Source organism: Onychostruthus taczanowskii, unplaced genomic scaffold (assembly GCF_017590055.1).
Source record: "Onychostruthus taczanowskii isolate IOZ18803 unplaced genomic scaffold, ASM1759005v1 scaffold9, whole genome shotgun sequence".
Lineage (NCBI taxonomy): Eukaryota > Metazoa > Chordata > Aves > Passeriformes > Passeridae > Onychostruthus > Onychostruthus taczanowskii.
The window spans coordinates 8,842,515-8,912,923 of record NW_024506993.1 but is presented as its reverse complement, the minus strand read 5'-3'; the positions used below and the strand labels follow the sequence as shown (position 1 = coordinate 8,912,923).

General features: G+C 45.0%; 3 protein-coding genes across 5 annotated transcripts; 2 read left to right on the top strand and 1 right to left on the bottom strand.

Moving 5' to 3' along the window:
* The first annotated feature begins 1,917 nt into the window (after positions 1–1,917).
* Positions 1,918–8,674, top strand: LOC121347119 (secreted frizzled-related protein 5-like). The gene is made up of 5 exons (XM_041425474.1): positions 1,918–4,036; positions 4,752–4,924; positions 5,846–5,932; positions 7,094–7,422; positions 8,009–8,674. Exons 1-5 carry the CDS (start codon positions 3,711–3,713, stop codon positions 8,069–8,071), a joined length of 978 nt encoding a protein of 325 aa, XP_041281408.1. The 5' UTR covers positions 1,918–3,710; the 3' UTR covers positions 8,072–8,674.
* A 2,610-nt stretch (positions 8,675–11,284) lies between these two features.
* On the bottom strand, positions 11,285–47,544 carry ARIH2 (ariadne RBR E3 ubiquitin protein ligase 2). Of its 3 annotated transcripts, XM_041425466.1 has the most exons (16): positions 47,487–47,541; positions 45,441–45,599; positions 43,438–43,786; positions 30,630–30,697; positions 28,881–28,944; positions 24,022–24,169; positions 23,384–23,505; positions 22,420–22,529; positions 21,479–21,596; positions 19,927–19,977; positions 19,805–19,826; positions 18,109–18,260; positions 16,909–17,052; positions 16,488–16,556; positions 15,477–15,560; positions 11,285–15,019 (listed from the first exon to the last, which is right to left on the bottom strand). In XM_041425466.1, exons 3-16 carry the CDS (start codon positions 43,684–43,686, stop codon positions 14,948–14,950), a joined length of 1,473 nt encoding a protein of 490 aa, XP_041281400.1. In that variant the 5' UTR covers positions 43,687–43,786; positions 45,441–45,599; positions 47,487–47,541; the 3' UTR covers positions 11,285–14,947. The 3 variants fall into 3 exon arrangements, with proteins under 3 accessions (XP_041281400.1, XP_041281399.1, XP_041281402.1); XM_041425465.1 differs by lacking the exon at positions 45,441–45,599 and having other exon boundaries at positions 47,487–47,544; XM_041425468.1 differs by lacking the exons at positions 45,441–45,599; positions 47,487–47,541 and adding an exon at positions 47,129–47,433.
* Positions 47,545–47,624: 80 nt separating this feature from the next.
* SLC25A20 (solute carrier family 25 member 20) lies at positions 47,625–58,011 on the top strand. Its single transcript, XM_041425475.1, has 9 exons — positions 47,625–47,949; positions 48,559–48,651; positions 50,533–50,660; positions 52,799–52,889; positions 53,836–53,953; positions 55,123–55,195; positions 55,790–55,899; positions 57,235–57,359; positions 57,860–58,011. The coding sequence occupies exons 1-9, from the start codon at positions 47,845–47,847 to the stop codon at positions 57,920–57,922; spliced, it is 906 nt and encodes a 301-aa protein (XP_041281409.1). The 5' UTR covers positions 47,625–47,844; the 3' UTR covers positions 57,923–58,011.
* Positions 58,012–70,409: the final 12,398 nt, after the last annotated feature.

The following is a 70,409-nucleotide window of genomic DNA, read 5'->3' as shown; positions in this document are numbered from 1 at the left end:
AAGATCCAAGCCCAGGCAGTGGGAGCAGTTAGCTGCTGGAGCGGTGATGCAGGAGCACGTTACCCTGCATGCTCTTCCCTGAGGAGGTGTCTAGGGCAGTGCTACTTCCCTTCAAAGAATTCAACCAGACAAAAAAGTCCTTGGCAGGGACATGGCTCTTGCTCTCCCCCACATGGCTGTGCAAGATGTCCAAGGTGCTGAGGGTGAAGGGATTCCCATGGAGCTGCTCTTACCATTCCCATCAGGATCAGCTTTGACTGCTGTGTACATCTCCCGGATGTTCTCAGGGGTCATCCACCTGCCGTTTCCAAGTCGGGTATGAGTCAACACCTGAAATTCATAAATGGATCAAAAAAAAAAAAAAAAACCCAAAAAACCCAACCCACTGGTTTCTTGCACTCCTGAGACCCTACAGATTCCCTGCATGAGGCCTGGCAGGATCTCCTCCACAGCACATCAGCCAGACAGGCATCAGCACATTTCTACAGAAAGACAATTGCAGTGAGAATCATCTGGCAGCCACACACAGAGTGTCACTGATGAATGCTGTTATTTCTAGTTTAGGTCATGGCAATGACTGCTGGGACTTGGTTAACCAGCCCTGAGGTGGAGAGAGCACAGCTTTCTCTTGAAGGGAAAGTAAAGCTATTGATGATACTATTGATATTGATGAGTGAATGCTTTTACTTGTCCAAGGTAAGGGCTTGGAACAAAATCCTTCCCTTCATCATGTACAGAGAGATACAGAAGCCTGAACAGCTCTTAGCAGGCTCTGACCTTCAGAGAAATGAGCCTTGCCCTGGGCTGTCACTGGCACAGCTCCCCATACTCCACAGCACTCATGCTGCACAGGATGGTTCAGACTCCCAGCTTCACCTGGAACAGGAGCCTGAGGAGGGACATGCTTGAACTGTCAGTACCTGCCCTGATGTAACCTGCCACAGAGGGCAAGGGTGCTGAAGAGCAGTGGACAAGAGGCTTATTATTCCCCTCAGCTCATCAACAGGGGTGGCTTTGCTGGGGCTTGTGAATTCACACAGTGAGTTCCCCACAAGCTGCACAAAGCAGGGCCTACGTGACAAACTCACTTCCCAGGACACACAGCAAGAGGCAACAACCCACAGCACAGGAACATTTTATCCAGCATATTCAAAGCACACATGTCCTGCCAAGGACTGTTGCTGCCTCCCAATAGCATGACAACTGCTGCACATTGCCCAGAAACTTCCATTCTCAAGGCCAGCACAAATTCTGAGGCATAAAATTAAGCAAATTGTGATTGGTATATCCTGGGGTCTGGCCCCACCCAAGCACATGAGTAACCAAGGGAGCATCTGATGAGTGGATGTGCCAGAGGGTCTCCAGCAAACCTTCCCCAGTCTGTCCCACACTCTACCTCTTTGAGCTGCAGCTGCCCATCCTGATTGTGATCCAGCAGATTGAAAATGTCCATCTGGCTGATTTCAATCATTTCCATGGCTTCCTCATAGTCCTCTGTTGGTAGGATCTGGCTCTTCTGTAGTCCCTTTAGCTTTGCCAGATGGACAATGAGCTTGCACTCCTCCTCTGTCAGGAAGTCAGGGATTTCTGCAGCAAAAGTGTGAGCAGGAACAGAGACTGAGGAACTGTTACAGTGGGATCCCATGCTGATAGCAGGAGTCTCAGGAAAAAACAATCAAAATAGGTAGGGAGGAAATTTAGGAACTAAGTTTGGGACATTCAAAAACAACCACCCTTCTACCAGAAGAGCTCTCAAATAGCACACGCCACACACCTGAGCTGCTGGAGGCAGGTATTTTTATAGCAGCAGTTCCTACATGTTTGGATCCTGGGGTCAAGCCCTTAAACTCTCTCACAGATACCACAATGGACAAAGGAGTGAACAAACACGTGCATATCACTGCATATTACCATTTCAAAGGTGTCATGTGGATCACAGTCTGGGAACTGCTGCTTTACCGGAAGGGAGGCCAAAAATCATTACAGTGGGCAGTGGTGATGGCCAGAGTTTCAGACTTCCTTGCTCTCACGTGGAGAGGATGGCACTTTGCAAAAAAACAAATCCCTTTCAGGGGAGCATGGCACAGTGCTCTGTTATGAAACTCAAACAGAAAGAAGAAAAAATCTAGCTTACTCCCACTCATTCTCTTGATTCCCCCACTAAAAATGGTCTTCAAACGCAATATTAAAGAGGAAAATACTGGAGATGGATGATGCCAGGCTCCATACCCAGGTATCTCCAGCTTTCCTTTGTAGCACAAAGCCAGCAGCAATCAGGCAATTCCACAATCTCAAGCAAATTAAAGCGCAGAGAAATCCACCAATAACCATGAGGCTAGGAGACTTCTAGCTGCACGGTACACTGGGCACGCACTTGGACAGCACTGGCAAGGTCCCATTCCGGAGCACAGCTGGCCCAGGAGGTTCAGAGGATCCTCCTGGCTGGTGTCTACAATAGCTATGGTGACCTTGTTACCAGCTGCTGAGACTTTTGAAAAGGGAAAGAAAAACCACTAATGCAGGACAGGTTAAGTGCTCCTAGACCCAAGGTCCTGCTCTCCAAATTGCAGCTCCCTAGAGTTCCTGCAGGTATGTGCCAAGGACATGTTATAGATCAGCTACAGCAGCAATCCTCAAATGGAGGGAAAAAATTAATTACTTTCATGACCTGAAATCAACCCTATCGGCTCAAGCTGTCAATAAGCAGTTGGCTTCCTGCTAAGCACAGACCCGAAACAGCCCTGCAGAAATTGAGCTGTTCCTGGGAAGCCCCAGGAACACAATGCAGCCAGCTGTATCCATAACACACTCCAAGAAAACAATTTCTGCCACAGGCAGCACAGGGTCCTTGTGCCAGAGGATGCTTTAGAGCTGGAGCTTCCACTGACCAGTTTGAACCTCACGGCACCGTACCAGGTCTGAATGAACCATGTGCACTGGCAACCAACACCCCCAGTATATCCAGTTCCCCAAACTGGGCTACAATAATGATGGCTTATGGAACCTTAATTACTTGCTGGAGGAAGGACAATTCCATTCTTCAGCGGTAGTAAGGGGATTTCAGAATGAAGTAAGAATTCTGTTAACTGGAAAGTGTGTGGTCATGCAGGTTGCAAGGTGAGGGGGCTTCCAGCTGAGTGCTGCCAATCCTGTCTGCAAACAACTTGGCTCCACAGCTGCAAATTAGTTCCTCTCTGCCCCCAGCTCTCCCAAACAGTTAACTTGTGGCTGTGAGACCATCCTATCTCCCTGCCTGCTCAACAATAGATCCAGCTAAACAAATGCCTCCTAATTGACTTTAAGCAACACTTGATTGCTTTTACAAAAAACAAAAGAGAGGAAAACATTATGGTTTATGAAATAATGACTAATCCTGGAGCAAGAGAAAGGGGATGGGTTGGAGCACTGGTGTCAAACCGAGATTCAATCTTGGCTGAAAGAGCCTCAAGACACATGGGCCAAGTCATTCACCCCTCCCCAACTGCCCTCATTTCCACACCTGCTGATCTAAGCCAAACCCCTGCTAAAATACAAACAATCGGGGCCTCTGGCAAATGAAAATTGGAGCATTGTCTTCCCCATGAGGGCTCTGAAAGGGCCGCACTTAATGAGGATGGATTGACAAAGAGGTGGCTGGTAGGCTATAAAAGGCATTCCACAGTCAGGAGCAGCTCAGTCCGGGGTGTGCTGTTGGTTCACTTGCTCCAAGCATGGTCAGGTCCCTCCGCAGGCACCCCTGGAGGTTGGGTGGCCCGTGGCTACTGGGTCTCCTGGCACGCCTGCTGCTCTGGGGCTCTCCGGGCGCCTGGGCGAGCTACCTGAGGAGATCCTCCAGCTGCATGCCCATCCCACAGCACATGGCCTTGTGCTACGATATCGGCTACTCCGAGATGAGGATTCCCAACCTGCTGGAGCACGAGACCATGACAGAAGTCATCCAGCAGTCTTCCAGCTGGCTGCCCTTGCTAGCCAGAGAGTGCCACCCAGATGCTAGGATTTTCCTCTGCTCCCTCTTTGCACCAATCTGTTTGGACAGGTAAGATGCTTTTATGAGTTATTTCAGCTGTAACAGTTAACTCCCTGCAGGAGCACAACTCCGTGTGCCTCCCGAGAGAAACTGCATTCGATGTGATCCCTGCAGTCCCCAAGAAGCAGTGCTGCTGCTCTCGGCAAGGGACAATTGGATTACTCAGCAGGGAACATCCCTCTGAAAGCAAAACATGAGCATTTCACATCACAGGAGCAGAAATATGTTCCCTCCTTGGGGTTCCTCTGCTCTCTCACCCCAGGCACTGCTGCCACATGCCCCTCATGCACTGCAGTAGCTGCTGGCATGCACCAGCTTCACCCCCCACCTCCTGTGCAGCCCCTCACCCCAGCTCCGGCCCCAAATCCATGTTTTCTCAGTTTCCCAACAGTTCCAGCAGCAGAAAGAAATCCCCAGTTTTGAGGTGCAGTTCTCAAAGTACAGAGCTGCTAAGGAAATGTGGTGTGTAATCAGGCACCTGTAAAGGTAAGCAGTCTTTGCACAACTAGATAAGATCCCTAAGGTGAAGGGCTTCTGGCAGCTTGCCTCATCCCTCCTGTCCTCAGAAATTCCTTGCTTGCTTCCTGGACATGAATGTTCCAAAAAAAGTCGAAGATCCCCAAACTGCCTGCTAACCCTTGAACACAGCCCTGTGCAGCAGCAGAGGTGTTCCCTCAGCCCCCTGGCAGGCACAGGAGGCGCTGAACACCCATCCCCTCCCCAGGCTCATCTACCCCTGCCGCAGCCTCTGCGAAGCCGTCAAGAGAAGCTGTGCGCCCGTCATGGCTTGTTACGGCTATCCCTGGCCCGAAATCCTCAACTGCAACAAGTTCCCTGCAGATCATGAACTGTGCATTGCAGCAGTCTCCATGGATGAAAATTCCTCAAGCAGGAGAAGTAAGAGGTTTTTTTCTTAATGTATTTTCTCATATGTAACACTGAAAGCTCAAAAGGATGATCCTACGACTTGTTTCTATTCTGCATATTTCTGGTTTTAAGCAGTATTTAAAAAAAAAAAAAAATTCTAGTTTTGTTCTCTCTGGGAACCGTGTATAGAAAATTAGCATAACATTGGCTGTGGCTTGCTCCTCTCTCTGCTGTATTCATTAGCTCCATGGGTGCCATCAGACCCCGCAGGGTTTGGGGCAGGGGGGAGGAAAGGCTGCAAAGCCTCCGGCCCTGGCACAGTGGGAGAGCTCATGGAGTGCAGACTCCCAGCAGCGAGATGTGCTTCCAGTGCAGCTACGGAGCTGCAGCCCGGATCTTTCAGCTGTGTCTAGGGCTTAAAAACATGCAAAAAGAAATGTTTTGCAAGCCTTCCCTCTCAGCATTAGAAACACCATGAAGGGACATGAGCCTCTGCAGACATAAGTTACACTGGAAAAAAGTCTGTCTGAAGGACTCAATTAACACCCAGATCCTGATGAACATTGGGGGAGATTCAAGAGCAGTTAAGGGGAGAACAGACATTTCAACATCATTTCAGCATCACTGGATGGAGTCTGGCCATACCACTGGTTTTGCTGTTTCATCCAAATTAGGAGATCTTCATCAAGCATTTCCACTGCTGCTTTAACATGCAGCAACACACACAAGCCTGAACAAAGCACTGACAAGCAGCGTCTGCCCCTTCACAGGAAGGAGAGTCTTAACATTTCCCACCTTGCCTGTCTGAGGTACCTCTCCAGGGCCTGGGGTAGATCAGGAAGAAGCATCACTAAGGAACAGCAAGCCAGCACTTGCAGATCTCAAAATTTCATTGTGCCTTTTCCAGTGAAGCTTTACAAGGGTGTTATAACCTAATTTCTGTTGCAGCAGTGCCCCGAGCCAGCTGCAAGGACTGTGAGCTTGAGGAGGCCAGCACTGCCAGGGAGATCCTGGAAAGCCTCTGTGCAAATGATTTTGGTGAGTACACTCCTTTTCCTCTCAACTGCCACCATTCCCTCCAGCAGCCAAGCAGTGGCATGGACAGAAAATAGCTTTGCCATAAATACTGACTTGGAGAAACTGCAACTTTTACAGCAGATCCCAGGGATTTTCAGTTTCCACCTTACCTGTGAGGTAGCAGGAGGACCCAGCTCCTGGCAGCACTGAAACTGAACACATGATTTATTTCTGTGGGCTCTGGTTTGGTTTTGGTCTGTGACTGCTAAAAACAAGCTGTACTCTGGTTTTCCCTTGCAGACAAACATTGCAATCAATGCCTATAAGAATCTTTAGAAAATTCCACGCCAGCTATTTCAAACTTTAATAGTGTTGTTCTAGTATTGTGACTCTCCCTCTCCTAGCCCAAGCAAGCAGTAGCTCTGGTGCTGCTCAATCAGATGGCAGGAAGTTTTCAAGATACTGTCCTGAATTCAGGCACACATATAGAAAAATAAATATATTTTTCAATAAAAAAGGTTACAAATCCTGAGCAGCTGTCAGTCATGTCACTTCCTGAAATCCCTGCTCAGAGAAAAGGAAAGTAATTTGCACAAGACTAGGACTTCGATGCATCTGCTTGGTTGTGCCCATGATTCCTCCAGGGTTTCTGCAGTGGTACTGACACATCTTTGCCACTCTTAGAAGGGAAATGGATTGAGAAGGAGGCCTTTTCTCCCATGTAACAAGAACAAGAGGAAATGGCTTCAAGTAGCAATGGGGAGGCTCAGATTGGGTAATAGGAAAATTTTCTTCACCAAAATAATTATCAAGCACTGGAACAGGCTGCCCAGGGAAGGGCTTGAGTCACCACCCCTGAAGGTATTTTTGAAAGACATGTGGTTGTGGTACTTGAGGACATGGTTTAGTGGTGAACTGGGCAATGCTGGGTCAGTGGTTGAACTTGATCTTTGAGGTACTTTCCAACCTAAATAATTCTGTGATTCTAAGAACAGTGTTCAGTACTGGAGACTAACCTCAAAAGAGAACTTCTACAAGTTCACTGCAATTGCAAAAGCTTGGACAGATACCTCCCCACATTACAGGGACAGCAGAGAAGCCTTGGGCTGGCTCTATGTCTTGAGGTAGGAGAGAGTTATGAAGAGTAAACAGAACTCACAGCTCTTTTTCCAACTCCTGCAGCTGTGAAAATCCGAATCCTGAGGAGGAACACCACCACCACCATCTCGGACTTCGACCTGGACCCCTCCAAAGTGGAGGTGCTGAAGCACGGCCCACTGCTCAGAACTGAAATCCCTGCCAGGCTCCAGCAGTGGCTGGACATAGATGCCACCTGCGCCCACAACATCATGAGAGGCACTCAGGCAGGGGTCTTCGTTGTAAGTGGTGACGTACAGAGTGACAAAGTGGTGGTGAACAAGGCCTATGCCTGGCAGAAGAGGAACAGGAACCTGCACCAGGCAGTGAGGAGGTGGAAACATCACCGCTGCCCCGAACAGGCGGGATGGAAGGTCTGAAAAATCTCAACTCCAGCAATAAGAAACTGCTCCCTTCCCTATGGCTAGAAAACTCCTTTCCCTGGCAGGTGGTGTTTTGGAGATGTACAGTGATATTTCTAGGTGATTTGAAGCAGTCATAGTGCACAGATAGGGCTTCACTACAGATCCCTGTTTTACCAAGACAGAGCTTAAGGATGCAGGTTTAACATGTTCCTCTGACAATGCTCTGTAGATCCAGGACATGCTATGTTCAGCTTTGCGTAGGATCCAACATCACAACAAAACTATGCAGGTGAAGACAAACTAGAAGAAACCTTTAATAACAGTTCCTTCTAGTTCTCATTATCAGAGCTGGTATTTCAGATTAATTATTTGACCCTGAGACATTGATGCTGTCCAAGTGCCCGCTTACTTTCTGTTCAGAGATTACATGAAAGTCTCCCTGACTGTGAAGTGATACTTTTTATTTAATGGAGCAAATACTTTAGTCTTGAACAGTCTGAGGTAAATTAGCAGGGAGAGGAACCTGCCCTTGCTATGCCCAGCCCCTTAAAAACTGCATGCTGAACTCTGCTCTTGAGTCAGGCTGTCCCTTCAGCTTCCTGCACTGAGAGCTGATCAGCATCCACACACGCAAAAGGAAACAGCCATTCTCAAGTAAGAAAGGCACAGAGCAGACAGCTGAGGGTTTCTACATAACATGGAAAAAACTGTGTTTCAACATCAGAAATTCAGTGTGGATCAGAAGATTCTGGTAACGGGGGATATCACAAGAACCTTGAGAAAAGCAGAGCATGAGTGAGACATCAGCTGTTAAAGCTCTGCTTTGGTGTGAACAGCAGCTTTGCTCAGGACTGGGAGGTGAGGCCCAGCCCCAGCACAGTAGGATATTGCAGTATCGATATGAGAGCAGGGGAGAAACCTTCCACAGCACCTCTACATAAGGAAGATAGAAAACATGGGAAAACTCAGTCTCTCTGCAGCTCACTATCTCACTCAAGCAGGACTGTCACTCCCTGCAGGGGCACACACTGTGCTCCAGACCACAGAGCAGAAAACGGCAAATCCCCAGATGAGGAAACAACTTGGATTTCTACCGCGTAACAAAGCACTGCCCATGGAAAATTTTCTATATCGGCAGAAACCTGTGGCTGAAATAAAAAACCAAAACAAACGGAAAAACCAGCCTTTGGGAGGAATGCTTTCTGCCTTGCTGCTGACGCCTGCAGTGCTGGCCGTGCAGAGACAGCCGGGCTGCGGGAGGCACACCGGGCTGCAGGAGGTACACCGGGCTGCTGGAGGCACACCGGGCTGCGGGAGGCACACCGGGCTGCTGGAGGCACACCGGGCTGCAGGAGGCACACCGGGCTGCTGGAAGCACACCGGGCTGCTGGAGGCACACCGGGTGGCTGGAGGCACACCGGGCGGCTGGAGGGACACCGGGCTGCTGGAGACACATCGCCTCCCCGTGTTCACAAGGCACACCAGCAACCCACGCTGCGGGCTCCTCCTCACACTGCTGTGGGCTGGAACGAGCGCTCAGACACACACACTGCAATTCAGCTGCGCCCTGACATTTGTGCAGTGATTACTTCTCTTCCCTGAAGCTCAGAAGAAAAACACAGCCAAATTTCCTATTTTTATTCCTCTCCACTGTCTTGTCTTAGAAACTGCTGCCCAATCCACTGAATCTGCTGTCAGGTGGTCCCTGCAATGGCAGTATCTTCTGAACAGACTGCGTTTGGAAAACAAAACACATAAAAGCTCTGAAGGTTGAAAAGGCTTTGTCTGATTTGTTTTCCATTAGTAGGGCTATTTGATTACGAGAGTTTCTCAACTGAAAACTGCACAGATGGTCTGATTTACAAGCCTTAGAAATGATGCCTTGCAGCCAGAGGGGGGAAAAAATAGGGCAGGGATTTTTTCATAGCTCCATAAAATATGCTTGGGTTCCATGCAGATGTGACTTACTCACAACTAAAAGCCAAACCTAAAGTTCCCCTACGGTGCAAGCCCATGCTCTGAAGCCCAGAGAACACATTAAATCATTCATGAGTGTCTGCTGCTGTGGTCGCACTGCAGCCTGCTCTGCTGAAAGCAAAGATGACAGATCAGGCACCTTCCTGTTTCCTTACATTGGCTCTTGTATGCTGCAGCACTTTGTGTCAAATCCCCAGACACTCAAGAGTCTTTGCTAAGGGCTTCTGTATTCACCAAACACAACCAAGTTAAATACACACTTCCACTAATTTAAGTAACAGAGATGCAATTAATTAGTTTTTTTAAACCAGTTGAATTAGATTGGTACTGCTTGCATACATAGAGAAGTCTCTGGAAGTCTTTTCAAGTCAGAGCTGGCTCCTGGCAGGTTCATCCAGGAGATAAGAATTGTCTTGCAACTTGCAGTTTCTAAATAAGGGACTCCTTATCAGAGGACAAAGGAGAACAGACTCATGGCATCTCAAATGGTGAATGTCTGTCACTGTCTGTGATGGCATCCTCAGGGAGCAAAGCTTCCCTCAAAACCAGTGGAGGTGCTGGAACAAGAAGCTAAAAACTGCAGGATTACTGCTGTCAGCATAAACCTGCCTTTTATCATCTTCAGCACCTTGCTTGGGGGCCAGGACCAACTGTTTCACTTCAGTGGTACTGGAAAGGCAGGGAAAGAGGAAACAGGAGTTTTCCTGAGTGAAAACCAGAGCAATTGCCTCAGACTGTGGTTCTGGTAATGCCACCAGTTTTGTGATGCTGTGGGGTTATCACCTCCAGGTTGGTGTGTCTGTTTAGTGAATGTCAGATGAAATCCACTAAGAAATTCATGGTGAGGTTTTCAGTGTATGTGATCTATTTGGAATCAGAAAAAATCCCTCTATTTACATTATTGAGAAAGCATCTGAAAGATTCTCTATGCTATCTTTTCAGAAACAACAGGTTTTCTCTGACTTTGCAATAGTAGGAATTTTGTAATGATTGACTCCTCTCCCTCAAATTATTTAGCATATTGTCAGTGACTTTCCAGAACACAGAGTTCAATTAGTGGGACTTGACCAGTGACAGCAAAGCATCACAGAAAGGTGAAGAAGATTTAAAAATATCTGAAAGGCAGATGTTGTGTGGTTGTGTATCAGAGAAGCCAAAAATAGAGATAAATCTAGAACAGAACACAAAATGGTGGAAGAATTTACATCTGTCAATTCTCCTGTTACTCATTTCCCCAGTGCTGAAGCATCAACACAAAATTGTTGTTTCATAATTTATTAACAAAAGTTTGTCCTTTCCTTGTATTGGGCATCTTCAAGGTTCTTGCCAGCGATCTACTGTCTATTCCTAGTATTTTACAGAAGCCTGAAAAACCTGGAAAGGTTAATCTTCCAAATTCTTCAAAGTGGGCCATCCAGAACACGTAACCTCTGCGAATTTTGCATCAACATACCTTAAACCATACACACTCCTTAAGGCAGCCCCGAGGAACAGCAGCACGGGGAGGCGATGCCAACACGCGGGGACTCGTTTTCCCCCGAGCGGGTGTAAGACAGCGGCGGGTGTCAGACAGACAGGCGCACACGCCCCGCTCCGCCGTCAGGGCGGAACCCCCCGCCGCCGGCGGGCCCGGGCCCGGCAGCAGCTGCCCCGGCGGGGCCGGTACTCACCGAACAGGAGCGGCTTGAGGCTGAGGGTGCGCACAGCGTGGGCCCTGCCGGGCACCAGCTCCACCCGCTGCGTGTGGCCCACCTGCGGGGAGAGCAGCGGTCAGCGCTCAGCGCCCGGCGGCCCCGGCCCCGGCCCCCGGTCGCGGCCTTGCCTTGATGCCCTCGAGGCGCGGGAGCCCCCGCCCCTCCCCTAAGAACAGCCAGGACACGGCCCGAGTTAGAAAGTCACAATTTATTTCAAATAAACCACGGGCACACCTCTGGCAACCGTCTCCCGGGCGGTTTCCGCCGCCCCTGCCCCTCTCTGGTGCCTGCGAAGAAAAGCGAGGGGTGGGAGCAGTCCCGCGCCCTCCCACACACCTCAAGGCTGTCCCACAACCCCAACCAGACCGGGGCCGAGAAAGGAATTCCCAGAACAAGTGCCTGATTTAAAAATAAAGTTCTATTTTTCACCTGCTTAAAAAGTCTAAAATTTAGAGTGCAAGACTATAGTACAGAAACCTCCTGCTGCCCCGTCTGCGGCGGGCACAGAGAGTTCGCTGCGCAGGGCAGCAGTCATGCAGTTTAGGTGTCAGTAGAAAACGCTTTGTTACAGTCTGGGAAGCCTGAGGACCAATAGAGATGAGGCAGCCAATGCACTAACACAAGCGAGGCCCAAATAAAAGTACCAGGTGCAAGGATGGAGAGGTGTCGGGCTGGCGCAGGAGCTGGAAACAAGTGCAAAAAAAGAAAAAAGAGAGCAAACATTCCACGTCTGTAGCAGTAACGCATCAAAGGGAAACTTGTACCTCAGAATTAATGACTCCTGAGCCACTTTTTATTACCTACATCCATATAACCTTGCTAATTCAAAGAGGGCCATGTATTTATTACAGGGGGGAAAAAATGGCCTTTTCTTGTGGTGTTGAGAAGCCCCATTTCCTTCCTGTCACCTGCCTCCTGAGCAGTGTCATTCACCTCACACACAGAGCCAGCAGCCCCCTGTGCCCTGCACACTTTGTCTTGAAGTCCATGACTTTCTGTACAACACCAATACAGAAGTGGTCCTGCCTGGGCTGCAAAAGCAATTCCTGTTTTCTTCCCAGAGTATGGCAATAGGATTTGTGGGTGCAACCCAGGGCTTTCATCATTTTCAGAAAGGATGTTTTGTTTAAAAATAAATGGAACTGTTGACAAAGCTCTGGTTTCAGAAAATTTGAAAGAATTAGTGGGTGCACTGTGCAATCTGTATTACTGTTCCTCAGCCAAGCATCTCAGCAGCCTGTTCAGCAAGCCTTGCCACAGATACATGGTCTGGCTTGTCTACAAATGAGAATTCATAGCAAAATATTTTGTGGGGGCATAGAAGAGGGAGGGAGGGAAGGAAGGAGGGAAGGAGAGACAAACCCTCATTCTCATTTAGCTCAAAGCTGGACAATTATGTAAAAGAAGTGAAAATTCTTTGGGATTAGGAAACTCCACATACCTGCTCTGCAGAGATTAGGTGTTAAGATAGTTATGTTTAGACAACAAGAACACCAGCTTTTATCCTAATCAGTACTTTGCACATTACATTTTTAAGGAATACTTTAAACATTGGTTGTATTCACTGCAAACTGCTGGGTCTCAGCAAACCTTCCTCCACTCTCCCCTCCCACGGAAGCAGCATGCCAAGACAATAATTTGGGAAAGGGAGAGAGAGACTGACCTCTAGGATATATCATGAGGAGGGCACAGAGAGGCCGCTGCTGGGTGCAGAGTAAGAAATGAAATCAAGAGACAGTGGCTGGAGCAAGGCCAGATTTATCTCTACAGCTCCAGCCTCGAGGGGAGCCAGAACAGGACAGAGCAGGAACGTGAGGAGCCATGGCTATGGAGATCTCTTCCACAGCAAGCAGTGCTGCTCCCAGAAGCCACAGATCCCTTCCCTGCCCTGCTCCCTGGCTCCAGCCATCTGTCCACGAGCCTGCCCTACCCTCAGCTGCTTCTGCTGTAACACTCACTCCATGGCCAGCAGCTCCTCGCAGTGCATTCCCTTGTTCCCTGAGGATAGATCCCACACCAGGGACAGGAGGGAGGAAGGAAAAGGCCTCTCAGATTGAAATTTTCTGCTGTGTACAACAAGCATGGCCACAGGATTAGCTCCTATGACAGCTACTCCTTGTTTAAATTAATGCATCGGTCTTGATAAAATCTATGAGCCCAACTGCACCTGCTGCAAATACCTGGGCCACGTGTCTCAGGTACCAAAGGGGCTCCAACAGCAGAGTTAGCTTATTCTGACACGCAGGAATTTAGCACTTTTCCCCCCTCCAGTTTAATCTTTATCAAGTGACATTGCATAAGAACAATACAGGGATGCATCAAAGGCAACACTTCCAAATACAGCATAGAAGAGAATCCCATGAGTTCCCCACAGAGGTGAAAATTTCCTCAGATCAGACTCCAGCTGCACCTTACTGGCTGCAAACAACAAGCTCCTGGTGCAAGTGACAGAGATATCTGTGAAATCTTAATATATGGCCTGCTTCCTGTAGCAAACAGGCAAGAGTCAGCATTTAAGTAACATTTTTCATGTTAACCCCTACTAAGATGAACTAGGTTTTTCATATTTTTATTTTAGTGTATATTTTACATTAGAAAAGAGAATGTTAATAAAAAAGCTCCACATGCTCCTAACAATCAATTTTCTGATAAGTTCCCACCAGCATCAATACTAATATACAAATAAATTAATTTTGCTAGTTAATTTTCTGCCTGGCTTGGTGCAGGCTCTGCACAAGCAGTGCACCTGTATTCAAGTGCCTGTCCACATTGCCAACACGTGCCAGGGAGTGTGTTGAACACAATCTTTCCTCCTCAAAACATAGTGGTGTTTAGTCTCACTTTGATGAACGAGATCAATTTTTCTCAGCCATGCTACCCAGCAGGCACAAATAATCTTTATCAGGCTGCATGGCACTGTTATAACATGGATTCTTTCACTCTGCAAAAGCCCCAATCCTTGATTAACAACTGTATGCTACTACTCCCTCATCACTCACTTTGGCAATACAACATCCTCCCCACAAAAACAAGTAAAGCAAAAATCTACATGGAAGACCTAAATTCATCAAATGCAGAATCTGATTTTTCTCAATTTCTCTCAAACTCAAGCATATCCCCCAATGTTAACCCGGTCTGTCCCTGACAATTCCTCTGTTTGTTTTTGTCTGAGTAGCTGGATTTTGCACAGCTGATTGACAAGAAAAAGAGATGTCACATGTGATCATACTGAATCACAGCCACTGCTGGTACTGTCAGACACAGCAGCAGCCACCCTTAACAGCAGCCACTCTCCTCATGCAATGCCAATGCTGCAATGCCCTGGTTAAAGGAGCATCAGAAAATCTAGCTGAGATATTTTTTAACCTCCTTCAATGACTAGGAGGATTTTTGGGTCAGAGGAAGGGAGAAGGAGAGGGGGAAAAGCCCATTAAATTTACAAGCAGATTAAGGAAAAACACTCCACTGCCAATTTATTTTTAAAAAGGGTTTTGTGTTATTCTAAGGTTTTGTCTGTATAATTGTACAACCGTTGAAAATTACATAAACTGTAATGATCTAACACTATTAACAGCCATTCAGAAAAAAAACTCCCTCCCCTTCTGAAACCATCAAGGGCAGGAGGGAAATGGCCCAGGAAATATGCCAATCTGAGCTCTGGCCTCTAGCCTGGCAGAAACAGAAACAGAAAGATAAGAGAACAAACTGGACTAAGAGGTGGTGTTTGCATGTGTCTGACTTGCAAGGGGAGGGGTGGCTTTGTCCTTGGCCGTGTTCTCCCAGAGGCAGTGCCTGCTTATCCCAGTGAAGCTACCATCACTTCACTCGCTGCTCTCACCCCTGCACTGTCACTTCCTCCTCTCTTATGTGTCATGGAAGTCTTTCAGCAGGGTCCTCCGTCTCTGCTCTGCTATGTGCATCTGATTCTCTAAGTCCTGGTAAAAGAGAAGGTACAAACTGTTAGCATAAAATGCCTGGAGAAGATCTCATTTTCCTTAGGGGGACACTAAACTCCAGCTTGAGAAGCACCAACCAATACACACTTCATGCACACTCTGGATTACAAGATCCCAGATCCTTTTTATGTGGGCTCCCTCTGCAGTTACCCAGCACCTGCTCTGTCTAAAATGCTATACACTTAAGAAACCTGCTTTTCACCAGAAGGCTGCATGCAGTCTCCTCCAGAGCTCAATGGGACTTGTTTCATTTTGCAGGAATCCCTACAGCCCTCCCTCCTCTCCCACAAGGCTGCTTCTACATCATCTGCTGGCTAAAGGTGGTTTCTGGATCTAGCTTCTCAGAACCCTCACTTGACAGCCTAGTGCTCCTGCAGAAGTGTTAAGCCCAACGAAGAAAATCTGGCCAACAAGCTCAAGCAAGCAGAACACTCACCCCTCTGTCATAGCTGTCTGCTCGCTCCACCTTCCATGAGAGATTTTCAATTTCAGCTTCCAGCTGGGCCTGCTGGTATTCAAACTGCAAAGAGCAAAATAAGAGACATCAACACAAAACTAGTTTAGTGGAGCAGTTTCTTTACACTGGAGGAGCAGACAAATGTGTCCTGCTGACAGCAGTGCTGGCAGAGCAGGTTTGTGTCTCCTCCTTATCCACCTTCACCTAGATGGGATCACCCCTTCTGGGAATTTCTTGTGGAAGCACTCCCCAACCTGCATCACTCAAAATTAACCCAATCAGCCTAAAAACACTGCACGTGACAAATATCTCCTAATTCAGCTTATTCTGCCATAAACAGGTCACAAGATGCTCTCATAAGTAGCTCTGCAGGCAGCGTGAAGGGACTGTTAACCACTGCTGGGAGCAGCAAATTGTTCCACAGGCACTGTCAGATCCAGAAGAGAACATCTATCCACAGCCTTAGAGAACATATGATGCCATGAAGAAAGATCCTATAACAAGTTTTACAGGACAGCTGAGTCAAAGAAAAAACTCTTCCCTGAATTCAAGGTTATTTTTGTACTTTTTCAGCCCATGAGATGCACCAAGCCAGCAAGGAACTTATAGCAGGAATAAAAAGCAAAGCTACACCCTGATCCAAGGAAAAGCTCTCCTCCAGCAGCTCTTCACAGGAAATATGGCCCACAGCATTGTGATAAATCTTACCAAGAAATAAATGCACACTTCCAGCCTCAAAACACTCTGGATAAATGGCTTGTTAGTGAAAGTGCAGTGAAGTCCCCTGGGAAAATAATGTAATGTATAAGAGGACAGAGCTGCTGGTCGACTTGAAGTGAAGAAGAAAGGTGCAATCCCACCTATTTATCCTGTCCTTACCTCAAACTCAGGACTAGTATTTCAGACACTGCCCAGCTCTGGAATTCAATCCAGCATGCTGCCAGATACACCCCAAAGAGTTATCAGCAAAAAAAGAGCAGAGCATCTTACCAGCTTCTTTCTGGGACCAGACTCCATGTAGTAGGCATATGGATATGTGTACTGCAGGGTGTAACGACACTGTCCAAGAGTGGGAGGGAGAGAGAGAAAAAGACAGGAGTCTCAGTCTTGGAAGTCAGCACAGTCATATTTATGCAATCACTACAGGCTAAGAAGCTACCTCCTGACAACTGGAGACTTCCTGGTAGAATTTCCTACACCTTCCTTGGAAGAACTTGTGCAGGACTGTGTATTGTGGAGTATGACTTCACAGAGGTCACTTCTAGATGATTTTTGGTTTGTTCATGTCCTACACCAGAAGTACTGTCCCACAAAACCACAACTCTTCAATTTCCTTCCTTACTTGGTGTTATGGATTTAGCATTCTGGCATGTGTTCTCTTCGCTGTGCCAAACAAGACACAATTACTCACCTTTGCAAGTAGTTTTGCAGCATTCTGTAGATATTGCCAATCTATCCATGTTCCCAAGTTGTTCATAACTCTTTCTTGTATTTTCTCCTGGATTCGTTGGTATGTCTGTGCCTCCAGCTGTAGGCTTTTATTGTGATTCTCCCACTGCAAGAGGTGGGGAGACAGGGAAAGGAAAAAACCAGCATGAGAACAGAGTACTACTGCTGTAAAAGCACAAGCTCTAGCAAGCAGAAATTGGAGTGGGGCAGGAGTCCAGCAAGGCAAGACATGCTGTGGGAAAGAATGGCAAGGCAGCACCTCCAGTAGCAAGTGGCAGAGGCTGTAGACAACAGACTGACAGCAGCAAGAACAGGGAGCAAACCCAGCTCTTCTGAGTGGGAATGCCCTCTGGTCACAGTGACCTCGTGTCTAACAAGGGGGAAAGTCATGGGGATTCCTCTACTCAAAGGATTTCTATAGGAAGGTCAAGAGCTTAATTAACATTTGACATGGGCTCAGTGAACTCCAGTATCCATGTGCACATTGTAAACATGGCTATTTCCCAAAGCCTGTTGGTCTGGAGAGCCAGGAATGAAGACATTTAATTTATGACAGGACTTGGCTCGTGCTGTGAAGAATAAACTCATTTTAATGGGGAAACTGAAATGCAGCAGTATTTAACCTCTACCACATTCTCTTCTAGAGATACTGCTGTAGAGTTGCTCTGCATGGCCAGGTGCATGGAGCCTGCTGTGTGGACAGACATGCTTTTGAAAACGTGATTACATAAAATTTTAGTAAAAATTTTGCTACAGCCAATGGAGTTTTGAACATGGTAGAATTTATTCAGTTTTTATCTGTATAAAGATGTACTGCAAGGAACAGAAGTTCCCCAGTCCTGAAAGGAAATGATTGGAGCAATATCTATCTACTGCAGCAGCACTCAGCCTGCAGGTACATAGTATAGTGGCACACAGGTAACACTGATTTTCTCCAGCACAAGGGAATATAGGAGTGAATACAAATTGCTTTGGATATGACATCACTGGTCTGCATGGGACTTTCAGGGCAGGATTTTGAGTGAAAAACAACAGGGCCTGAAAATTCTGCACAGATTCTCTTTGGGCAGTTTCTTGCACGGAGATTGCTGGCAATGACCTTTGCACCAGGCAGGGAGCATTAAAAGGCTACAGCAGCTCTGGCCAAGGAGATGTCTCCTACCCTCTCAAAATAGAACAAGTACTTCTTAAGGGCCTCCCTGGCCTGTGCTTGCTGACTCTGGTTTACAATATCAGGATTCTCTTTGTACCGACTGCATTCGTAGTACTCGCTGCCGTGAGTCTTCCAGTCTCCCAGACACATCCAGCAGAAGTCTGCAGAAAACAGCAAAAAACCCACTGTGATGCACAGAAAAAAACCTCTAAGAAAGAAAAGCTTCAGGAGACAGAGCCCATCTGTGTTCAGATGTTTCTGCTAAGCCAAGAAACACACACGTTTTGTATCACTTTGCAAAACAGAACTCAACAGTGAGCCAAAAATGCCAGCCTGTCTTGAAGATTTTAATTGCACAGCCTCTCATTCAACTATGGAAAGTAAATCTTGAAGTTCTGCATCCTGTACACTAAAACCACTGGGCAGAAGTGCACTTGCACCCTGCACATACTGTCATTCTGGGTTAGAGAAGAGGCTGCCAGTCTCTTTTGTGAGTTGCACCCTCCCCACCATGGGCACACTGTCCCATGCAAACCTCAGTCTGAATAAAACACGAACAATCGGATCCAAAAGTGAACTAAGCAATGCAAAAGAAAGCCTGCCCTCAGTTCTCTCCAGGAGGGAACAACCCAGGTAACATCAGATGTCAGTGGCTTATGACACTTCGAGTTAGAAGCAGCTGAAATAGGAAGAAGGCAGAGTAAAGACAGCAATAGTAAAAACAGCAAAACATGGCAATTTTCTGATTTCAGGGCGAAGCTGTGAGTGTTCTGCTTCAAAGCAAAAAAGATGGAGATTAAGTTGCTACAATAAGAATCCCTTCTGTGTTACTTATGGTAATGAGACTGAAAACTGTAATTCCCAAGTTCATCAGCCTTCTTGAGTGCTAAGTCACCATGGTATCTTGGCACTTGCCTGCTCCCCCTTGTCACAGAGCTCCATCAAAGCACATCCAGTGCTGCCGAGAACCCCAAAGGGAAGGAAATGAGAGGACAGTTGCCTTTAATCACCTTCCCAATCAGGTTCTGATATTACAATAGATTCCAGTGGTACACTTAACTCAAGAGGGCTGAAAACAACTCTCTCACTCCAAGGCAACAGAAATTAATTCTGCCATGAAAAGGGAAGTGCAAGAACAGGCTGCTGTTTTGTAGGGCCACACAATGGGCCAAAGACACTCAGGGTGCTAATTGCACAGGAGTGGACTGAGAAGTTCAACATCTGCTGCTCCATACAACCATTAATATAACATATTTATTAATTAAAACATATAATTGCTCCTGCAGTTTCATCTGAGCTGAAGCTCATTATTTCCATCACTAAGCAGAAGGACTTAAGCTGATCTGAGTAAATGGCTACGTTTGACAATATTTTCAGCTGATTACAAATACAATTATATGGAAAGCTCTCCTGTGAGATGGATTCCACTGTTAATATTCTGGAGACTTCTCTATCCAATAGACATGTCAGGGGCAAAAGCCAAATCAGCACTGCAGAACTCAGCTGACATCACAGCCAGTGGGGAAAAAAAAGCTATCACACAGAAATCTGTAATCAATATCCTTTTCAGGATATTCAGCTTTTACTAGGGAGAAAATATTTCAGCTTGTGTTCACAATTTGTCTTAATATAAAAAAAAAAAAAGAGAATGGATCATCATCACTGACAAACATTGCAGAGAAAACAGCTTCCAAACCCAACTCACCATGCTTGCATTTGGAACATTGCTGAAAAAGAAGAGACAAGAGGCACTTGGTTAGCACAAAGTGTGGGAAAAAAATTCCACTAAGAACAAGGGAGGTTTGACGTGTTCAGGGAATTACTCACCATGTGATTGCAGCCTCCGTTCTTTTCAATACAGATATTGCACTTGGGACACTGAGGAAACAGACACAATTGTTAGATCCAACTCTAGCAGCCTTCTGAAGAATGACAGCACTTGTGTGATTATTCCTCTCTGCCTTTGTTTCTCATATGTGAATGCATATTTTTAAGAAAAAAATTCTCATATGAGAATATTAGCATTTATACCCTGCTTCCCACCAGTTCCTGTCAGCTCCACTTAAAAGATGGCAGAAAGGCAAAGTCAGGAAGTTGCACTGCAGCACTGGACTGTTTGCTCAAGAAAACATATTTACTGTTGTTACCCCATGTAAAACTGAAGGTCTTGCTGAGTTACCACTCTGCAGTTACTCGGGCACAGGGACACAATGTTCATGCATGACAGTGTATCACAGCTACCTGGCTACAGATAATTGTCACTATACTCTGCCTTCAGCAGCTACTAACAAATAACATCTCAGCTACCTGCAGAGATTCTGCCTAACCACAGGAGGGCTGCACACAGCCCCACTCCACAGACACCCTGGAGTGTCCAGATATATTTTTGGGCTCCATAGATAAAAAGGAGGAAGTGAGTTTTGCTACTTTGTATGAATTTTCACGTCAGGCAAAATGTATGCCAGGACATTGCTCAATAAAATAAAATTTCTACAAATAAGCATAAACAATACCATCACGTGCTGACACCTTCTCCAGAGAAGGAAGGGATCTTGAAATCTCTGATCCATCTAAGTATCCCCTTTCCTAATATAACTGAAGCTTGCAGCTAATCACCGCTGTCACAATTACCACTGGCCATGGTAGCACAAATGTAGCCAAAACTGTTTTGAAGTCAGGCCACAAATGCCCAAAGACATTAAAAGTTCCAATCTCAGACAGGTAATTAAGAGGATAAATATAGTATATTTATACAACAACTCTATAGCAGGTAGGCTAACATGCACAGTATGTAATACTGTTTCTTTGTCTTGGGTCTGAACCTATTACAAGTACTCCAGTGTTTAATTTACAGACTTCAGCTACCCCATTTTGCAGGCTTTGCCAAACTAAGACTTTTTCCCTCACCCTCCAGTTCACAGTACTGCACAAAGTTTTTCAGGATTAAACACCACTGGTTCCTTATTTGGTACTGACTTTGCACTTATGACAGCCTCTCCTTCCATTTTAAAAACAACTCCACTGATTGTTTCAAAGTACCCACAGTTCTTTTGCCTGTGGGAGGACAACACACTTGACAGTCAAAGACATTCACACCAGGTCTGGAATAAGGACCACCAGGTCCTTACTGCAGGAGGGCAGCTGAGCCTCCCACACAAAGCTTTCCCAAGGCATTCAGATGAGTTATATCACTGCCATAGGGATGTAATTAGCTCACATATGACAGCAGCTTCTGACAGAAGCTTCTTGACAGTCCCTAGGGAGCTCTGAGGATTTGTAGTCTGCAAAGAAGAACACAATGCTCTGTGTGTATAGAATTCTATCCTGGTTTCCAGGCAGGGCTAGAGGACAAGAAATAACATGCAGGTGCTGTCCTTACATCTTTAGTGTGAGCACTGATGTAGTTGGCTGTTTCAGAGTCATCTGCACACTTGGTGAGCCATTTCCGAATGGTCGCGCAGTCTGTGGGTGCGTGGTACATCTGCCGACACTTAAAGCTTAAAAGGGGGGAGAAAAGAAGAAAACAGCGTATCAATTTCTACAGAAATGACTCAAGGATTGAGGTTTTCCTGACCAAAATCTGGGGGCCCGGTAAGGGATGGAAATGCTCTTGTGTATTAGTAGAGTGTGAAGACCAAAACTGAACTCCAGTTCTCCCTTCTTCTTGTGTACAAGCCAGGGCGAGGATGGCAGTGAACCCAGGCCTGACAAATCACGTGTCTGAGGGCTGACCTGGCCCTTCCTAGAGCCCACCTGTCTCCTCTAACATGACTGCAGAGATCTGGGATGCACCAGACACTTACAAGTAGCCTGACTCCAGTGGCAGATATCAGGCACCTCTATTAGCATGACTTGACAACCCCAGGTGAGTAAGGGCCATTGGCATGGAGATAGCAGAAAGCTGGGCCTCTAAACTGGGAGTCAAATGTTTTTAATAGACTTCAAAACTCAATACCAGCAGATAGCAAGAGGGACTCCATGTTTACTGCCAGAATCTATATCAATCACTGTGTCTGTAGGAAAACATTTAACTAGCCAAAATGTGAGAATGGTAGATTTGTAACCCCTTGGTTACTCAAGCTGTGTTCCCTGGTTGTCAGAACACCCAAGTTCCCAGGAGCTTAGGAAGCAAGGGGACATCTGACCACCTGCAGAAGTCAGATCACAAGTGTCCAATTACTCAGGCTAACTCAAGTTACAAACAACTCTAGCAAAGCATTTCAGACACTTCTACACACCAAAACTGTTGGCAAGCAAAAGGATTGGCTCTGAGGACAGCACACACTTTCCCTGTGCTCTGTAACCTTCTCTGTTTCTTACCAGAAGACCTCATTGCAACGATTGCACTGCACTCGCCGGGCTTTTGGCTCTTGTACCTGTATGACCATAGGGCAATCTGCACCAGGACACAGCTGCAGCTGGTAATGGCTCTGTGGACACAACAAGGCACTAAGATCAGCAGTGGGTGCAGGAAACATTACCTGTTCAACTTTCACCATTCCTATCCTCAAAAACATACAAAGCACTTATTTCGTGTTAAAAATGAGTGGAAAGTGTCACCAGGTCTTGGCTATCAGAGCAGATCCTGCATTTCCTAGTATGGAAGAGGTTTGTTAGTTACTTACAGCTTCTCTAGAACAGGGAATTCAAATGGATTCTTATAATTTTGTGCTTAAGTCAGCACAACAAACAAAACCCCCCAAAGACACTAAACAAACTATTTTGCTCCATTTGAGCTCTTTCCCCATCTTCTCCTTATCTATTCAACTGCTCTCCTGTGGTGGCCATTTCTTCCCAAAAGGTCTCTTATTGAGAAGAGGTGACACCATGCTTTCATATTGCTTTGCTGCTTTTTTTTTTTCATATTGCTTTGCTGCTTTGTTTTTTTTTTTTTTTTGTTCCCTGTCTGTTCCCAGTTAGCTGGACTACCCTAAGTTGAGGGACCTATTTTTCTGAACCTAAAAATATTTATGTAAGAACAAGAAGGACTAGAATAATCAGATTGAGGTTTTGAAATTCTCAGCTGCAACACTCTGAGAATTCTGAAGCCTCAGCCAAGGAGTGAGTGGATGACCTTACAGCAGAATTTACTTTGGCAACCTGCTAGAGCATTTTGTCAGTGAGGCTGTCCTACAGAAGCAGCCACATCATGTCTATCTATTGAGGACAATTTTGCTGCAGCTACTGCAGTTCTAATCAAAAATGCAAGACACTTCAAACAAAATTTCTGCAAGTCATTGGTGATTTGACCCAAGGTATCTTAAAACTGAAAAAAATCTACTACCTCCACATAGTCCCTGAAGAGGTAGCGCCTGTATTTGTCTTTCAGCTCTTCACTAGGCAGCAATGGAAACACAAAGTCTTCTGGTGTCCGGAGTAGACAGTCCTGAGCCATGCAGGACACCCCTGAGAAGAGAAAGCAACATCTTAGAATAGTGCAGCTTATACTAAGGGGTGGATGCACAGACAGTACTCAGCACAGTTTCCTCAGTGCCATCTGTTGTTGTGGCAAGAGGAATACAACTGTGAAACAAATCAGGGCTGCTGAAAAGCTGAAGCCCAACTGTCTTCACCAAAAGATGACAGGGCACATGTACATCCAGGACCAGTGAGTGCTTCAACCAGTATTCACAAGGTCACATACTTAAATTAGAAAATTACATGTTACTGCCATGCCAACATGAAAGACAGGCTTGGGAAAGCCCAAAGCAACTCTGGCAACTACTGGCTTCTCCCCAGCACAAAGGGAACAGATGTTTGCATCCACAAGCACTCCAGGGGCATTGCCGCAGTACATCATCACAGATGCAAATTCTATTCAACAGATTTGCAGCTTCTAACTTGTTACAGTCATACTCTTGACTCATCAGAATGGCCAGTGGGGCAAATACAGGCCCAGCACCTCATCCACCCCGAACTCACCGACTCCAACACCATCCTTGACGAGCACTGTGCAGTGCTGCTCCCAGCAGCTGCGGCAGAACTGGTGCTGACAAGCCAGGGAGAGCAAGTTCTCCTTCCGGACAAACTGCATGCACACCGCGCAGTGGTGGGAGGAATGTACCATTGCCTGGGGGAGAGACAAATCAGCAGTGCAGTGAAAGCATCCCACACCTCCCAGAGCGTTTTCAGCTCATCCACAGGCACCTGCATCACCCTCACGGTGACAATGGTCTCCATGGAGGTGCAGGCCAGAAGAGGTTCATGAGCAGCTGGTGTGCTAAGGTGCTGCACTGCCCCAAACAGTCAGACCTTCTCAAGAACCTCTCATCTCACAGAGCACAAGCTGACAGTCACTGAAGAGTTTCTGCCTCTCTTCTAGTGCTGCCCAGAACCCTCCTTTACTTTTCTGGTTCTTACTCTTGCCTTGTTTGAAATATGTCATTGTGTTAGTCCTTCCCTGGATTTACTGCTATTCTTTGTTAGCTGGGCCAGACTATCTCCACAGGCTCTGGAGAGCAGCTGTCACTGCAAACAGACTTAGCAATGCCCTTTTACCAGACAGTAATTTAGGGTAATGGAAGACATAATTGTAGAGTGTTTATATGGAGAGGAAAGGGAATTCACAAACTATCACCTCCCATCTCTTATCTTCTGCCTATGCCTGTGCTACATTTGGCAAAACAGGCATCGTCCCTTCAGCTGAAAAGGATTAAAAGGGTTTATTTCAAATCGGGCACAACTGCTACTGCTTCACCAAACCACTGAAAGTAGTCTGGTTTCCCCCTGTGTAGTGCAGAGCTGATCCCTAGACAACAGATCCAGCCTTCAACACATCTCCACTCACCCCTGGGACCCGCAGAACTAGGTCTAGCACAGCATCATCAAAACCAAGGCTCTACAAAGCTGTCAGCTGCACTTTATATTCCAGTTTTTTCTTTCTCAGAGAAGTAATATAATCACTTTGCATCCACTCTGCTGCTCGTGGAGAAGCTGGTGTAAGCCTGCCATCAGCTTCCAGGCCGAGCTCTGCGTGCCGGAGACGCCCAGCAGCACCATGACACACTGCTGACTGACAGAGCTTGATTCATGGCATGGCCACATCAAAGAGAAGTAATGCAAATTTGTTCTAAGTGGCCTCACTTACAGACCAGAACAGGATTCACTGAGTCTGTAATTGCACTGATTGCCAGGATCAGCTGCTCAGCCTGAAGAGCACGTGTGCTACCTCAAACCCCTGCAACTGCCTCTCTGAGCTCACTACTACAGCTTCTCCCTGCAGGGTCAGTCCCTCTGCAGACACTCACTATGAGATCTGTCCCCAGAATCATTCTGCATTACAAACTGAAGCACAGAGCACCTTGCTCTAGCACACACAGACTGTAATGAATTGCCTAGCAAATCAAGTTTAAGTTAACCTTTTAATCATACTATCTTTCTTCCTAAAATAAAATCACATTTTGTAGCAGACTGGAGAAATTATGAACATTTCAAAACAACTAAAGTGTGTGTCTGGGCAGGGGCAGGACAAGTTCTGTGAAGGTGGGGTGGTCACTGCTCCATATCCCACCTACTGGAGCCTGAAGCCTCTGGTCCAGGCCCAAAGTGGACCAAGCCACTGGAACACTGAAAGCCCCACCTGTGGGGAGGGACCAGAACAGATAAAAGACCATAACAACAGGGTGCAGACTCAATGAGTCCCACTGCCTTGGGCTTTACAGCAGCTAAGATTGACTGGATCCAAGGTGGTGACTATTATCTCTCTATCTCTTTTTTCTTTCTTTCTTCTCCTAGCTTCCTTTTCTTGAAATCTGGATGGATTACAGTTTGCTAACTCAGAGTCTTGCCTTACTTTAATTGGATGTTGCTTTAATATTTGCCAAGTCTTTTATGGTCCAACGTTTCTAAGTCAAGCTTTGCTATTCAACTCCTGAGAAGTTTGTTGCCTTCTCCTGCACTCTGCCGAGGGGTAGCACAGCACCTAAGCCCCTTTCAAACTCATTGAGAGAGCTCAGGGTGTGACAATTTTTCAGGTGCAGTGAGCAGAGAGTCCTTAAGGGCAGTGAGGAGCTAATTTCTACTGGGACAAACACAGTGCTGCACAAAGGAGAATTGTTATTCAGTCAAAGCCAAATTTTCCAGCAGAGAGATCGTAGTAACCTGGGAAAAGTGCAATCTCAACTGCTACCTTCAGCTAGACTTGCTGAAGGATTATAAAGCTTGTCCAGCTTTGAATGGACAGAGCTGGGCTGAGGAAAATTGGCATTCTCTGGCTGGTTTTGTGGAAAAAATACAGTATTTAGCAAAAAAGAAGATAAAAAATTAGTAAGGGCAAATCCATAGTCTGCACACTTTTGGGAGCTGCTTTAATAGCTGCTCAAAGAGATAAGCACAGAGCTAAGCAATGAGATTAGGTGGTGAAGGGTCTTTGACTGAACTGGATAAAATACTGCAGGTGACCTTGGAGGCAGAACACAGTGCCCAGCAGGAAACACATAATGAGTTAAATGCTGAAAAGAGACTAACAGAAAACTTCCATACTTAACTAATGAATCCCTTGTAAGAGAAAGAGAATTACATTTGCAGATTGCATGCTTGAAGGGGGAGGATTTGGAGAATGAGGTGAGGCTTTCCAGACTCACTTAAGAGGTGGACCTTACTGACAATGATGTCACTTGCCTTTATCCTTGGGAGGAGCTTGATACAGCTAAGCCAGACCCCCAACCTCTCCCTAAACTCTGCCCACTTATAAAGACTGATGCTGTTTATGAGATGGAGTGTGAGGAGGCAGCACCCACTGCAACAACTAAACAAATGCCTTATTCTGCAACTGAGCTGGCTCAGCTGCAAGAAAAATACTGCAGGCATGCAAAGGAAACTAAAACAGTATGTGTGGAGGATTTCACTAATGGGGGGAGACAGCATAAAGCTGTTGGAGGACGAAACACAAGGACCCTGTGGTCCCAGAGTGTCCTTCACAATGCATAATGACAGAGAGCCCTGATCTCTGACCCCAAGGACAGCCCACTGGGCAGGAGGTTTAGACCCCTTGGAGAAGGGAGAACCCCTTCTCACCCCCACTCCAGCACTGGGGAATCTGACCAAGAGTGTGCAATAGGCTGCTTGCCTCCAACTGATACACAAGAGGGGTCTTGCAACCTCTCAGTCTTCTCCCATGCTTTTGTTTGCTGAGCCAGAGAATAAACCCCCCTGATTAAAGGACTAGCTTTAGGCAACTCAGCTGCTTAGAGCTTAGAGCTGCTTGTGGGGGTGGACTGCAGGCAGGACCGGTCTCACATGGGGGCAGCTGGTAACCTGTGGCACACAGGTAGGATTTGTTGCAAATGAAGAGTCAGACTGCTGTACAAAGGGCAAAGCTCAGGGATCCCATGGGTAGCCACAGATGCCCACGGCAGAGAACACAAAATTAACACCAGATGGAGAGTTCTTTCTTTTTAAAACCAGTCCAAGCGGGACTGGGTTTTCTCTCTCCTCTTGCAGGTATTTCATGAGAAGATAACTGGCCATGAGAAGATGAAGTGGCAACAGGACTGAAGAGTTACACTGTTCTTCACTGCATCGATTATTTGAATGCATTTTGTCTCAGTACTTTTGTCATGTTTATATTTGTAATGTTTTGTTTCAGTTTTGCAGAATGTACAGAAGTTTGCCTCAAGCATTGTTTTGGTTTGCCACATTGGGCAAAAAAGATTCCTATACTACCACTCCTATACTTTATATTTTCCTACCTCCTCAGAGTAAAATATTAAGTTATTAAATATTAAATTAAAGCTGGGAAAGTGTTTGGTCCAAACCCAGGACCCTGACTGAAATGATGTGCCAGTGGTCTTCACCTTGCCTGCCAAGGAGGTTGGAATGGCCCATTGCAGGGGGAATACTCAAGTGACAGCTGATACAAGACTTGGATAAATCTTGAACTACACAGATTAATTTGCAGGTATGTCAAATTAGAAAGATTTTTTTTCTGGACTTTAAGCAGATAACTTGAGCCCATGAAGTTTACACTTCTGCCAGCTTAGCTTTTTCACTATGTGCTAGTTACAAGAGAGCTCAGATGCCAAATCAGACTTTTAAGATCTCCTCTCCCCCACAACCCTGAGTGCTTCCCAGATGTAGCATTTTATCACTCATAATCTGACACATGGCAGTGTGTTCCTAGGGTAATTCTGCATTGTCCCAAGACACCCACCGTGAATGAAATCTATAAGCATGCAACAGGAAGTTTCTATTTAAAGGTGGGGGGAAAGTATCTGAAGATCTGTGTAGCCTTGGCTACGAACAACAAGTTGTTGGTTCAAATATCAGCACTGACTGACTCAGCAGCAACACAATTCATTGGGAGATTTAGCTTAAGCATCCCTGAGCTGAGCAGTGCAAATAGATAAAAAAAGATAAAAATGGCAAAAGACAAAAAAATCTAAAGAATCTCTTCCAGACACAGACAAGCTCTGCTCACTCTGTGCAGCCAGAACTTCCTTTCAGTGTCTTTTTACACAGAACAGAGTCGGAAGAGGCAGCCAAGCCCATGCACTCTGCTCCTTCCATTGTCTGCCATCACTTGTGCCAAAAAATCATCCTAATTTTCTTGAAGAAAGTTATTCTTGAAGCCTGCAAGCCAACAGCAAAGCTGCTATTTAAATATTAGAGACCTCTTGAATGCATTCTCATTTCAGAAATAAACCCCGCAATGAATCAGGATGTCAGACCAGAGTTTGCAAAGGGTTAACACTGGACAGAGGATGCCATTAGTAATGCAATCCCCCATGAGGGGGGTCAGAGGTGTCTGCCAAGGGAACAGACGGGATAGTTCACATACTTACATGTTTGGATGAGGTGGGCTGGACTCGAGCTTCTACTAGCAACTGGGCAGGATTAGCCTTGTGCCTGAAAAGGCAATTGAAGAATGATCAAATCAAGTTCTGAATACATTTTGCATCGTTTAATTGATCCTTCTTGATCTGAACTGAATAAACAGCTGTGCAAATAGTAGGGTAGGTTTCAACAAGGAAAGTGGAAATGTCTCCTGTGTGAGGTTCCTTCATATAGAGAGCTGAGCTCCCCTCAACAAAATCTTATGAGAGTTTATTCAGAACCAGAAATACTGCTACTTCTGGGAATGGATTCACATTTCCCTTATACATCTTGATGAATACATTTCTATAACTATCTCCCTCTCCTGAAAAATTGTTTTTAAGCTAAGATTTTCCACCCACACTCCTAGAGCAGTCCAAAGCCACTGTCCACAATAGCACACACCAGGGCTCTGGACTGTCTCCTATTCCTCTGTAAAATTAAGCTGTCCTGGTTAAGTCTCACTTGAACTCCAGACTATTGTCCATTTAAGTAATTACTCTGTGACAGATTATCACCCTTTAGGTATATGAAGCTGTCTATCAGCAGCCATATAATTAAACATATTTTGCTGTTTGTGATTTCCTTTGCAGATGAATGTTTATATCTCACTGAATTCAGAAACAGCAGCATCACTGTTGTGGCCTTGCTGTTAAGTCCTCCCTCCTCACCAGCACTTCTTAGTTATGCTAGTGAGCTTTCTTTTGACAATTTCATTTTTTACCAAGAAAGAAGTTTGAGAACTAGATCAATAGGAGAACAATTTGCAAATTCATCACTTTAGGAGTAAACCCTTCCCTAAATTTCCTCTTGTTTAAGTCACATCAGTTAACCTGCAGGATCACACTAAGCTACTATGCAGCAATCTCACCCTCCTTGAATTCCAGAAAAAAGCTTTCACAGGATACAGGGTGATCAAGGAGGCAACAGCATCCATAGACAGGATACATTTTCCATACGTTCTCTGGATAAAGTTGCTGGCTACAGGGCCAAAAATGTCTGGGCAGAATGAGTCAAGCTGATATGCTCTCTATTTTCAGACAATGTTCAGTTCTGAGCCAGTATTCTGTGGTGGGGCTGCCAGCAGCAGTGCCTCCCAATGCACTTCCTGCATGCTAGGGCAGAGTCCGAGCCCTCTTTTTGAAATCAGCTGGAGGGCTTTGTTAATAACAGTGACACTGACCAAACAAGGGAGCTGCAGTGCTCACTTCTCTCACACTATCTTCTCCTGCTCTCCAAATGCTGGCCAGCTTGGGAAAAAACCAGCACTTAATGTCAAAAGGAACAAAAACTTCAGTGTGAATGTACTACTGAAGACTACATCAGAAGAGGGTCAGTGCTCCTTTATCATTTATGGCTCCTGTGTTCAAAGCAGATCATATGTTATCTTTATGTCTTATTAAATAAATATAGATGCAGCACTCTCAATCCACTATCGCAAAATTTAGGATAAATCTATCTAGAGGGTTAGGGTTCCTAGCATAAGAATAATTCCTAAACTGAAAGACATATACTACTACTACCTGCTTAAAAATTTCTTACAGGCAGTGCAACCTCACCAAATCAGTAGCTTTCCTCTGCTCCCTAAAATGGACTGTGTGTCCCGCTTCCAGGTCCAAAGACACTTGCCAAAAATACCTATGGAGCACCTTGAGCATTTCTGCAAAGCCAGGGGGGAAAGCACTAAGCACAGACAAGATAAGGCTATTTACACTTACCTTTCCAAAATCTCTGAGATTTGCCAGTGGAAACTAACTAATACTAGCTTTGCAACAGCATGTGATACCTAGGTGGAAAATAAAAAAAAAAAAGAAAAAAGGTCAAACTTTGCACATTTTGAAGCCACACCTCTCTGCTTAGGAGTATGATTTTCATATAAAATTTGTATAATCTCAGTACAATATCCCAGTGACAATCAATTCACATTAAATTGCTAGACATGATGCTCACAGCCAGTACATCTGCAATACAAAAGCTGGAATGAAGTATGGGTGTACAAAAGCTAACTCATGTACTTTGTTACAACAGCACAGAGAGGAAGGAATCAAGAATGCACTGGATTTGCTTGACTGCTCATGGAAGCCCCACATCCAGTCCTGACTGTCATCACCACTCCAGAAGGCCACACTAGACTGCAATCAGGGTCCTCACCACAAATGCAGAGTAGGAACCCCAGAGCAGACAGACACCCCTTACTGAGGTGGAGAAGCAGCAACAGGCTCCAAATGCAGGCAAACTGGAACGGCAAAGGGTATGGGCAAAATATAAAACATTTTGCCAGCCCTTCACTGCAGAGAAGAAAGTTACAGGCTGGAGTGGAAGGAAGATAGAAAACTACAGTGCCAGGGCTGTTTCCATGCAGAGCTGCTTGCATTACGTGGACTCTTGGCAAACACTAGCACAATCCGTGCTAGCCTGAGCACCAGCAGAGTACTGCAACATGACATTTAAAGTCATGCTACAAGGGTACAAACAAACAAGTTCTCCTTCATTTTATGTATTAGTTTATTTCAGAAGAAAACAGACTTCTCTGTTTGCACAAAAAGACTCCTACCCACCAAGAGGACAGACATCTGCTGAGCTGATAGACCTTCACCCTGCTTCTCAACCCCTTCAGGTGCTAGAGTTCAAACAAAGCATGTGTCCTCTAAACAACAGACCTTTTCCAGGGGAATTCAGAGGGCTGACAATGCCTGTCTCCTCACTGCTATTTGTGCTAGGAAGCACCTGGGCAAGTTTGGTGTCTGCACATTCTGCATTCAAACACCCTCTGACACCAAAGGGCTCTGCTCCCACACTCCAAGATGAGCTATCACCAAGGGATCCCCTGCTTTGCTCGCAGAAAACAACTCCTTCTGTTCTAGCTGCAGGAAAAGTTGGTTTTTTTTCTCCTAGAGAAGCTGTCAGTCCCAACCATTGGCTGAAATGCCACAGGCCTTCTTGAACCCTGCTACAGGTGAATCACAGCCTGTGATGTAGTACAGACAGCAAACCAATACAATCCTGGAAGGAAAAACAAGCAATGGTTACTCCTACAAAAACAGTCAGGCTCTGCACACCTAGAAGCAGCATATTCACTACTCTCCTAAGCCAACCCTGCTGAAGAGGTGCAGTTTCACAATACAACTGACCTATTGCTGCCACATGATACTGCCCTGATCCTGCACTGGCATTTCTCAGTGCTGGACAGTTGGGTCAGTGAATTAAACCTGGGCAACACCAACACACAAAGCAGATGTGGTGTTTAATTGACTCTTATCCATCTCTACAATCTGATGTGCCCACTTTGCTGACCACTTAGAAATCCCACTAACAAAAGGGCAATTTTCAATATACAAATAACCCTTTTTCTAGGAGAACCAAAGCATTAGCTCATGCTGTGCAAGGTCTGGCATGTCACCTTCCTCCACTTTAGCAGCAGTGTGATGTGACCCTCTGAAAACAAAGGCTGCCAGGCAGCACTGCCCTCCCTCCCAGCACAGAAGCCTGTGGTTAGATGGAGCGTGGCACACAGGGCTGCTGCTGCCAACACACACAGTCTGCATGGATGAAGTGACACTGCCAGCCTGGGATGGGTTGTTATCTTAAGCCCCCAGCCCGGCAGACCCAGACAGACACCTCTGACTTGTCTGTACAAGGAAAACATCTGCATTTGAGTCTGTAAAACAAACAAGCACCAGGAATGTGGTCTCTACAAGACTGGCTTCCTACAAATGCAAACCACATGCTAATGAATCATTCTTTAGCAGTAATGAAACTATTTCTCAGTAGCAGTAAGGAAGAACTGACAGAAGAAAACAAACTGCTGGACTTAAATGGGAAGCTGATGTGTAACATAGGAAAATGAGTATTTTTCAGTTGGATTTTCAGAGCCTGAGGTATAGCATTTGTTGCAGCATCGCAATTCCATGGAGTTACTTGTTCCTTGAGGGGAATCAAGTACATTCAAGACTCAAGATGCACAGAAAGACAAATATCAGCAGACATTTCTGAAACCTAACAAACTATCCTAACACAATCAAATGCTTTTGAGCCAAATTATATGTCAGGCAAAATGTGGAATTAATGCTCCAGAAGGATGTCAGACTAACAGATCTAGAAGAGTAACAAAGCTTCTGTGACTATTCCTATTCAATTCCAACTACAAGCACTGTAGTGCTAATTTTAGTATTTTCATCATAAAAGCACACAAGAATACAAAGCACACAAGAATATTAAAAAAAATTCAATTCATAAAGCCTGATCCATGACATTAGACCACTTTCATAAGAGCCCTGAAGCAGAAAAATTTTTGATACTACCTGATCGGAGCAATTGTGATCTTGCAAAACAGAAGTCCCAGAGTCAGACAGTTGCAGCAACAAATGCACAGTCTCCTTGGCACAGAAGTACCAGTTCTTACAGATTAAAGATAGGTAACATTCAAACTGTGAGGAAGAGGGATGGGAGAGCAGCAAACAACTGATGCTGCTGGGGCTGTGCCTGCTGAGGGGAGTTAGGCTATGTCCTGCTCACCGACAGCAAGGCTGGGAATTGAGAAGAATTACAAACATAAATACAATCAGGGGCAAACACTACTGAGGAGATTCCAGAAAACAAGCATGAGAAGAAAAACAAATGTTTAACAAAAGCCTGCTTCTATTGATTAGCAGTGCTCCCCAGCCTCTCTTCAATGACAGTATACTCACAATGACTGAATGATTGTACCAAGTCAGCCAGTTCTTCCACAATAACACCCCAGAACAGCTGAAGCATTTCTTTGTAAGCAAGGGCAAAAACATGCTGAACACAGAAAAACACCACTGCAATCAGAAGTTTGGTCCATGTGTACATATTCATTATCTTACAGAAGTACAGAAGAAGCAATGTACAGAAGCTGATACTGCTGGCACACTGTCCAGTGAAGCATTTCCTTGACAGTCAGAAGTTTCACCCAATGAAGTACCTCAAACTTACAAAACACTTCAGAAAGAGCACTGATTCAGTCCCCTATCAGTCACTGGGTGCCACAAGATCTCAGGAACAGTAATGCTTTGTTTCAGCCACAAACACATTAAAAAAAATTATGCCTCTGATAAATTGTCTGCTTTGTTTAAACTTTCCTATTCTCATTTCAGAATCCTAAGAACCAAAAAAGGCAGTAACACAGCCCACTTGGTGTCTTGCAGGCAGCAGCTTCTTTCAATGAAATACTTCCACAGACCCCAGTGCAAAGGGGAAATGCATGTTCTATATGTTGCACTATTTCAGTATTTGCCTGCAACCCATCAATTACGCCAGTTCAGTCTGATAATCTGACTTCTCCTGAACTCCTCTATCTGGAATTAAATTTATTAAAGTTCAGAAGCTGAAAGCGACAGCAATGCTATTTTTTTTCTTGTCCTCATTCTCATTTCTCCACTACCAGCTTAAAAATTTAATATCAAAGATAAGCCCAGACCAAATCTGAACTTTGAAAATTTCTGACTGAAGACCAGACTTCTTTCTCCATGATGTGGCAGCAAAGCTGAGCAGACAGAATCTCATCCAATCAGCTTTATTTTAAAACAGGAACTCTGTCACCTCCAAAGCCTCTTCCAAACCTCCACCAGTTTAACTCTGACTTATGGAGGGCTGCTGATTGCCAGGAATGGCACCAAATGTTGATCAGAGCACTGGAATAGGGGAGCAGCACCTATGTGCAGAGCAAGGGTGCCAAGAGGAAGCTGCTCTGCATAAGGAAAAGACTCTGTAGGAGTTGTAAAAATATTCTGAAGATTTTACATAGTGGTAAACAAAATCAGATTCTGAAAGTGGAATAAAATCATAATGCCACTACATCAAAAACAAATGTATCCATTTTCTGGAAGAGTACACAATATTTTTTTTTCATTATTTCCATCTCCATTTATCTTCTAGGTTCTTTAGTCTCCAAGATAAGCAAAATTCTCACACATCTGAAGTGTGAAAGACAGTCTGGCACTCTTTAGGATAAGACAATATCAAAAGAGTTTGCAAAGAATTTCTGCAGGTCCCTTGCTGTGTTCAGAGGGCTCTAAAACAATTGTCTCAACTTGCTTCCTTAGATAAGCCAAGGTGTTTGGAGACTTGATGTTTCATCTCTTTACAGCAGAAAATCTTTTTAACCATGCCACCTTGACTATTGCTAATTCAGACAGAAATGTTTCCTAAAAGCTAAAAAACCACCATCTTTTGTAGAGCTTGTATTTTACAGAAATTGCTCAAGCATATTTATATCACGTGCATATCTCATGTGAATGAGATATGAACTCACTCAAGCAAGTTCACCTCACTTTTCTCAAAGGGAAGGTCTATTTTTTGGAGGTGCATTTCAATCCTCATTTTTGCAGGGACATGCTACCAGGAATTTAAAACAACGATCATCACATGATTCTTAAAGAGATTCAGTTCAGTACGAGATGGAGATGATAGGGTCTGGTTGGAGCTGACATCCCACAGCTTTGCACCAAGCTGACAATTCCTGTTAGATCAGGATTGCACTGAAATGTCTGCCCAAGAAGAACACAAATTTGGCATAAAGAAATGTAGCTTCCATTTCTTTCATTTTCCCCAATCAAAGGTTTTTATACAAATAGATTTAAACAAATAGGATTAATCTTGAGAAGCGTTTGTTTCAAACCACAAATAGTTTTTGTTAGTTCTACAATGAAGGGATGAACTTCAAAAGATTGTTTTGTGTGTTGCATCCAAACCTCTAAAAACACACTAAAATTCTTTACAACAGGAAAGGCACATGGAGCAAAAGCTTCTGAAATAGTTTCTGTTGGTGAGAAACTATGGCAAAATAGAGACTGAGCTGAGCTGGCAATAGAGTAACACCTTATAAAGAAACCATAATTTGTATTGAGTAATTTCACTGAAGAAAAAACCCCTTTAGACATGCTTTACTTCAGTATGCTGAGGTAAGGAAAGTAACCCACAAATGGAAAAAAAATTCATTTTATACTTGTTTTTCTTGTGGAAAGTAGATCTGACTCCCTCCATGCCCCATTGGAAAAATTATGTGACTGCTCTGTTTTTACTGGAGGGTTTCTCAGAAAACTGCAGCAGTATCAAGAAATAAGCAAGGGCAACCCAAAGCTTTTTTTTGGACCACACGTTGTCCTTTGATCTACCTCTTGTAAGCAGACTTCCAATATGTAATCCCAGCAGAAAACTCATGAGGTTGCAGAGGCTTGAGATATGATTCACATCACGTCCCATAAACACCCCAAGTGTTCAAAGCCTTGTAGCAAAATCTTTCTCATCTATTAAAGGGTTTCTGACCATAAGAAGATTGCTTTCAAAATTGAACTCAAATTAATTTCATTTAACAGGAAAACCAGACAGTCTTACAACAAAAACATATATACTGTATTTCTTTTTTCTTGTGATCAATTTTTTTTAAAAGTGAGAAAAAGCCCTCTGCCTTTATGTTTCACACAGAGGACAGATTACAATTTGTCTGACATTTCAGGCCCTCTCCTGATTACAGACTGCAGGCTGCAGCAGGTAAGAAATGTCATTTAAGAGACTGTAGCTGCACTCTCAATACCATGGAAAGGTTTTGTAAAACAGCACTTCATAAGCTCTGCTTCATCACAGGGTTTTAATCTGTACCCTGTCACTCACCTTCTGGCATGCAGAGACCTGGTGGTGCCACTCTGCAAGATCAGAAGCACATTTAGGAGGCAGACTGCAGTTTGGGGATGACAAACATTCCCTAATGTTTGCTGGTGTTACACCACTGATGTGAAGCTGTCAGTGCATAACCTAGTTGGCCAGATACTGAAGAAAGGGGATCTGGGGTTAAATTCTAGCTCTTTCCCCACATTTACACATGGCTTTAATCCATCTGCTCTCCTACACAAGGACAGCAACAATTTCAGCTGCAGCTGCCAACAAACAGGATCAGTAGGACTCAGCTAGGAAATCTCAACATACGTATTTCTCAAGCTGTTAGGCTATTCTTCCTGAGAAAATTAAGAAATAAACATTAAAAGATCAGAAACATTTAAGCAAGCTGGTATGCCAGAAGGCATTATTACAAAACAGCTATGAGATCCCTTCTTTGAAAGATTTAGAGCGAAAGAAATGCAGCAAGAGAGCTGTAAGACAGCACACAGATATAAGATTGACATGAGACTCCCCAGCTGTCCTCCCTGCAGTTACTCTTCCCAAAGCAATCCAGTGTGAGAACACCAGTGCCCAGCACACGCTGCACCGTGCTGAGTGCTGCCAACACCCAGCCACACACCCCACTGCACAGCCCTGCCACGTGCTCTCCCAGCAAAGCACAGCACGAGTGGACAATTCCTTCTGCTTGACAGAGAGGATGATTCAGAAGGTGCACAGGGAAGAAGCAAAGGTCTGGTAGTAACCTGAACCTGCATAATTGTGACCAGTGCCTCAGAACACTGGGCAGCCAACTCCAAACTGGGAGCGCTGGTGCGTGCACACAGCCAACATGGAGCAGGGCTTAGGTAACTTTGCAGTGAGTAATCCCTGCTCAGCCCCAAATAACACAGTCCTTCACTCAACAGCCCCAGCTCTAAGGCCATTTTACTCTTGTTAGACAAAGATGAAGAGGAGGAACATCTGCTTTGCACAACAGTGTTTCACAGTGCAAAACACAGCTTGTTTCTGCTGCACCATCCTTAATAGGCACAGCACAAATTTGGCAAAGCGTTCAGCTGCTTCATGCTGTCCTGTAATCATCATGTCCAGCTGTAAGCTTGCAACATGCAACAGTTACTGAAAGCTTGTTTTGGCATTTTTATTGACTTGTGTCTTGCCTCTGCCTCCCACCAAGATCACACTCATCAACAGCTGCGAGCAGATTGTTTTGCTCACTGCAGAGTCATACTGGCTGTAAGATACACTTAAGGTGTGAATCACAAAGAAATTTGTGGGCTGTAATCACCCTCCACATTTGTGGCTCCTTTTTTCAGTCAAGTTAGAATTTCTGTAGTCTTGGGCAATAAGTAACAGAATTGTTTTCTCTCCTCAAATGACACCAGGAAAGTGTCACAAGGTTGCAAGGTCTGGGCTCTCCAGCCAGTACTCTTATTCTGCTGACCGGAAGTTTACAAAAACCTAATACATTTTTAAGAAACAAAAATATTTTTATGAGCCAAAACAAAACACACTGAAGACAGTTACTCTGAAGTTAGACATGCTCATGTCCTCTTGATACTACTGAAGGACAGGCATTGTGAATGTGTAGGCAAAACCACAACTTCTGCACTGCAGAACTTCCAGGATCTTTCTGCTCAGGAACAAAACACAGGTAAAGGACAAAGGTATGTCTCAAACACGAGTGCTCCTAAGGGTTACAGCTTCAGACTGGATGTCCCACATAATGTTGGCTTGGTGTTCAAATACAGAACACAGCATAGATATAAACCTGACTGATCTGGGGGTTTATTGGTACTTTGAAACAGTGTGTTATCTTTGCCAAACAGCACCACAGGGGTTCTGTGAAAAAGTCAAATTTGCCTATCAGGTTCTGCCATTTATAAAAAATTATATTTAAATATTTACTGCTTACTAATGTTGGTGCTTACAGACTTAAACTTTGAACATAAATTTTTGAAACACTGCTCTGATGTACCTGCATTTTAATACTTCAAGGGGCTTTAATCCCTCTCCTGCACCTGAAGTACCCAGGCACAGGGAGGCTTCAACAGTGCCATTTTACATTGCAGAAAGTCCCCTGAAGTCATGATGGCATTGACAGGATGGCACTACAGGTTGGTTCAGAGAAGCAGCACCCACAGCACACTCTGGGCCACGGTTTGAACAGCAATACAGCAGGGCACACACACACCCCAGGGTCCTGAGACACGGCTCTTTGCAGACCCTCTGTGACTGCAGGGAACAGGCTCCTTCAGGGAGGGCTGCTCTGCACACACGGGACCCTGGCTCTGCTGGAGATGGCATTTCCAAAGGAGCCCTGCCAGCCCTCAGCAAGCAGCTCTGCAAACGAACTGCTCTGTGTCAGCACGATTTGAGTGTGTGGAGCAGCCTCAGAGGGATGTGTTTTCATGAGTAAAAACGAGCCTGGTTCCAGGAAAAGATGCAGCATCAGTATGGTGAACCAGAATATAGGAAAAACTGGCTTATGTCTGAAAGATCAGTGGAGATAACATGGATTAACAGCATTATATCATGATATCAAATACTTTTTGCATCTACCAAGATTTACTCTTCAAGGGACAGAGCTAAAAAAACCCACATCAAAAGCTGTAATTTCAGGAAGAACATGAAGTAAGCTTTTTGCTCTCTGAGAAATATTAGCAGATCACTCAAATTAGTGAAGTGAAAAGTATAAGTTCTTCAGTAAGCTTTTTGCTCTCTGAGAAATATTAGCAGATCACTCAAATTAGTGAAAAGTATAAGTTCTTCTAAGTCTTACAGTTCCTTTGGTTTTAGTGGAAAGACATCAGTTCCAATTGCCTGTAGAATCACATGACTACCTTCCTTGCTAGCTTGCATATGCAGAAAGATCACAGCTTCCTCATGACTGACAGCCAACAACTAAAGTCAAGTTAATTTTTTTTTCATAAATTCTAATTGCAATTGTTTTATCTAGTGGTTTATTTAAAAAATAAAAAATAAAAAAAAAACCACTAGAAAAATCCACCTCATCACTGAAACAGAGAAACCACTGCCAGTTATTTGAAACATTACAGATAACTCCAGGCATGTATGGAGACCCTCAGCAGAGCCAAGAAGCATCATTTCCAAACAAAAACAATATGACATCATCATACACTTTACTGCTTGCCAGTGACAGGCTCAGCTTTGTTTGTACAACTGCTGAGTATCACACTGTTTGCATGCACTGATAAGCCACTCCAGGACCCACAATCAGCCAATGACAACTGACAGAGTTATCTCGAAAGCATAGTTACTACTACACCATTTCAATTCATTATTTTTGAAAGATACTGTATCTTGTATTTATTTCTTAAAAATAACTGTTGTGAATTCATTTGCTGGTCTGCAGGCAATACAGGCCACTCTGCTTTTGAGAGCATTGTCCTTTGTAGGTGTTGACTGTGGGCAAGTGACCTTTTGAGGAATTAAAAGTGACCTGCTTCAATTCACAGGTCTTTTGGTCAGAGAAGCACAGTTTTGGTTATTCATTTGAGATTTTCTTCTGGTATGTTTCAACAGAGATAGCCTGTCCTAATTTTAGTCAGGGTACTAACAGAACCTTCCTCAGATCTTCATAGTAACAGCACTAACCAAGGAGCAAAGATTTCCTCTTCTTTTCCTTGAAAACCCATGAACTCACAGTTCTTACTAAAACCAAAATTAAGGAGAAACTTTCAGAGTAACACTTATTAAATCTCTCCAGCTTCTGTATGGTTCTGGAATAACCACTAATGTAGCTGCAGGCCTGTCACACAGCACAGCTCATTTAGTCCACTGCTGCCTTGTTTGCACCAAGGTTTCTAGTCAGATTTCCCCACCTGACAAAAAGCAAGTCTAAAGATTTTGAGACAAAAGCTTCCTACAACAGTAAGAGATACAAGGACATACATTTACCTGCATGCAGGGTGATATGCTTTTATCAGACTCCAGATTTTAACTGAGTGTTGTTTCTAATGGAGATAAACAAAACACAAGCATTTTGTTTAAGAGAGTTACTCTCTCAATGTTGCATGAGAACTTTGAAAGGTGCAGGCTGTTCACACCTGACCTGGCATTAACCAGCCAGTGCAAGGTCTGCTCAGTTCAGGGCCTTCAGCAAGAATGAGAGCAAGGTCAGCTACAACTCATGGGGAATTCAAAGAGCCAAGAAGGTTTCCAAAGACCACCCTTCACTACAATGCTTTAAAATCAAATAGGAATGTAACAATCACTCTGAAATAGCTGAGCAAAACAGTTTGAAAAATAAATGTTGAGGTTAATGAGCAGAGCAAATGAAATACTATCTGTTTAAACTGTTATTAGCCACTAACAGCACAGATAGCAAATATGAAGATGTAAAGCTCTGAAATTCTGTTTCTGGTCTTTAAAGTGTGTAGACAATATGTCACAAAGAAAAAAGCCACTCAATACACATGCATGTGTCCTGGAATTTAACCTTCAGAAAGTGAATCACCTCATGAGAACAGACAGTGGTAGAACATTCCAACCCAGTTTTAAGCCTATTCATTGCATTTATTTTTTATTTGCTTTAGGGAATTGTGTTAATCTATTAATCTGTGACAGTAAATCACTCAAATACCAAGTCATCCATTGGCTTCAACTCTGTACCTCCTGAAGATAATCTTTAATTTGCCTTCAGCCTTCCCTGTTGGGGCAGACACTCTACCTTAAATACAGGTTAATGCTGAAAAAGCACCATGTAATCAGTATCTATCATAAAGGAGTAAAGGAGATGAAATCAAAATTAACTAGATGCTCCAGAAGAACAATCATCACTATCCAAGGAAACCTGAGACATTGTGAAAGGCAGTTTTAAAAAGAAAAAGCAGTTTTTACAGATCAAGCAAATTAATAGAAAAGAAGTTAATACAATTCTTTAAAAAGTCTACCCCTGTTTACTCATATCCATCAAGTCCATTGAAAATAATTATGATAAATAGTTCAGCATGCTCCATTCCATTTCTTTCTTCTCTATGCTTGCTAATTCCATACTAATTCTTTCTATTCCATTTTGTCTCAAAACTAATAAAATCACAAGTTTCCTTGGAGGGGGAGAGAGGGGAAGTAAGACAGGGCTGTTGAAGAATTGTAAGCAAGTATGCCAGGAAGCAAAAAGCAAATGCTGCAGATACACAAGAGATATCCAATAAAAGAGCAACTGTGGGACTATTGTGGTGGAGAAAAGAGAGTTAATGTGGCACTCCAAAGCACACTTCACAGCCTGAGTGTGTGGCTTACAAGATCACATCATTCCAAACTGCTACACAAATTCAATTTCATCTTCTTATGCACAAACCAAAGCGTGTAGCACTTAATTTTAGCAGTAAATATGCATTTTTGCCTATTTTTGATATTAAAAAAAAAATCTAGATTTTCTCTCCTTGGGTACTATGTGGGATGAGATTTGAGCCAGCAGGTTGGTATAATCTGGGCAACTATAACATATGCTCAATGAGACCTTCAAAACTCCTGAAAATTTTATTTTAACACTGGAAGCCTGATTTTAAGGACTAAAAGTATTGCTTTCTGTAATTTAATTCAAGAGAAAATATGGCAGGGGTCACCTTTTAGGAGGGTGTTCCATTTCAAGGCAGAAAATAAGGCACAGAAAAGCTGTTCTGTACCTTAATTGCTAAGAACCAAAAGCAATTGGCAGCTGGATCAGAAGTGCTGACCAACTATTCTCATTTGTACTTTCCTGTTGCCTCCAGTTTCTGACAATCTGTAGAGAACTGCAGGCATTCAGAGTTCAGAATACACATTTTTGAAGTATTACAGAGACAAGTTTAAGAGCAAGAAAAGTACAATTTCATTTTCTGAGGTGGTAAATGATTGGAACAAGGACAACAGATGGCAAAATCACCAAATTATGGGTGCCTTTTAAAACCTGTTGTTTATGGCTCACAGTCCTCAGGCTTTATGGTTATACTCTTCTACAGGACATTGATGTGCAAATAAAGATCAAGAGATCCCTCACATTTTTTAAATTAAATTTGATTAATTTTTAAAATTAGCTTTGATTCAAAACCTACCCAACACGTTTTTTTTTTACATGCTGCAGTCATCACCTGTCCTGCTTTCAGGGGCTGCTCCAGACAAGAGCAAGCACTAGAAGACCTGGTTTGTTACAAAGCAGATGTAGCAGTAATTTCAACCCTGTGTCCACATCTAGAGCTTAGAAAACTCTGCTTTCCTCTGGCCTGCCTCCTCTTTTGACTGACACTACAGTAATTGGTTACAAAAAGAGGAAGAAGATATCAAAAAGTCTTATTGAGCATAATACCATGGAGCTGGCTGAGTGTGACTTTTCTGTGATGAATTGTCACACTTGCCCCAAGAGGTGGCAAGTTCACTGTACTTGAATTGCTGTCACTGCAACAGCAGGGTTAATAACTGGCATGACAGCTGATCTGTCTTTGAAAATCCGTGATTATTCTCTCAGAACCAACCAAGAAAAGTGTTTTTGTTAGAATTACAGAGTTTTAGCATGTCCTTCTATTTGTCAGTTATCTTTGCAAACACAGGTGTACCAAATTGCACCACTTATGGTTTGATTTGTTTCTTTTCTATATACCCTCTTTGCACTGTGTTAATGCAGAGTTATAACTCAGGCATTTTGGTCATGAAGCTCAGCTCTGTAAAAAAAAAAGAATCAACATTCAGTAAGGAAGATTTCTCAGGCCCCAGTATGTAACAATTGCAAACCTTTGAGTCAGTTTCCAACGAGGCACCTTCAATGAAGCTCCTCCAACCCCCCACAAGAGCAATGTTGCCACAGCTCTCATTAGAACTGTATTCTCAGCGTCGGCCTGTTCAACCACAGACTTGTCTTACACCTGTGTGAATGCAGAAACCTTTCCTCACCTTTAACGTGGCAGCCAAGCTGGCCATGTGTTCATTGAGAGTGCTCTCCGACTCCTTGTAAGTCAAGCAGGTGAACTGATATTCCTCAGGATCAAAGGCATCTGCTCCCTGCTGCTCCACGTCGTTAGCTACCCCATCATAATAATCCTCAATATCCCCAGGATCCTCATCCTCTTCCTCTTCCTCGCAATTAGGGTCATAATCCTCTTCATTGCTGTCAGAGCCCTGGCTGTTCATGTCCACGGACATCTTAATGCCCTGCCAAACTGCAGACCAGGAAAGCAAGTGCAGCTTCTTTTTTTTTCCTCCAAACTTTATCGTTCTTTTGATTTCATCTGAGCTCTGTCTCCTAAGGGAGGAAAAACAGTTTTTTCTGTGCCTAAGAAATTGTAAGAGGTGCCACGTCAACAACAAAAAGGTGATCAAGCAGCCAGGAACAGACCAACCCAACGGCCCAGTAAAGAGGATTCTGCTGTGCATGTCCCTGGTTTGGATCCACTGTGACTCTTGCACCTCCAAAGCCAAGGCTGCTCCTACAGGACAGGTCCAGATCCTTGGAGATTGGGTCATTACTGCATCCTAGTCCCCAGTGCAGGCCCCCTGACTTCTGACATTTGAAACTGGCTGCATAACCTTCACTACAGATCTTCTCAGAGAAAAAAATGAATTTATGACCAAGTTCTTTAGCAACAGCCTGAAATGCTGTAGCATCCTAACTATTTAATTAACAGGAAAAACACAAACCTCTTACCTATGGCCATAGGAGCTAGGAAGTCAGCCTGTACAACCTGTGATATTCTGTACAAATCCATATTGCTTCAAAACCACAGACATAAAGTGACACTTAGGCAAATAAGAGCAGTAAACAGATCTCTCACATGCACACAATTTAACAGTCTCCAATATCATCTCAAAAGAAATTGTGAAGCTAGCTCATCCCTTTAAATTGGTTCTGGTGGATGTGATGTGGCTTGGACCTTATATCTGAAGGGGGAAATAAAATTATTTATACTTCTTACCTTTTGAATGTACAAATTTATGCTCAGGTGTTGATAGCTGCTATTGAAGAGGAATCAGAACAGCTAACTTATTTTTTTTTAAGCTTCTCACTTGTTTTGGAAAATTCACACATCTGATACTTATCTGAACTACAAATCTTCTGCTTGTGTAACTGAACCATAGGAATTTGAGCTCTAAAAGATTCAGCAGTAAAGCATGAATCAACCTTAAATTATGGTCATCTCAAATTTAGTCGTAAATTTCCATTTAACCAAATTATGTAGTTTAGAGAGAATATATTAAATACAGAAGAATTAAAACAATGCTGTAACCATATTTTACATATAAAAACATATATTAAAATCAAAGCTCTATTTTCCATAAGCAGCATGTATTTGGTTCCTTAAATACATTCCCATTCTGTATTACTAGAATTATTACTATGTTGTCAGCTCTGCCACTCAAATATATTCCCTCACTATTGCAATTTCTAGCTGCTGGGGAAACCATAATCAAGCTTTGATAATCCTGACTTTAGAGTGCAGGAAATCTCAACCACAAATTTTCATTATTTTTCCTCAACTCTTTTTTTTTTTTTTCTGTTTCCAGTCACTTGACCAGGCAGCAGAGAATAAGCAGGAAGAGATGTGATGTACAATTAATTTGAGGGGCTTCAGTGATTTCAGGAGATACAAACCTCCAGAGAGGCTGAAGACTAGTACCTAATTAAATTACCTCCTGAATTCTGGCCTTCATTCCTTTCATTTGCCTCTTGATTCCTTAGCTATCCACAGCATATGTAGCACACAAACAATTTATAGCACTGCTTTCCACAGGACTTCAGAGGAACAGACACAGTCTCTCCACACTGGAGGGAGAGAGACATGAAATCTGATTTGGCAGACACAAGGCAAACCCTCATCCCTCCCTCTACCCTGCTTAGAGTCTGGGCTTAGTCTGCATTGACACTGAGCTCTTGCATAAAAGAAGTAATGGATCTTTACCTGCTAAAACTTCTGTTAAAAGAATTACTTATTTGAGCCTCTAACACCAGTGTGAACCATCAACAGCCCAGATGCAACAACTCTGTTCAGCCACCACAAAGCCTGAGCAAGTTTCACAGGCCAGGGAACTTCTCAGATTCACTCAGATCATTCCACACTCTAGAGAGAGAAAAAAAGCCATGAAAACACTGGGTCCTCTGCTATTCCAACACATGGCAAGCCACATCCAAGCTATGAGATGTTTGCAGATATCCAGGTAGGACAGGGGGCCTGCCCAGTGCCTCCCAGTTACACACCAGTCCCCGGGGAGGGGCTCAGAGGAGAGCAGAGATGTCTCTCAGTGCCACTAGCACAGTTCTGTGAGCCAACAGAGCAACTGTTTGCACAGGAAATGGGCACACGGATTTAACAAGCAGAAAGCAGTCTGCAGGACTGGCTGACTTCTGTGTCCCAACATTGTAGGAAAGAGCTCACTTCCAGCACAACTGGTCACCACAGTGACACAAGTGAAGGGAAAGGAAGGATAAGGCACACGCTCTGTGGACAAAGCAAAGGAGGGTACTCAAAACCAGGAACAAAACTCACCTCACCTATGCTCAGCCCAATGCCCAAATCAAACTCTCTGAATACAAAGACAAGACAGAGCTACTACTTGATAGCTCTAATTTTTAAGACAATAAAGATGTTAAGCTCAAAAGATAGGGTCAAAAAAGCCAGGTTTATTTAGATTAAGTAATGACCGTAACTCCCAAGACCAAATTATAAATTTTTAAACCACACTTAGATCACTTTCCAATCCAAGGGAGGATGATCTCCTCCTTCACCACCTTAATCCAGGATACTCCTGTATCTTCACTAACACTGATACAATTTAATCACCTCTCTCACAGGAACTCCTAACACACCCACCCCTACCCTCTGCTGCCCATCACCTCCAGCAGTGCCCTTTCCCTGACTCCTGCTTTGCAACACAATTCTTAACAAGGTCTTTTGAAACAAAATGCCTCCCACTGTGCTACCACATTATGTGATTCCACCTCATTCCTTGTCCAACTACATTACTCTTTTCTTATTCCTACCCTTGTGGGATTCCTCTAATAACTCTTTTGGTGGAGATTCCTCCAATTGGAGAACGCTCCTCCTCTTTTTCTGTTGATATTTCACAACCATTTCATATGGATTTTTCTTCTCTCACCTCTTTATTTATCTGAAACAGAGAAAGTGCAACTTCAGTCTGCCTCCTGGACTCCTTATCCATGTAACCTTTAGACAGGCTAGCACTCTCCCTTTTCCCTGAAACCATCCACAGCCTCAGCTCCATGCTGGCTATCAGTGCTGACTGCATCTTCATCTGTGTCACCCAAACCCATAACTCGTGGATCATCCCCAACTGCCTCTTCACGTATGCAGAGCACACCTCGCTGTTCCTTCTCCACTGTTTTTTAGGCAGGATTTTTTTCATCCAAGCCCGAGAAACCAGAAGATACCCGATCTTTCTCAGCACAGATGACTCCGCAGGGACCTCCTTGAGCCGTACCTCACTTCCCCGGGAACACAGCCGCTTTCCTTCCTCTTCCCACTCCTGCTTCACGCTATCACGGCTGCCTTCTCTTTGCCAGCTTATCCATTCCACTCCTGCCCTTTCTAACCCATCGCCACTTTTAACAAGTTGTTTTACGGATACCTACGTATTCCACGGCACCTCCGGGCTCGGCAGCGCGGCGCCCAGCGCGTTTAAATTACCTGGGCTCCATTCTCTGGGAATGCGAGCGAGACCGGCCCCCGCGCTTGTCCCGCACAGCCGGAGCGCCGCAAACCCGAGCGAGGGCAGCGCAGGAGCCCGGCGGGAGAGAAACCGTGCGGGGAAAGCCCGGGCGGCGGCGGGGCGAGGAGGGGCCCCCGCACGGCCGCCCGGAGCCCGAGAGCTTCGGGCTGCGCCTTCTGCCGGGGCGGAGCGCCGAGCTCAGCACCGGGCACGGATAAGCGGCCCCGCATCCCTCCCGCCGGGCCCGCCCCAGCCCCGGCACGGCCGGGCCCCGCACTTACCGGGCGGGCGGCGAGAGCGGCGCCCCGGGCTCCTTCTGCGCGCCGGAACCGCCGGGCCCGGTGCCGGCCCCGGGGCGGGGGAGAGCGGCTGAACCACTGCGGATGTGCGGGGGGAAGCGGCCCCGCGCCCTCAGGAGCGGCCCCCGGGCCGGGCTCGGCCGGTGACAGCGCCCAGTGGCCGCGCCGGGAGCGGCCCCTCGCACCGCCGCGGTCCCGGCCCGCCCCGCGCCCGCTTCCCGGCGTGCCCCGCACTGGGCTAAAGGTCGCGGCGCGGAGGGGGCGGCATTGGCTCGGCAGGGACGCAGCTCCCCGGTCCCGCTCCCGGTCCCGCTCCCGCTTCTCACCCTCCGCCGCCGCCATGGCGAAGCAGCCGCAGCCCATCAGCCCCTTGAAGAACTTCTTCGCTGGCGGTTTCGGTGGCGTCTGCCTGGTGTTCGTGGGGCACCCGCTGGACACCATCAAGGTAAGGTGGTGCGGGGCGCCCGGGAACCAGGGGGGGCGGCCGGTGCTCGGTGCGGTCGGGGCACCGGAGGGTGGACTACAGCTCCCGGCAGAAACTGCGCGGGAGCGGCGCGGGTCCCGGTGGGCGCTGTGGCAGAACTACAGCTCCCGGCAGGCACTGCGCGGGAGGCGGGGCCTCGGGGAGGCTGCGCTGGCCTCTGTGGTGCCGTAGGGCTCCCCCTGGCGGCGCGGCGGTCTCGCAGTCCCGGTTTTAGTGAAAAACCGGGAAAAGAGCGTCGGTGCTCCCGGTGCTGGAAGGAGCTGGGAGCGCCCGCCAGCCCCGTCCCGCGGCGGGACCCCGCGCCAGGGCGAGGCCAGGAGTGACCCTGCGGGTTGCAGGGAGCTGGGGTCTTCATCTGGACATCATCCCAGAAATTAATTAGTTAAACACACTCATTATATTGAAATTCAGTCCCTTGTCTTCTGCAAAGGGCTAAATAATGTCAATGTGTCTATCATTATCTTCAGGTCCGGTCACAAAACATACTCCATAATAGCCAGAGGTTTTCTGTCAATCAAAGTTTAGATTGTAATATTTGATAAAATAATGTTTTCCTCTCCCTCTTACTAGGTCAGACTGCAAACCCAGCCTAAGCCACAGCCTGGCCAGGCCCCACTCTATTCTGGGACCTTTGACTGCTTCAGAAAGACTCTTGTTGGAGAGGTACTGTGACACCTGCCAGATATATCAGTTGTTTCTGTACGTTGTAGGAATGGAATCCTACAGAGAAACCCTACAGTTCCTGGGTTGTCAGTTAAATTTATTCTAATTCACGTTTTTAAGCAGATTACAAAATCTGGGGAGTACTTAGCATACATGTGCTCCTGGTACATGTATCTTTGTTTTGCTGAGAAATGTTTTGGGCTCAAAATAGCATGATATTAATGTCTGAACTTACACTGGAGTGAATGTTGGCAGTTGTTTTTTGGCCTTGGGATTTTGCAGGTATTTGGAGTCATCTCTGGAAATTCTAAAATAGGTAATGACTTTTGCTGATACAAGCAGTACTTTCACTTTCTCCTATAAGGTGTTATGCCACCTATGAGAAGGCAGCAGATCTTTAATTCATAGATTTCTTTTTGAGAGCAGAGTGTCAATTATAGTGTTATTCAACCTTCTCTAGAAGGTGGACAGTGTTTTTTACTCCTGAATCATCATAATCATCTTATTGAGCCAGTCTGTTTTGTTTTTGGAAAGACACACAGCTTTGATTTAAAGTCTTTAGCTGACAGAGAGCCCAATTTTCTGCTTTTTGAGTGTTCTCAGCAGCTATTTACCATTTGGAAATAATGGCTGTAAAGCCCAGCTGTTTATCTGCTTGCCTGAAGTCTCATTTCTAACTGCTGGATCTCGTGAGGTAACTCCCTGTTGAATGAAAGATCTGCCTCAAAATCTGAAATCTCCTTCCATTGTGGTATTAACAGGCTGTTATATAACCAAAGCAAATCTTGTTTCCCTGGTCTCTCCCACAAAGGAGTGAGTGCTGTGCCAGCTCTGAATCCCTGGCAGTTTTTAACACCCCTGCTGCAGCACGGACGTCAGAGCTGAGCCATAATAACAGCCTTGTGATGGGAAGTTCAAAAGCACTGCTGCTTCTCTACTCCTACTCAGTACTCATCCGTTTCTGTGAGGAAAACTGCTAAACCTCTCTGCCAAGGCCTTTGGCTTCCCACTGCCCAAGGGGAGGTTGAGCAGCAGTGGCTGATCTCTCAGCCAGGTGGAATTTTGTGGCAGAGCCAGTTGTGCCTGTAAGACTTCAGCATGTACTGGATGCACTGGTTTATTGGGACAGGGGGAAAAAAGGGGTGCAGAGACCAGCAAATATTTAATTTATGCATCTACCCTTTATCTAGGAAGATAACTCTCTTTTTTATTGGACAAAATTCAATTTAAAGGCAAGAGAAGTGAAATAAATACAGCTGCTGTGGTCTGCATTAGAACTTTTTCATATGTGTAGTCTATGAAAGGAAACATCAGGAATGTGTGGGGAAAAAGTTTGGATTTAGGGTAGGAAACAAAAAATAATTTGCTCTTGAATCTGTTCCAAAGTGAATTCATGGGGGGAGTGAAGGATTTCCAGTTGCTCTCCCTGGCTCTTCCTTTAGTTAAAGAGTGAATTTGTTTCAGCGATCTCAGGTTCAGTGTCAGGATTTTACAGTACTGCATTTGACAAGCTACCAATAAAACAAGTTACAAGTTACCAGTTTCTGTGTGCAGCTGGGAGTGTTCTCTCTTGACTTAATCTATTAAGGCTCTCATTCAGGGGGCTTTTAACCTCCTCATACTTGAGATGTACGTGCAGGTGATGAGTATTGCTCTAGAAGGGCATCAGTGCTGCCAGTGTTTCCCAGGAAGGATAGTTTCCTCTGAGCTTCAGCTAAACATGTATAACTGCAAATGAGCAATCAACCCCTGTATTCCTCTGATCAGTTAGACTGTTAGATGGATCCTATCCTGGATTGTTGCCTTTCTCTTCTCAACAAGTTGAAATGCGTGCAAAGTTTATGCCAAACCAAGTAATGCCTGTGATAATGTTCCTTGCAGGGAGTCCAAGGCTTATATAGAGGAATGGCAGCTCCTATCATCGGGGTGACACCCATGTTTGCTGTGTGCTTCTTTGGATTTGGCTTGGGAAAAAGACTCCAGCAGAGAAAACCTGACGATGTTTTGACGTGAGTTCCTGGTTAATCAGACGGTCGGGAAAGGCATCCTGAGGCTCTTGCTGCATTGTCACACGTTGAGTTGTGGTGTAAATTTGTGTCTTCTCCTAGGTGATAAATATAGTTCTGAAAAATAAACCACTCATGTTTTAATGCTTCTGGAAGCGTGGGACTGATAGCAGAGGCTAAAAACAGGCATTGTGTGGGCAGGTGGGATGCAATTCCCTTTCTACGCAGGAAGGAGCCACTGAGGAACAATTCCGGTGTAGATGAGCACAGTGAGAGTTATATAATGATTGCCTGCCAACAGTCTTGCTATTAACAGAAACTATGGGAGCAATAAATTTTCATGGTCAAGGGTGAATTGGTAGCATTCACAGCCCTGATTCTCTTTTGCCTGTTAGTTATGAGTCTTCTTGTGGCCCTTCATTAGGATATGAAAACAGACATAAAACCGTTTTATTATTGTTTCTGAAAAGAGGTGTTTATGAGCAGCCCTCCTCTCAGGCACGTCTGACCTTCAGAAACAGCAATAGGAAGCTCAGAAAATTTGGTGGGGCTTTCTACAAGCCAGCCTGTGCATGAAGAAAGCCCCCCAGCCATCAAGTACTCCTGTAGTGGGTTTGCCGAGCTGTGATTTACAGCTCCACAGGGACTGGGCTGTAGCTTAGCAACATTTTATCCCATTGTTTGTGTGCTGGGTAGGAGCTCTGTCAGAAAGCAGGAGCCCATCCTGTGGAGCCACCTGTTTTGGTTTCTGTTGGAGCCTTGTTTGCACAGGGCTGGTGTGAGCACACCTGGCCCTGCAACACGAGCTGCTGCCAACACGGCTGCCATTGCTCAGGGGGAAGCAGTGCTGAGGTGCTGGGGAACTGCTCACTCACCTCTCTTACACCATGGCACTGTCCTCATGCAGGCAAGACTGAAGGGAAAGGCCAGGGGAACAGTAGGGACTGAACAAGTGCACCATGAACTTATTCCCAGCAGCCTAATCACCTCAGTGCCTTGTGTTTCATACACCTGGTGCCAACAGGAAGTTTTAAGGAGCAAGATGGAGAAGGACAGTGTAGTTTTTTGAGTCTTTATGTAGAATTCCTCTCAAGCAGAGCAGTGGAAAAGAACAAAGAACATATGTGCTGTCACTGTGCTCAGCTGTGCTGTTCTGTGGGTGCAGACCTGACACAGTGAAGGTAGAGTGAGCTTGGGACATGAGACTCAAAAATAAAGGTCAGACTCGTGGTGCTGTGGTTATGGGTCTAGAGGCAGGTTGGATGGTTGTATTTCCCATGCTGATTTTGAAGGAAAGTTGTGGAAGGAAGAAGATGGAGAGAAACCTGAGGAGCCTATCCTGCCTTTTCTGGGGCTGAATAATCCCAAGGTGAGCTAAAAAACCTCTTAACTTAGTTTGAGTAGGAAGTGCATGTGGAGTGGCAAGGGAGGTCTGAATTGTCTGGAAGATATGATGGGAATTAGAGTAGAGAAATGTGCAAGAATTGGAATAGAATGCCATCTCTTGGGCAAGTGGAGAGAAGTGGAAGGTGTGGAATTTGATTAAATTGAGATGTTAGGTCTTACTAGGGGAGGTAGTAGGAGGCTGGTTGTAAAGATGGTTTTGTGATGGAGAAACTCAGCTTAAGGGATTTTTGTCATGGAGAGTTTGCCATGTGAAAGCAGGTGCAGAGTGTTTGGGATAGTGACAGGTTGGTAGGACAGACTCGACTTTGGCAGAGACTGAGGGAGTGAGAGGTTGTGGAGAGGAGGCTTCTGGCTGCACAGGCAGGAATATCTGTGGAATTTGAGGTCACTGAGAAGAGGATGGGGGACTGGAGGAGGAAGAAACTGAAGTGAAAGGGAGTGGAAATGAATGGGAAATGCTGTAGCAAAAAACTCAAGTAGAAGGAGTATTAGCAAATAGAATGGATATGAAGAGCTGAGTTGTGGTTGCTGTAGGAACCAGTGCTTTGAGTCCTAGAGATCTTAAATGTTTGCATTGACAAGGCACTTCTGCACTCATAAAAGCAGTGGATGCATTTCAAGTTCCACTGCCACGTTCATGTGGAACAGCATCACCTGGGGATGTAGGGGTCTTTCTGCCCTTCATTTCCTGTGTGCTGTGTTGTGTTAGGGTCTTTTCTGTTTCCTTGGGGCAGATATCCTCAGCTGTTTGCTGCTGGCATGTTGTCAGGAGTGTTCACAACAGTAATCATGGCTCCAGGAGAGAGAATCAAGTGCCTTTTACAGGTAAGGCATTGGATGGTGGTGATGGGAATTTAATTTTAGTGGTCTTGTCTTTCCATAGCAGGAATTTCTTTTAGTTAGTGCATTTACTCTGTTCTGTTTTTTGACAGGACTGAGACAACTGTCATTTAATGCAGCTGTGTCATGAAGAAGCATTAAACAAACTCACCATGACAGTATAAGTACACACAGCATTAATTGCTCTGTTCATTTTGCACAGCTCAAGCCTTATGCTGTGGGACACTATATGAGGCATCCATGGATGCCTCAGTCCACTTCAAAGTACAGGAAAGTCAATTTTTTCTGAATGAAACTTTTCCTTAAAAAGAAAAGCTGTAAACTTGCTAGATCATGAGACTCTTTCTGGTGTAAAGAAGTTGTGTTACCTTGACAGTTCCCCATGCAGAGCTAAGGAATGCATTTCCAAACAGTGTTCTGACATTTGGGTGGCTGTTAGCTCTGCACCTCCTGCGGGGGTTTTAAAGTATTGTTGGAAAATGTAAACTGAACAAATGAAATGCCATCTTTAGCACGTGTGGGAAGCTCTGCTTGTTTCAGACTGTTGAACTCTGTTAATACAGTGATGGGTGGTCACATGTCAGTTCTGACAGACAGGATATTCTCATGGGAGATTTTATACACATACAAATGGTTTGAATTTCACTATTTGAAGACTACTTTTTGTCAGTGTGGAACTGCCTAGGTGACTTGAGTATTTCAAACTTATACCGTGGAAAAATAAAGGAGAATCTGTTCTCTGCATGGAACAGTAACCACAGCCTCAGCTTCAATGTGAGATCCACTGGAGGAAGTGAGGCAGAGCTCCCTAGGCAGGAGCGTGTGCTCCTTCCTCTCTGGAAACACATGTGAGGCTTTCTAACCCTTGGCTGAATGACTCTGCATGGACCAGAAACCCTCAGTGTCAGAAACTCTCACTTTAACCCTGCAGATCCAGGCAGCTACAGGTGAAACCAAGTACAGTGGCTCCCTGGACTGTGCCAAGCAGCTGTACCGCGAGGCTGGGATCCGCGGCGTGTACAAGGGAACCGTGCTGACCCTCATGAGAGGTGAGGGACAGGGCTGTCCCACTCCCTGCTGGGGGGACTGCAGCATGACAAGCCTGACACAGTATGGGAGATCTCACTGTCCCTTTAGGCAATTGGAGGGGCTGTGTCACCCATTTTCTTTTTTTTTCTTTTTTTTTTTTTTTTTCCAGTCTGCAGAGCTACTCCAGTGCCTCAAAGGGCCTGAGAAATAAACATGAGATTCTCAGTGGGTGAGGAAGAGATTAGATGACAAGGATCAGAGGGATATAGGAAGTAATTAAGATCTGAGAAGCCAAGAGGAATGAGAGACTTCAGGAGAGGAGCAGAGAGAACAAAGAGAAGAGAAAAATACAGAAGTGGGCTTTTTTAAAAAATTATTTCCTTCTTTTTTTCTTTTATTTCTCCTTGAGAGAAGGATTGTGCCTGTCTGTGACTTGCTGTATAATACTGACTACTTTAAAATCTCTGGTGGCAGCAGTTATGCTTTCTACCCTTTTGAGTCTGGGTTATTTTGAACTAGGATGTCATGACCCCTCTCTCAAATACAACAACAACTAAGTAATTGTGCCAGACCCAGAATCCTTTACGTATTTTAGTAATTCCCCTTTGAAAAACTGAAATTTCTGTATTTTGTTACTTCAGTTTAGGAATTGGTTCTATCCTCTGCTTCTCACACAAGTGTAGCAGCCTGCAGTGTAACTCTGGCAGTGTCCCTAGGTAGGGGCTGGTTCTCCAGTTTAGGTATGGGATAAGAATAGGCTGTGGGAGTAGCTTAAAAAAAAACCAAAACAAGACCCATCAACTGCAGAAAATAAGCCCCAGATAGAATCATTAGAACTAACAGTGTGCAAAATTCATTAAGTTCCTGTGCTGCTGTGATGTGCTGTGCAGAAATGTGGACAGTTTAGAGCTGTCTCATCATTAGTGTAATGTAACCAGTTACAGTCTGGTTTGAAAGGCTGCTGACAGAAAAGTTATTTTCCAGTTCTTGCCGTTAGCACCTGCTCTCCATGGGAAAGTTCAGACTCCTCTGTCCAAGGCAGCAGAAGGTTTTTATTTTGTTTGTAGAAGAGGTTCAGAACAGGAATCTGTATGTACTTAGTGGTGTTGCTGGGCTGGCATGGGGCTGGTGTGCCTCTGGGCTCCCTTTGGTTTCCCACTCCTCACAGCCTTTGTTGTTTACCCACCAGACGTCCCGGCCAGCGGAATGTACTTCATGACGTACGAGTGGCTGAAGAACATTCTGACCCCTGAGGGAAAGAGGTCAGTGAAATCTCACAGTCACCACTCTCTGAGCTTCCCAGACACTGCTGATTAATCTCCCCAGCTACGAAGAGATTTACAGCAGTATCATCAAAACAAATTTTAAAAAGAGAAAAATGGTTGCTCATCTAGTGAGTTGAGCTGTTTTGGTCTGGGGTTAGCTGACAATTAAAATAATATTCTGAGTTTCTCTCAGATTCCAGTTTGGATCTTATTAGCCAAGTAAGGAATACTTAAAGTAGTTTCAACCCTCTATGGACACTAAATGCTGGGGGACTTTGTTGGATTTTTTGTGGGGGTTTGGTTGGTTGATTTGGTTTTTGGTTTTTTTTTTGTTTTTTTTTTTTCCCAGAGCATGTCTCTGTGTGCTGCTGAATAAAAAGATTTGAATCTTTAGGGTGGAGTTGGTCCATCTTGGAAAGGTTGCTCAGATACTGCACTCTGTCTCTGTCTGCAGCATTGTGCTGCCTTCTGGCTGCCAGCCAGGCTGTCTTCTTGATTGTCATCTTAGTCAAACAACGAGTTAAACATTTTTCTCCTTTTTAAATCTTTTTTTTCACTTCTTCCTCCCACCCCACTCTGATCCTGCTACAGTGTGAGTGACCTCAGTGTGCCTAGGATCCTCTTTGCTGGGGGCCTGGCTGGGATCTTCAACTGGGCAGTTGCCATTCCACCAGACGTGCTGAAATCACGTTTCCAGACTGGTGAGTTGCGTTCCAGTGTCACGGCCACACTCGCTGTGGTGCTCCTGGGAATGGGCTGGGCAGGGATGGAAGATGCCTTCTGGGAGGCAGCAGGTCTTGAGTGCTGCTTGAAACAAGTGTATGAAAAACCCAAGGGTGTTCTTAGCATTCTAGCTGGTTTTCTCACAAATTTTTGGTTGCACTGCTCTGTTTCTGAATCCTTGATGATATAATGATCTTGATTTGAGGTACCTGATTTGAAACCTAAGCATAGAATAGCAATTCATAATAGAATTGTCATAGCTGTTTTATAACAAATGTAATTTTTTGAGAGTTTTTATTATTTCACTTCAGACATAATTGTATAAATTGTAGCCTGTGCTATCTGCAGTTTATAGTAACAGGGTGTGACATGCTGAGAGCATTGCTTTTGGACTGGCAACTCTGCTCTTTAATGTCTGTGGCTTAATTACAATTAGTATAACCCCAGACCTTGTGCTTCAGCAGAGTTTGACAGGTTTTTTGTTGGTTTCTCTGCTAATCCTGTCAATGAATATTTTTGTTAAGGCTCCCTATGGTCTCTGTGGACTCTGCTCTCCACTGGACAGTGACCATTTTTCTTGAGTCACAAATCATGATGGTCAGTGCAGGAAACCTCATTTCTTTTTCTCTGAGCAATGGCTGCTGTGGCTGTTTGTGCCATACCAAGGGCTGAGAGGGAAACCCATTACAGCTTTGATCCTGTTCCACTGAGCCAGTCCCCAGTGCTGCTGTGTGGATGACATGGGTTCATGGTGGTTCAGTTTAACTGGGCTAATCTGTGGATTATCTCTTCAGAGGGCTGGCAGAAGCAGTATTTCCCAGGGCAGTGTCGGGAGAAGGAAGAAATTGTGTTTTGAGTAGAGTAGCTTTTGAAAAACACCTCAGCATATCCATGTAACATCAGCATTAGAACATCCTGTGCTTTTCATTTGAAGTCTGTTGGTGTTCTTGGCTGGGACATGTGATAGGATCATTTTCTTATTAACCAGCTTCATCAGTTTTTCTATCTGACATTCCTATCACCTAAGTGCAGCTCTTGGGAGAGCTGTGATCAGCAGTGCAAGTAACAGCTCAGACATTCAACCCTGACAAAAGTAATTCTCCTTTCTTCCATACCTGCAATGACTTGATGGTGTAAACTCTTTGGTCATGGTGAGCCCCTAACTTGTGTTCACTGAGCCTTTACTGAGCTCTCTTGTGTGTTTGCAATAGCAGTGTGAACCTGTTGAAAATCCTGGGCTGTTACCTATGGCACATCCTTCAGCCTTCGTCACCGCCACACGTCTGGGCTAACGTGTTGTGCATCCCTTTCAGCTCCTGCAGGAAAATACCCAAATGGCTTTAGAGATGTGCTGAGGGAGCTCATCAGAGAGGAAGGAGTTGCATCTCTGTACAAGGGGTTCACAGCTGTGATGATCAGGGCCTTTCCTGCCAACGCGGTGAGTACGCCGTGGTTCCGGCTGGGTTTGGGGACGTGGTGCTCACACTGAGTGTTGGCAGTCTGGAGAGGACACGCTGCCTGTTTATTCCTGTGCCATTCCAGACAGGTTCTTGTCACCGCAGGTACTTTTGACTGTTGGTGTCCAGATACTAAAACTGTGCTTTAATCTAGGAGCAACAAGTAAATCTTTCTTCAGAGCTTTGCATGAAAGCTCTTTGTTGAATTTCTCTGATAGTTTTTAGCTACTGGTTGTACATCCAACTGTAGAAGATGGAATCAATTTCGACTCACTTCCCCTTCAATAATGAGCCTAACAGAGCCAAAGCTCAGCCTTTGTATGGAGGGATACAATAGAATTCTTGCTTCTGGGTCAAGACTTTTTTTGTCCTCTTCCTCCTTCCGTATAAACCACATTAGGTGTTCATAGTGCAGCAGTTCAAAAGCCTTGTTTGAAAGAGATTTTTAGAATCCTTATTTGTTCTGTATTCTCTTTTCCAGGCATGTTTTCTTGGTTTTGAAGTCGCCATGAAGTTTCTTAACTGGATTGCCCCTGGCCTATGAAGACTAGGAAGTCTGGAGAAGAGAGAGAAGGAAGAGAGTGCAAATCTGCCTCAGAGGAATAAATTAATGATCACTTAATATTTCAGGAATAATTGTTTGCCTAATACCTTTTTGCCTTTCTCACAATCTTTAGGTGGTGCTATGTGCCATTCAGAAATGCAAGCTGTGACTCTGACAGAGTTGGTGAGGAGCTAGGGGTGACAAATCTTCTGAGCCAGCCACAGCAGTGACACTGCTAACACACAGCTGTCACTGTCACATGTGCTACTTTAAGTACTTCCTCATGGAAGAAGGGGACACATCTTAAAATGTAATTCTTTATTTACTGAAGAAACATGTAGCTATTAATGCTGAAAAACCTCCTTAAAATAATTTTTTGGCAGCATGTACTTAACTCTCAGGGCATAAGTTAGCAGCTGCACATGGTCGTGTCTGCAGGCAATGTCAGACAATGTTCTCATCTCCTGTACTTTTTCAGTTGTGGCTGTTTCTGTGTTAACACTGGCTTTAATCTCCTGTGCATGTACAGCAGCAAACACAACTCAGCAGGGGAGGCCAGAGCTATGTCCCAGTGGGTTGAGGGGTGTTGCAGGTACCATATCAGGTCTTGCACGCTGATCTTTTCTGTGGAACTAGGACACAAAATGCATTATGTTTAACATTTGTACTAAGCTTTACTGAGGGAGCCAGTGGGGAAATGTGTTTGATTAACCTGAACTTTTCTATCAAATCCTTTCTGTCCCATTGAAGAGAGCCCAAATGTGATTTCAAAAGTACAGCACAGCTCATAGCAATCTGTGATATATTTGATTCATCAAATACTGTGTCCTGGGATTCGATCCCTGACATTGATGTGAGAAAATTTAACAGCACTTCCAAGAACTGAATTTCTCTGACACGAGGGGGACAACTGGCTCTGCATTTTTGTCTAACTTTATTCTTTCTCCTGTTCCTTGGTTTTCTCTTACTCTTATTATTTTTAACATGATCACATTTTCATTTGAGAAGTGACTAATACTGAGAAGCAAAAAGCAAATCTTAATTTATTTTGGTTGTGATGCAGTGTTATGGAACTCAATAAAACTAGGTGCTGCTTGGCTAGAATGTGTGCTTTGGTTCATTTACTTTTTGCATGGTCATGCATGCTAAGTTTTGCAAAAATTTTCCAATTCTTAATTCTCAGATTGATTGGTAAATAAGCTGTGCTGTGCTGTCTTTGATTTCTAACCCCTTGCCTTTTAGCTTTTCAATTTCTGACATGAATGATGGAAAGGAATATTCTGCACTTGGCATGTTTGTCATACAAGTCCTTTTAGGTGCTGCATTATGGATGCAAATTTTTAACTATAAAGCAACACACTAAATAGCACATCTTGGAACAAATAACACATACTTTGTGGAAAGTACCTGGTGTGGTCTGTTGACCAGTACCATGAGGACACAGCCTTCATCTTGGCTTTCCAGAGGCAGGGGCAGCCCTAAGGACTTCATACTCCGTACTGTGGAGAAGCCTTGAATTCTACTTTCCTTCCCAGTTACTTCTGGGAAGACCAGAAGGGAACCTGCCTTCCTCAGAGTCCACCTCTTGTGTTTTACAGGACAGGAGGGATAGGCCCTGGTGTGGGAAAATCTCAGTCACCTGGAGCTGCTTCTGCATTTTGCTGCCACTGTACCACCCAGGGCCTTCCCCGCTCCTCAGTGCTCAGGAGTGGCTGCTATTCCTCCTCTGATGAATGCAATACTTAGTGTGAACACTGAGTTTGTACTGGTTTGGGGAAGTGATTACAGAATATAAACCTCTCAAATGGTTTTAAACACAGTTCTGGGTTTACTGAGGCCAAATCCCAGCTAGTTTCAAGCTGACCAGCTCTGCTCTGGTGGCTCTGTGCTGCCTCACCACAAAATGCTGCCCTGTGCTGCTTTGGTGGCTGCTCTGGCTTCTTTCTGATTTCCAGGCTGAAGCTGTTGTACCTAGGAGCAACTTCCAGCTTTAAGAAGTGGTATAAAGCTGAATTTGTTTTCAATTCTATTCATGTGCTCAGAAATACTGACACTGGGGAGGGACAGAAGTGCATATTCTTTCATAAAATTTCAGACAGTGATGCTTAAAGCTGCCCATTCCAGCTGCCCTGTCAACTGCATCCTGTTGACCTCCTAAGCTCCCAGAAAACTGGGAAGAGCTGAAGCAGAGGAAGGCTGAGATTCCCAAAGCTTGGTCATGAGCTGTGCACACTTGGTTAGTGCTCTCTCCCACCCCAGTCCTATCAATCCCAAGTGCTGCAGACTGTGAAAAACATAAAATTATTGGAGCCCAAATCAGGGACAAGTAAGCTGCTGCGTTTGAGGGTGCAGCTCCTGCATTTGAGCAGCAAGGAGCCCACTCTCAGTCTGTGTCCTGGCCTCTGGCTTGGTGCTCAACAAACTTTACCTTGGCTGTGCTCTCACCAGCTGAGCCTCTTCAGTCTGTGGCCTTTAGCAGTACTGGCCCTGGAAGACTGAAATATTCCCTTCACTCTCTACTACTTCAGTTGTTACCAGTAACTGTAGACTCTTTTCCTTCTGCCAAACTATCCCTTTTGACACTTTTTTCTTGAACATTTCAGATCCTGACTTATCCTAATTATATTCTATATTCTTCCCACTCTAAGGTTTTTGCAGAGCTTTGTATTTTACGTGATAACATTCTGTTGTTTACCATGGTTGATTTCATTTGGTGCTTTTAGCTAAGTAAAATATGGCAGAAGACAATCAGGCATGAGGGGCTGCTTTCCAACAGCAATGGCAGAAGAAGAGCTTTGCAAAGGCTCATCAGACACATCTGCTTGCTTATTCAAAAACTGAAACCCAGGCACCCTGGAAATATTTAAAAAGCTGCTCATATCTCTAAAGACTCTGCCATACAAAATTTGCCAATTCCTTGCCTCTAATGTGTGCAGCCTCAGAAAGAGAGAAGGATTTTAACACAAGCCTGATTTTCTATACCCTGAGGACTCTTTTGCTTTCAGAGGCCTAGATTTGCATTCAAATGTTATTTTCTAATTGCCCAGGTTCTTGTGGGAATTCAGGCAGTGTATCTGCAGTTTAAGGGCACACAGCAGCAGCTGGTACACTGGTGCCAGCCAGTGATACCAGTGATAATTTTCTTTATACTCCTTGTGCTGACAACATCTGGCTTTGCTATATCAAAATCAGTGCCCCGAGGCTCTTGTGCTGTACTTCCTCCTGGCCCCTTCTGCTTTGATGGAAGTGTTTTTTCCAGTGGTGATTCAAGGTGTCTGGGAGTATTCCAGAAGTAACCCAGGATAGATAAATCTCCTGTGCTTGCATTTCTCTGCCCATTGTGGGCAAGTGCCTTTTGTGCACACTCAGCATTGCTATAGTGACAGAAAGGTCCTTGGAACACCCCTGACAAGTCAGTCTTGATCAAATTTGTCTAATTAAAGGAAGCTACCTGTGGGAGGCACATTCAGTACAGACTCTCCAGTTTGGAAAAGAACATTGCAAGGTAGATCTTACGAATGGTGTGCAATGTCAAGAGGGTGCATTTACTCATATTTCTCACAGGACAAGATATACAATAAGGAGATCAAGCAATATTTAAACAGAATGCAAAAAAAAAAAAAAACAAATCACAGAAGAACCATTCATCAGGATCTACTGAAAACTGATAGGGCTGCAAAGCCTTGGCACAGGGTGTTCCTGAATTGCTGGTTGATGGGATTTGGAGGGTGTGCTAGGGAAGGCACAGCTAGTGTTTTATTTATTGTGTTATTTCTGCAAGCATCTGCTGCTGGGCACTGCTGGGCAGAGGAAGAGACAGGCTTCAAATCTTCATCAGTTTGACTGGTGTTTTTACAAAATTATGGGCAAACAATGACTAGTTCTGTGGGGTCTGCACAGAGGAGGATGGGCTGGCTATGTACCTTCAAATAACAACATACACTAGGACCACCTACAGCTTTGCATGTGCCCAATTGGCTCTAATGGTTCAGTTTTCCATTTCTACATTGTTCTTTTTATCTGCTGCCTCTTGGATAAGAGGACTGCTGTGTCAATGTCCTGTTTGTGCCACTGAGAGACCAGCCTTGTGCACAGCCTGAACAAAGTGGTTTTCACCACTACACAGTTCACAGGATGACAGAGCAGTTGAGGCTGGAAGGCATCTCTGGACACAGTCCAGTCCAGCCCTCCTGCTCAGAGCAGGGCCCACTCGTGCAGGTTGCCCAGGTTCAGTTGGTTCTTAATATCTCCAGGGATAGAAACTCACAGCTTCTTGGGGCAGCTTCACAAAAATACAAGTTCTCTTATGTCTAAGAGGAACTTGATGTATTTCAATGTCACTAGATATCACTGAGGAGAGCCTGGCTCCACCTTCTAAACCTTCTCTGATCAGGGATCCATACACATCAGTAAGATCCTCACGAAGCCTCCTCCATGCTGAGCAATTCCATTTCTCCTGGTCTCCTCATATTGCAAATGCTCCCGTTCCTTCACCTTCTCTGCAGTGCTCACTGGACTGTCAGTGTATCAATGCCTCTCCTGTGCTGGGGAGCCCAGAACTGGACTGCAGCTGTGGCCTCACCAGTGCTGAGAACAGGGAAAGTTCATCTCCCCAGGCCTGGTGGCAATGCTTTTCCTCTTTTCCTACAGCAGCCCAGCATGTTGCTGGCCTTCTTTGCCACAAGGGCATACTGGTGGCCTGTGTTCTTCTCCTCATGACATCCTGCTTCCAGCTGTAACGTGTGACTGCACTGCTGGTCCAGGCTTGTCCAGCCACAGGCTAAAATGCCTGCTGAGTCAGTGGCACGAAGCCATGCATGCTGTGGCACTGTGACAGTGGCACTCAGTGTGCTCTGCACCGAAGGCTTTCGGTGGTGCTGGCTGAAAATAGACTCGGCTGCCCTGGCAGCTGCATCCTGGGGATTTTTGCTCCTGACTCAGATGATGGCAGGGAGATGCCTGCCTTGGAGCTGGGGGTTTCCCAGGAGGGTGGGTGTAGGGATTGCTGGGATTTCTGCCTCTTCTTTGCTCTCCAGGATGCCTTCTGGGTGATGGGATCATGGGCTGCTGTGCTCATTCGACGTGTTGGGCTCTGGACTTGGCTCTGTCTGACCCCATTTTACCACACTTTGTCTTTCTGCCCAGCAGACCCTGCCCTGAGAAAACTGTCCAGTGAAAGGGGTGAAAAGGCTGCCTGGTGCTGGATGCTTGAAACAGAAAACCATTTCTAATTTAGGGAGATTTGTGTATAAAACCAAGGACATTTTCCGTTACCTCAATGTATTAGAATAGTTCTGCAAGTGTATCTCAAACCTGGTAAAAATGTAAACATTAAGGAGACATTAGACTGGATTTTTACTAACATCTGTGTCTGAATTCAGACACCAGTTTAAGTTCAGACAGTTCAGTTTAGGCTCAGACAGATCCTTTTCAGCTATTTATGATGCACAGGTTGTCCCTAGGCTTACTAGAAACATGGCTGTAAAGATCAATATCAAAGTTTTAGCAATAGGCCACAGATAAGCTCCACTTCCCTTTGCAGGTGACAGTTGGAGTGTTGATTTGCTGAAGGACACAGTGCTGTTGCTAACCCTTGGCACGGAGGGTGGAAGCCTGAGATGTTTGTCCGTGCAATGAGCTGACTTCCCTTCTTCACTGGAGACCTGAGCTCAGGCTGCTCCCTCAGCGCTGCTGCTGCTCTGGGCCTGAGAGAAGTTGCACACAAGCTCTGGATACTAAAGTAAATGTTGAGCTGCCTGGATATAGATTCCCCAAGGCTGAAAGCACATCCCAGCAGACACATTTCTCCTTGGTACTATTTCCTAATACTGTTTCCTAATAGTTATTTATTACTGTCAGCTGTTGGCTCCTTCCTCTCTCCACTCATGCTATCAAAATATTCTAAACTGTGATTTAGCTTTGAATGTTTGTCCCGGAAACCAAAGGCAAGGAAATAAATTCTCTGTCCCTTCCCATCTTTAATCCCTACACAGATTTCAGCAGAATCAGCTGAAATGCTGAAAAGGTGTAAAATTACACCGAGTCCTCCTTCTCCTGGGGCTAAGCCCATGTGATTCAGAAAAGCTCCTGAATGCCTGCATAGACAAATCCTAAAAAAATACTTCCCTCTGAAACATAATCCTCCCGCTCATCCCCCGCCCCTCCCTGCCCGCTCACCCTTGACTCCCTATCACTCACTGCCAAGCAATTATCTGCTTCGTTTGCTGCCTCCTGGCTGGAGCCAAAGTTCAGGATCTGGCAGTGGATGGCAGGAGATCACTCGGCGGAGGGAACTCGCTGTTCTCCCGGGCCCGGCACCCATTTCCCATGGGAGCAGGCGTGCCCAGCTGTGAGGCACAGCCAGCTTCTGGCTCCTGCTGCAGAGCTTCCCCCGGGAAGGAGCCTGGAGCTGCGGTGGGCAGGAGGCTGGAGCAGGGTCTCCTCTAGCTCTGCCAGCATCCCAGGGAACGGGCCGGTGTAGCAGGCACAGGGCCTGCAGTGCCTCCATGGCGGGCAGCAGCCTAAGATAGGAAATGCCGAGTCATGATGACTGCACCTAAGAAGCCCCTCTCTTCTGCCCTCAGCCCCTTGGTATCTCTCTGTATGACCATAGGTCACTTTTGCCTCGACCCTTACTATTGGACTGTTTCTAAAAGTCCTGTACCCTATATAAAGCCCTACTTTTGCCCCGCTCGGAAGAAGAGCTGTCACTGGGGCCTTCGCAGAAGCTGCCAATAAAGGACATCTCTGTGGAACCTCACACAGCGCTTCTCCTCTCTCTCCCTGTGTCTGCCGCTGCTGCGGCCTTAGCAAACCAAAAGAGCTGAAATCACTAAAGAGCTAGAAATCACCTAAGAGCTGAAATCACTAAGAGCTGAACTGCTTGCTAAGGTTGCCTGTGGCTGGGAGCTGCCGGAGCCCAGACGGGCTGTGCTGAACAGGACTGCGCTATCCGGGCCCGCACAGCCAGCCGGGGCACCCCGAACCCGGCCTAGGTCCGCATTAGGCCGGGATGGGGAATGTCTGCGGGCACAGCCCTGGTGCCCGGGTATCTCTGTCTTTGCCCACCACCCACCCGCTGCAGGAGGAAGGAGCTGGCCCACATCCTCCACCCAAACTCCATCGGACAGGGAAGTTCAGCTTCCCCAGGCTGGGGAGGCACCTGCTGGGGATAATGGATGAGACATGATGACATGGCACTGGTGTCTCTCCCAACATGAGCCATTCCTTGTGCTGTGGATGAATCTCCTAGGTGCTGATGACAAATTGTTGGGGGTTTCCCCGTTTTCTTCCCTATGGGCGCAGCTGAGAGGATGAAGCATCCACACGGTTTGCCCCAAAAGCACAGACTGTTCTTGGCATTTATCTCATTAATGCTCACAAAATGCAGCTTGCAGCTGTCCTGCTCTCCAGTGCGGGCATGTCCAGAGATGCCAGAGCTGCCTGCTGCTTTGGGAGAGCAGACCTTCCCAGAAAAGCAGCCCTTCCCCAGGACAGCTCTGTGCTGACCTCTCCCCCTGCTTCATTCCATGCTCCTCCGGGCACAGGGCTGGGTGAGAGTGTCCCAAAGGGAGCTGGGTTGTGAAGCACGGCTCCTCCACCTCCCTCCCTCCCTCAGCAAACAGAATTTAATACAGCTCAGGGTAGTCTTTCTGGAAAAGATAAAAGCAGGCTGTGTCATTAACAATGGGTTTGGGTCTCAGACTGAGGGTCTCTCAGCCCAAAGCTCTGCCTGCAGTGAGAAGAGCAGGGGGCACAAACCACCCAGCTGCACCTCCCCGGGGTGCTGCCATCAGCTCTGCCTTCCACAGCCACCGGTTGGGATTTACAGCCTGTATCCACACCCAGGGCTCTGGGCTTGTTTTAAATACAATTACCTTCCAGACACCTTCCTGGGTTTGGCCTCTCCAGTGTCTGATGGCAGTGAGCAGCACTGTTTAATTATGTGCTGCTTTGCTTCAGATTGGCTGAAAGGTTTCACTGACGTTATTTAAATCTTGTCTTGTGAGAAATAATGACATACTGTTCCCCTTCATCTTTCCTGCAATAGTTTTTAACTTTCTGGGCCTTTCTCCTTTGGGTTCTTTTCCAAGTTGATGTCTTATTTAGCCTATCCTTATATAATGCCTGTCTCCCTATTTTGTATTTCTTTTACATGCCATTTTTAATAAAAATACAATTTTTACCAGACATATTGATATTTTTATTCTATTCTCTATTAGTTTCCTCTTTCACTGGCACATCTGGTTAACAAAATGGGTATTGATCTCTAAATATGCTTAAAAGTTTCTTTATTGAGTAGCTGGCTGATAATCTGTCTTCTATAGGTTTCTCTATAATTAAATTCGACTGGAATAAGCCCCCAACTTTTACTATATTCACAGAGCATTCTTTGCTGAAGGTGCTGTACACATTGGGAAAGGATGAGGGGTTTGATTTAATCCATATTGCTTAGCAACATTTACACAATCAATAAACAAGCACTGTTTTTCTGAACAAAAGACTGCCCAGCCTTTCTCCATCCTGACTGTTGTTGGTGATGGCAAAACTGACAGTGCCCAGCCTGCTGCATTTAGGGTGTTTCCTTCTTGTTTTGTGTCCCTTTTATTCACACTTCAGCTCACCTGCTAAAGCTTTGCTCAGAATAATGACAAGATCTTGAAGTGAGGTGTCCATGGAAGAGAGGTTCATCTTGATTGTTGTCTCGTTTTCTTGCTGACAGCTGTCAATCACATTAGTCACGTGGCTGTTTACCCTCCCTGAAACATGACTGCTAGGAGCCTTGAAAACTGCTAAATGTTTGCCCACAAGTATTTTCCCAAGTAAGATCTTTGGCAATTGTGTGCCACTTCTGAAATTTCCTACAATTTAGCTTCTAAGGGAAAGATCTTTCCAAAGTCACTTGCATCCTGGGATGCATGTGCTCAGGAATGTGAGGGTGAACGGCAGTGCCAACCCCACCTGGGTGACCTGGTGATGAAACCAGGAATTTCAGCTTTGTTATGTACACAGATGATTTCAGTGGGACACAAATAATAACTCTGAGATTCATAAACCCTTAGATGCACAGAACATTTGGCTGAAGCCTTGCCAACCAGTGACCCATATTGTCTGCAACATTTAATGATGGAGAGAATGAGGAGGAAGTTCCCTGGAGGGCACCCTGCCCAGGGGCTCTGCCCCAGCCCTTCAGAGCCTTTTCTGTGCCAAATGTCAGAACCATCTCTTGGAGATGTGGCTCAGGTTCCCTGGCCAGCTCTGCCCAGCCAGCCTGGCTCTGCTCAAGCCCAGAGCACAGACTGCAGCTGCTGCAGGGACACGTCACCCCTCGGGGCTCTGCAGCAACATTTGCCTCTGGCAGGACACAGCACTTTCTCACTCCATAAAGGGCTACAGGTGAATCAGGAGGTGACATATTTTGGGGAGGAAAAGGCTCGTTTTCACGTGTAAGCTTGTTGCACACAGGATGTCAACTCAAGTGCCCCTTAAAATTTAAAATGCTTGGTAGAATCCATCTGGGAAGGCATAATCCATAACCTCCTGTATTCTTACAACATTCTAAATTTGGGTTTTTTTCTTATTTTCCTCTGAGATTTTTTTATTCTTTGTACATTTAACTGATGTAACAGTTGACAAACTGTTACATCTTTTTTGTTTATGTCAAAATATCTCAAATATAAACTTTTTTTGTACATGTTTTGCTACAATATGTAACTATCTTACTGAAAACACTGGTGCTCTTCCGAGTTGACAATAATGATCCTTACCACTTGATCTCCATTTTCATAAGAGACCAGATTTTCTTGTCATATGCCATGAAGTTCAAATTAAATGAATTCTAAATATACTTTAAAAAAAATCTGATTTTAAGAGTTTATTTACTATTAAATTTTTTACTTATTCTTGATTACTCTTATTTTTTTCTCTAAAATAAAAAAGGACCTTCTTTACCCTAAATATTGCTTAAGCAATTTGTTTTCATAAAAATGAGTAAATAAGTAGGTTTCCATTTACTGAAAGCATGAAGCAGTCATCCTTAATTCCTCTAACTTCTTCCAGGGACTGCAGTATTAATTTCCAAAAGAGTGTTCTCTGAGACTTCATCTGGCAAACAAATACTGCTTCTAAGGCTTGGTCGTGATTTTCCTCCTGTTCCAGTAGCTCTTGCCTAATCAGTTTGAATATGAATTTAAAGATGAATGAGAAATCTGTTATTCCATATATGTCAGAGGTAAAGTATAATCTCATTTCCCTGAGGGCAGCTCATCTCAGCAGTCTGGGAGCCTGAATTGCTGACACAGTGAGTGCCTGCCGCCTCCTCTATTTTTCCTTCTTTATTGGGTCTTTTCCTGGAAAAATATACACTGCTCAGAATTCCAAAAAGAATTTGACCTTTCCCGAAGCACTGGCCTAGTTTAAAGTGCATTTTAAACTATTTGCTTTTGACTGTGAGCGGAATCTGAATCCTGTGATAGGGATAACTGGGAAAGATACTGTGTCCTTTAACATGAGATACCATCACTTCCTGCTCTTACACACAGCCTCAGCCTGAAGGCCAGCAGGACAGTGCAAGCCTTTCCTTTGCTCAAGCTGCAGAAAACAGCAGCTGGAGCAGACCTTCCATGGCTGGCACTTGACCAAACACTACCCCAGGCAGACCCCAGTCATGGCCATGCTCTGTGCCTGAGCTTGGCTGCAGCAGGACACACTCCCACTGCAGGCACCCAGCACTGGCCCCTGCTTCCATTTCATTTTATCCTTTCCATTTTATTTAACTCATCTTTCCTGGACTCATCGTGTCGGTATTCCTCCACCATGGGAATGGCCTCTTCCCAGTTCAACCAACCTTCTTGCAGCTTTTCTTCTAAGCACCAGCACTGCCACTGTGCAAACCTTCAGACTCTCTTACTCCCAAGAAATCCTCCCATATAAATTTGTTTCTTCCCCTCTTGTTTTAGCCGCACTTTTGCTACTGCAAGAACGTTTTTCTATTGTTTTGTCCTTTTTTCCCCTTCACTTTACATGCCCATTGAGTCCCTCATTTGCCATGGCTCTTTTCAGCAGCATCTCCCTCTGGACTAGTCTTTGTGTTTCTGAGACTTGGATTTTGATCCCAAGCAACTGGAATATACTTTCCCCCGTTTTAAAGCCTCTCTGTAGGTAGAAACAGTTTTGCAAATTGAAACAAGATTTAAATCAGCATTTTTTCTGAAACAGATTTCTCCCTTTTGAACACTGCTTTGATTTCCACAGCATTTCTTCTAAGTTCAGCAGCAAAGTCTTGAGAGAATGGCAGCTTATTGCCTCTGTGATAAACTCTTATCTTTTTTATAATTTAATAACCCTGCCACTAAGTGGAAAACTTCTCTGTCAGTCTCTGTGCCTGTTACATAGCCTGGGAAGCAGCAATAACAGTTACCCTGTCAGTTCTTAGGAAAGCTCAGAATAAACAACATTGCAATTAAAGTGTTTACGTATTAGAGCCTCCTCCCTCCTTCCTCATTTCAGGCAATTTCATCAATCAACAGTCTTCTCACTGACTGTTTTTCTGCTGCTCTCTGGCTGGGTTCACTCAGGCTTGGGATGTTTCTCCTTGGTCTGGTGGAACACCATCCCTCCCCACCAGGATCCTGGACCACCTGCCCCTGCTGCCTGCCCAACACCTCAGCCTGGGGTCAGGTCACTGATCCTTCTCTGCCCCTTCCAGTAATTTCTTGTCTTTGCTGATATGGTTTCATTTCAGCCCAAGGCCAACCAAAATTGCAAGCTTGAAACACTCTTTTCAATGAGATATTTCCAGCTTTCAGGATTCTTCAGCAGTAAATATTTCATAGCCCTGTGCTGGGCTTTAAAGCCCTTGGTAGGTTTAGAGCACAAATGAAGTGAGTTTAACTTGAGATACAAAGCAAAACAGACAATAAACAGCTAAAATAGCTAAATAGAAAAAAAAAAGTCTATTTCTGAGCCAAGACCCCTTTTGATGCTGCATCCTGAAATCTAGTAACTGCCTGAGGGGGTTTTCAGCTAAAGAGAAATCAGTCAGCTATTGAGGGGGACAGTGAAGCAAGCTGGGCTGTCAAAGGTGCAAAGAAAGCCAAGAGCAAACACTGTGCTTCCAGCTTTGATCACATTTTGGTACTTGCAATGCTGTTTCTAATGGCTGTGTTCCTTCACATAGGAAACTGCTCAGAGGGAAAACGTTGTCAAATGGAAACTGTGAAGTGATGGGGGCAGAATCACTCCTAGTATGCTCTGCTCTGGGCTGCACTTTGCCGTCAGAAAAAGCTCCATTTCCTTTATCTCAAAGGGTTGAAATACTCTGAGGCAGGGAGGAGATTGAGGGAGACAGGCCTTAATTACTTTCTTCTTTCTTGTATGATTAAATATGAACAAAAGAACTACTGCACTGCATATCCCCTGCACTGAGATTCTACTGCAAATGCAGAGACAGAGACAAACTTTGCCAGCAATCTTCTCATTTCAGCAG

Bases quoted from the DNA above. Each gene is read 5' to 3' on its own strand.
- ARIH2 (XM_041425465.1), bottom strand. From the start codon at position 43,686: ATGTCCGTGGACATGAACAGCCAGGGCTCTGACAGCAATGAAGAGGAT. The intron at 22,530-23,383 runs GTAGTAGATTTT...TTGTGTCCACAG, and splicing joins TCTTCAGGGACTATGTGGAG to AGCCATTACCAGCTGCAGCT. The intron at 19,827-19,926 runs GTGAGTAATTCC...CTTCTTTTTCAG, and splicing joins ACGGAGGCTGCAATCACATG to CAATGTTCCAAATGCAAGCA.
- LOC121347119 (XM_041425474.1), top strand. From the start codon at position 3,711: ATGGTCAGGTCCCTCCGCAGGCACCCCTGGAGGTTGGGTGGCCCGTGG. The intron at 4,037-4,751 runs GTAAGATGCTTT...TCCCCTCCCCAG, and splicing joins GCACCAATCTGTTTGGACAG to GCTCATCTACCCCTGCCGCA. The intron at 7,423-8,008 runs GTCTGAAAAATC...CTGTCCCTTCAG, and splicing joins CCGAACAGGCGGGATGGAAG to CTTCCTGCACTGAGAGCTGA.
- SLC25A20 (XM_041425475.1), top strand. From the start codon at position 47,845: ATGGCGAAGCAGCCGCAGCCCATCAGCCCCTTGAAGAACTTCTTCGCT. The intron at 50,661-52,798 runs GTGAGTTCCTGG...TCCTTGGGGCAG, and splicing joins AAACCTGACGATGTTTTGAC to ATATCCTCAGCTGTTTGCTG. The intron at 55,900-57,234 runs GTGAGTTGCGTT...CATCCCTTTCAG, and splicing joins GAAATCACGTTTCCAGACTG to CTCCTGCAGGAAAATACCCA.